This window comes from Crocodylus siamensis, chromosome 1 (genome assembly GCF_052110815.1).
Source record: "Crocodylus siamensis isolate JL-2025a chromosome 1, ASM5211081v1, whole genome shotgun sequence".
In the NCBI taxonomy this organism is placed as follows: Eukaryota; Metazoa; Chordata; order Crocodylia; family Crocodylidae; genus Crocodylus; species Crocodylus siamensis.
The window spans coordinates 14,084,445-14,145,392 of NC_143395.1; the positions used below are offsets into that span (position 1 = coordinate 14,084,445).

General features: G+C 43.5%; 1 protein-coding gene and 1 non-coding gene across 2 annotated transcripts in view; both read right to left on the reverse strand.

Moving 5' to 3' along the window:
- Positions 1-1,720, reverse strand: part of TDRD15 (tudor domain containing 15) — a 12,740-nt gene extending 11,020 nt beyond the window's left edge. The window contains exon 1 of the mRNA XM_090031360.1: positions 1,673-1,720. The gene's annotated coding sequence lies outside the window, so the exon portion shown is untranslated. The remainder of the gene's footprint in view (positions 1-1,672) is intronic.
- A 42,765-nt stretch (positions 1,721-44,485) lies between these two features.
- TRNAS-AGA (transfer RNA serine (anticodon AGA)) lies at positions 44,486-44,567 on the reverse strand. Its single transcript has one exon. It is a non-coding gene; the product is annotated as a tRNA-Ser (tRNA).
- Between the last annotated feature and the right edge of the window lie 16,381 nt (positions 44,568-60,948).

Consider the following 60,948-nt stretch of genomic DNA (forward strand, 5'->3'; position numbering starts at 1 on the left):
TTCCTGCTTCCCCCTGGGGCCTCTTTGCCAAACAGTGTTGTGGGGCAGGGCTGCCAGGAAATGCCCGTGAAATCGGCTCTTCATGCTGCGACCAAGCCACAAAAATTCCTTCAGCTACAAATTAAGTGGGTCCCTAATTATAACCTTTTTTTTTCCATTTACATAGCACTAGATTATGTTATGACAGGGAACAAGTTCATTTAGATCACTAAAAACTCATTATTTAGCACTTTTGCAGTTCTTCAGAAATGGAAGACAACTCCTGAAAGCCCCAGTGTTGTTCAGAAAAAAACTTCATCAGCTAGACAATTGTCACCACAGCCCCCAAACTGAGGCAAGCGGAAAGGACCCCCTGCAAACAGCCACAAAACCACAGGTTAAGGGGGCTGCTGCCTCCTCCAGGACACAGGGAAGGACTGCCAGAGCAACTGCTCGGTTGTGGCCTCCGTGAAGAGATGGATTTCCAGTCTTGCATTTTTAGTAACTACGACTTTTTAAAAAAGAAAAAATACCCTGTACACACCACAGACACACAAACCATACGTCACACCCACACCCTCCCACATACAAACTACGTCACACCCATACCCACTTCTTCCCGCACCCTATATACCCCCATGTATACTGCACATCACAGCCCCACACATACCTCACCTCCACATGTATACCCCTCATACACATACCAGTTGCACCCCCACACATACACCTCATCACACTCATATACCCAACCCCCACACGTATACCCTCACAACCCCAAATGTATACCTGTTATGCTCATATACTCCACACCCACACTTATCATATACCCAACCCCCACACGTACACACCTCAAACCCCCATATATACCCCACCCCCTAAATGCACGTGTCACACCCCATGTATAACCCATGTCACACACATATAGTTTCACAGTAGGTAGGGTCGGAAGGGACCAGAGCATATCATCAAGTCCGACCCCCTGCCATGGGCAGGAAAGGATGCTGGGGTCAAATAACCCCAGCTAGGTGTTCATCTAGCCTCCTTTTGAAGACCCCCAGGGTAGGAGTGAGCACCACTTTCCTTGGAAGTTGGTTCCAGATCCTAGCCGCCCTGACAGTGAAGTAGTGCCTCCTGAGAGTAGATGTCTAGCCTGAATCTACTCTCAATCAATTTATGGCCATTATTCCTTGTTACTCCCACCAGTGCTCGGGGGAAGAGGGACTCTCCCATTGCCTGCCGGTCTCCCATGACCAGTTTATAGATGGCCACTACATCACCCCTCAGCCTTCTCTTGTGGAGGCTGAACAGGTTCAGGTCCCGTAGCCTATCTTCATAAGGCCCCACACCCCCACATATATACCCCACCTCCAAATATATACCCTTCATGCTCATATAGTCTAGCCCACATGTACACCCCTCATACCCCATGTACACCTGTCACACCCCCACACACATACCCCATGTCACACACGTATGCTCCACCCCAAGTATACCCAACCCCTCCACCTACACCCCTTGCACCCCCACATATACCTTACACCCACAAGTATACCTGTCACCCCACGTATACTCCATCCCCACACATACACCAGTTGCACCCCCACCCCCCATATGCCCCACGTCACACCCCGCATCACCTCTATACCCCCCTCACGTCACCCCCGCCCACGCGCTCCAAACACGTCACACCCACCCGCCCTCCTCGCTCGTGGGGGACGGTGACAAACACACACTGCAGAGGGAGCCGCTTCCCCCCGCCACGCCCCGGGCAGCCGCAGCCTCTCCCACTCCGCGCGCGCCGCCTCGCGCGGCCAAAATGGCGACGCAGGCGGCCCGTGTGGACGACGACCACTGCACAGAGCGCATGCGCGGAACGCGCCGGGAGCGGGGGGAGAACGGAGAAGGGCTCCGCGCTTGGGGGCGTGGCCGTGGCGCTCGCGAGGCGGAGCTTGTAATGACTGACAGGCCCGTAGAACGCCCGGGGGAGCCGCGCCCCTCAGTGCCTGGACACGTGGGGCTCGGCGCTGCCCGCGGTGATGATGAGGCCGGGGGGCGGTGTTACCTCTGCCTTTCAACCTCTCTTGCGTTTAATTTCCCTTAAAAACGAAAAGTTTTATTTCTAGAGTTATTTGTAATGAATTCCTGGCCCAGGCCCCAGGTTTGGGGAGCAGGGTTTGGACCTCCTGCACTGGTCCCTAGCACACTCACATGCACCCCATCACTAGGGGGCTGTCGCCAGCCCCTTCCACTTTCACCCATTTCCTATTTTAAGTGTCATTAGTACTGTATAGGTCTTTATCGACATAAAATTGACAAACATCCGTCTGACGTTGGCTGTTTTTTAAATTCAACTTGTCTGCGGGGGGGGGGGGGGCATTCTGGGGTGGTCCCTAAAATCTTGGGCCTGAAGCCTGCTGGCTTGTTCCCTTACAAGGAGCTAGACATGTGTTTGGCATCTGATGCCAGGCCCCTCAGCATTGCTCAGGCTTGTCCCCGCGCCAAGATGCTGCTGTGTCGGTATTTCTGCAAAAAAACAATATCTGAATCACAGAAGTATAGAAAAGTTAGGCTGGGAGTCACCTCCAGAGGCTGTCTTGCTCCAAAGCGTAAAATCTCTCAAAACCTCTTGGGATGGTTTCCACTGGCAAAACCTTCAGCCTGCAAATACCTGGCTAGACCTCAAGTAGTCTACATAACACTGGATGTTAATAATTGTATAAGAAAGTTCATCTTCTGGGACAAATTACTATGGTAATCTCCAAGCCAGCGGCCCTCACCTTTTCCCCAGTTTACTCTCACTTCTAATTGGGGATGTTGGCTTGGAGCAAATTAAACGTGGAAAGTTGGGAGAGATAAAAGCTGCCCATACAGTTCATGGAAATACCCTGATTTGGAAAGTGTGTATGCTCTGTCCAAATCAAAGGGAAGGTCATGCCAACCTGAATTAGCTCTCTTTAAACTGTTGGCTTTTTTGGTTATTGCAATTAAACCTTTCATGATAACAAACAGGATTCAAATATTTCAGCTCCTTAAAACAGAGGGTTTAGATGTCCATCATCCACCTGCCTTTCCCTCTATTTTTAATATAAAAGAAATAAAGCTGCCCTTGTATGAGCCCAGTTTACTTCTCCAATAGAATAACAAAACCTTCTCCTCTTCAAGCATTCATTAGTTTGGCTCAAGTCTTTTTGTTTTGTATTGTTTAACTGAAAATATGGCCAGGAAACACATTATGTGATTTCACTCATAGACACCGGCTCTGTGGGTGCTCTGCAGCTCAAGCACACACCGAAAAAAATTAGCGGGTGCTCAGCACCCACAGAGCCATGCCTGAAAAAAAAAAGAAAAGAAAAACCTGTGCTTTACTAAAAGAAGGAGGGCATTACTTCAGCCCAGCTTTGAAGCATCTGTAAAGATCGGGCTTGTTGGTGCTTTTAACTTCAGTGGAGCTTTTTGGTGCTTTTAACTAAAGCTGATTCAGCCAGCTATTAGATAAAAGCCCCACTAAAGCCCCTAACCTTTACAAATGCTGCAGAGCTGGCTTGAAGTAACAAGCTGCCTCTTCTGGGCATGCATGGGGCTTGACACAAGAATGTGCCAAGTTAAAAATAAAGTGCCAGGCTTGTTTTGGGTTGTTTGTTTTTTTATGTCTGCAAGTACCCACCACCAAAAAACAAAGCCAGTGCCTATGATTTCACTTAAGTCATTTAACACAGCTCAGAAAAGATACAGCATTTAGGAAGCTCTTGGAATAGATCAAATAAGTGGTAAAGTGTAACTGAAATTGGAACAGTGAACTTAAGCCACATTTCCTTAATTTTTTCTCCTATAAATATCTAGTTATGTATGATACCTTTTGCAGTACTGTCACCATTAAGCCTAAAAAGGCATGCTACTGTAGAAATGCCTCTTCCGAGAAGAGGTGTGCTACTGTAGGAATGTCACACCAGAACTCAGAAGAGGATAGCCCAGTTGTTACTGACTTAACAGCAGGTGCAATTATGATATCTAAAAGTACCAAGGCCTGGGAAGTAATTAAATAAAATCCTGATGCAAAAAGGCTTTGAGTCACTGTAGGGGTGGGATAGCAGTACTATTGTCAAAAAAATTGCTTGAGAAGACATTTTTTAATCACTTTTTCTGCTGAGATTATAGATGTCAGGAAGAACGTTATGGATACCAGGTTATGAGATGGGCTGTACACATGCCCTGTTCATCTGCTCTCCCTCCATGGTATCTACTAGTGCCACAATCAAGAGACAGGAAACTGGGCTAGATACACCATTGGTCTGACCTGGATGGCTCTACTTATGTTCTTATTTTTCCATTTCTCAAGATATTTTGAAGCTGTTTGCCTGAATTTATTTTGTTTATGTGGTTGAATCAAGCAATAGCTAGATGATAATCAGATTTCACTTTTACTTTCAAGGAACTCTGTAGAAGGTGACATTTTCTATCTGACTTCAGACTAACACAGCTAACTATCTCTAGGAACTCTGTATTAATTGCATTTGGACCAGCCACTTGAAGATTCACTTCTGGTTCTCTCCTCTGCCTGATGGAGTGCAAACCTGCTTCCTAGGAGAATACCCTAAACACCGGCATATAAGGTATAAGGTACTCTGCTTTAGTGCTGAACTGATCCATTGAGCTTTAAAAAATGCAAGATTCACTGAGCCAGACAGAGGGGGATCAGCTCTGTGACCTGCTCATTATGACCCTAACTTCAGCTCAAGGACTGTTTCCCTATTTATCCCTATGTCTGTTTCATGTAAAACACTAAGGCTGTGCCCAGACATGCAGGGGTGTGCGCTTGCAGCAGCACAAATTGCTGCAGCACACACCCCTATACATGCACTTTGTCGCAGGACAGTTTGTCTCTCAGTGGGCATACTGCTCTTGCCCAGGTCCTTCAGCCAGGGAGAGCTGGAGGCTGGGCCCCACTGGGGCCAGAAATCTCAGTAGCAAATTTTGGCTTACAGTGTAAATTTGCCCTGTGTGTCTGGATGCAGCCTGAAAGTCTTGGAAGCCGATCCCCTTGCTCCTCCAAAGTCAGTATCATAACCACTAGCCTACTGAGTCAGGCTCCCTGTCTTGTCCAAGGAATCTTTCATTGTTTTTTGTGCAATGATTCAACTTTAACAGGCGTGGAGAGAATGCCGGCCCCGGCACAAATGCACTCATACAAAGAACAAAGACGACGGAGGGACTTGACCCTACATATTTCCACGTCCTAGGTGAGTGATGTAACCACCTGGCTACTACGTAAAAATGAGGAACATCCTTATCACCACTTTCTGTTTTGGCTCCTTTTAATGAGATAAAAGAGGAATATGGGTGTGCATCCCTAGTAGATAGAGGCCTTTCCATGGAGGGAGGGGGCTGAGAGATGGGACTTAAGAATTGTAATCAGTCTCTTTCTAGTAGCCAGCTCTAGACAGCTGCACACTGTGCCTGCTGACTGTAGTGAGTTTCCTGCACGATATGCTGACTGTTTTTTGATTTCTTTCTGAGGTGCCTGCCTAACTCTCCCCATGCACTGTATGTATGAGGAGCTTAGGTACCTAGTCCAGGGTTCTGGATTCCACTCATGAATCCATGGCCCTAAAAATTAGGCAGCAAGCTATCTGTTTTATAAGCACCAGAATCCTCTGTTGGATCTGATGCTGAACATTTCTGGGACTGTATGGTACTAGCCTTCAGATATGCCCTATCGTCTAAATTAATAAAATTGCTGAATTTCTCTATATTTTCTTTTTACATGAAAGATAACCTGTCATAACTGAATGTTCCTAATATGTCATCTATGCAGTCTCATTAGTAGTACATATGTGATGCATCACTGTTTCAGCAGAGAGGGACTTACTAATTTTGGCTTCCTACCTTCAAACCCTCCTTGACTTTTGAGTATTACGAACTTGTAATGACATCCGTGCTATCAGATCACCATGGGGATGTCAATTAGAAAGTTGGCTACAGTTATGCCACTTCCTAAGAAGCTAATGCAGCAATATCTTTGATGTGATTTGTGCTTGCTTTTGAAGGAGTTTAAAAGGAGAAGCCGTAAGACATGTACCAAGGTTTGAGATTAATGGGGAAAGTTAACAGCACTCCATAGCAAGCTCACCAAAATTCAGTTTGTTATTCTACATCAGTGGTGCCTGACCTTCTGTGCCTGTGTGCAGGATGAGTGGTGCCAGGCCCACCTACAGGCTGGATCTGGCCTGTCTCCTATCTGACATGCAGTGCTGGTCCAACTGGTGCCCAGTACAGAGGCATGAGAATGGCCTGGTCAGAGCCAGTGCAGCCACAGGGTCTGGGGTCCAATGTAGCCACGTAGGAACAGCCCAGCTGGAGCCCAATACAGCTATATGGGAATAGCCCGGCTAGGGCCTTTTCCTATACAGTTATGTTGAGCTGCAACCAGCCAGCATCCATGAGGCTGCACTGGGTCCTGGCTGGGCTGTTTCCTCATGACTGGATAAGGCCCCAGTGAGGCTATTCCCACACAACTGCACTGAGCCCCGGGCAGGCCGTTCCCACACAGCTGTATCAGGTGCCAACTTGATCCAGCAGCACAGGAACAGGGCCTGATCCCTCTGTGCAGGGCCAGCCCTGCTGGGGCCAATCCAGTTGCACAGAGCTTGGAAATTTGGTGGCGGAGCAGTGGTAGCAGTGTTATTGCCACCACTCACTCAATGCCAAATTTCCAGACCTGCGGGGAGACCTGTGGACTAGTTTACACTGATCCATGGGCCAGCAGTTAAGAGGCTGAGCAGTAAAACATAGTAAATCTCTTGTTATAAGAGAACACACTCCTGTCTGTGCATAAGAAAGAGAGGAAATAAAAATTCATCTCTTATTCAAGAATCTTTAATGGAAGAAGACCACCGTGTAACTATAGTCACAGACATCAGACTAGTTCAGCTGGGTGAAAGCTGACCAGCCATGTATGTACTAAAATTACACAAGTCTTTTTCAGTCTGAACTGTACATCAAAGATTTTCAGAAATCACATATGCCCATGGAAGCTCTGCTGCCTTTGTAGCAGACAGAGATCTAAAAAAGGGAGAAATAGCTTAAAACAATGGTTCCAAAAGTCAGGCTTGTACACTTTCATATACTCCATTTCTGAAAGGGCATTCGTTGTTAGATTCATGGTAAGTGGTTGGTAAGTATTGATAACTGAGCACCTACCACTAGGTGGCAGAAACAACCAAAAGTTTAGCCGATACCTGATAATGTACTAGTGTTGCTTCAATAGAAGGTAGACAAAAGATGCCGTTAAATTAGTATCTCTTGCATACAAACACAAAGGTGTATGAATTAAACTTGTAACATAGGTGTTTGTTAAGTCCATGGTCACAGTGCTGATGCATAAAGCGGTTCGTTTCTCTGGAGGCCACCAAAATCACAGACACACTCTCATTAGATGGCACAAAAGGTGTATTTGCAAATAGGGTCAGAGCAGAGTCAAAAACTCAGATTACTCTGAACCCACCAAGGAATTATGCAGGCTGTATTTATCTTTTTCCTCCTGGGCACGTGTGCAGAAACAGGAACTCTTACAGCTCATTTCCGTTTCATACAAGCATACATGTGGTTACATCACTACATACATCGCATGTATAGTATAATTAACTACTTAAGTATGCAGGGCGGAGAGGTAAATATGCATCAGCTAATTAAGCATGCTCAGAGACTACTATAGGTCACCAAGAGTTCAACACCCCCCCCCCCCCCCCCCCCCGCTTTCAAGGACACAGTCAGTTGAATTCCAGCTTCTGTAATCTGTATGAGAAAGGCTAGGGAGAAGCTGGGGGAGAGTCTGCGATTTAGCATAAGAAAAGCTGTGGCAAGGCTGGGAAAGGAAAAAAGTCCTTGGCAGTGTTTCTTTCTTATCGGGTGCAAGATGCAAGCTGTGCATTTCTAACAATACTCCATTTCTAACAATATTCCATTTCTAACAGTGCTACTCAGTGGTAGTTAGCAGTCCAAATAACAAGAATTTTGACTTGGCCCATTCTGTTTCACATTTAGGGATCCTGTTGTAATGAAGTAGTATGCACCCCCTGATGTGAGTGCTGTTATGTGAGTAAAGAGGTGCTTAATACCAGAATAGCTGTATCTATATGGGAAGCAGAATAATTATACTTGTATAATTGCATCACAGTATGACTTTTACCATTATAACTCTTCGGGTGAAAAAATCATATCCCTAGTCCATATTAGTGAAGTGTTAAGTATATATTTTTAACAGAAAACAGGAATGAATGCACAGTGCAACTCTGTCATTTGAAGTGTAGCAGATGAATGCAATCTAGTGCATGGATTGACAGTGGGTGATCTAAGTGAATTGTGAATCATAGACCTGCCAGAGCTAAGAGATGGAAAAAGACCTGTTAAATCATCTAGACTCTGTTGAGGAGACATACTAGCTGAGCTTATTAACTTTTCTATGATCTGCATCATTTAACCAAGTTTTGGCCCCTGCTCTATAAAAGCTGGTCCATGATGGAAGAACCTTAGATGCATACAAAGCCCCACTGGAGTTAGTGAGTGTCTGCAGAGGTACAATTGCAGATCAGCTTGCAAGACTGCGGTCTTCCTTTGTACTCACTGCATGCATCTACACATACAATTAATGTGCAGAAATAAACTCCAGTGTATATCATACTGGAGTGTATTGCTCCCAGGCATCGTATTTAAACATACACCTGGGACCACAGTATGTTGAGTCGGGTCAGAATAGCCCCAGCTGGCAGGGGGCCCAGAGGTCAGCATGCCAGTCTGGGGCTGCTCCAACCTGGCTCAAGGTGCTACAGAGGGACTGGCTGGGGCACAAGGATGCTTCAGTGTAGGACCAGCCGGTAGGTAGCCCCCACATGGAAGCACCCTCGTACCCCAGCTGGCCCCATCAGCATCTACACATACGTTGCTGTGGAGTAAAAACCTGCCAGAGCACACACCAACTGCAGATGCTTCCTCAGCCTGACAAAGAGAATTTGTATCTGAAAGTTTGCTAAGAAGCATTTTTCCAACTGTTTGAGTTGGTCTAATAAAGATTTACCCAAAGAACTCCATCTGCCATAAGATAGCATTTGTGTTTACAAGTACTAACCTACGGCAGAGTTAATGAATTTACTCCGTCCTAATAGCACTGCACATGTAGACACTGAGATGTTTGCTGAGGAGCTAATTAGGCAACTCCACAGTAAACATCTCTTGTAGATGTGCCCACTGAATCTGTATAAAAGCCTTTGCAAAAGTCAAACAGGTAAATTCAAAGAGAAATATATATCAGTCTAGAACATCTTCAGATAAGAGACCCTCTGCATGCATGTTCTTATGATACCTCATGAAATTGGACTCCGATTTTCACAGATCCATCTGGATACAATTGTTACATAAACATAAAAAAGTAATCAGAAATGTAAAAGGTTTTGCCTAATTAAGAATTTCCATTTCAAAAAGGTTCGTGTCTACGGTCCCAGTAGACCTCATTTTCACAGGTGCTGAACGAGGCTAAATCCATTGGAAGTCAATCCTCAGCATCTATGAGAATCAGGCCATAAATGCCTTGGTGTAATGCATACCGATGTTGGTTTGTTTTTTTCCCTGAAAAGCCTTGCAGTAAGGAATTTCACTGTTAATCATTATATCCATCTTGTTAAATATTTCACGTCCTCTCTGTTTACAAACAGAACAGATGACCTAGAGCTGATTTTTGATGTTTATCATTGGTCAGTTGCTTTAAATGTGACATAGCAATGCAAACAAAGGCAATGGTCATGCAACCTGTGTTTGCTTTTTTCATACTGCCAGCAGAATCAATGGATTTGCACCCTCAGTTTCACATACTCAAATATGAGTGTGGTCTTCAGCAGCAGTGCTTTGACCCCATTTTGTCTTTCAAATGGTTACAATAGGTGCTGCATTAGGATATTTGCTGAGAGAAATGCACTCATCCAATTTCCACCAGTCTTGAAATAAGTTTTTAAATACTTAACTTTAAAGTTGATATTTCTTTTTAACTTCTCTGGTAAACTATAACACATACATTTGGAAATATGTTTATGCTATAATCGTACAAAGAGAGTAGACAGTATTTTACAGCACTCCAGGAAAGGTATGATATACTATAGCAATTTTAGTTCCTGCAGGGTGCTGATCCACCTTGGAATTAAAACATGGGGATTTGTCAATAGATGTATTAAAGTAGTAAAGCCGGGTTAAAAATCACAGGTAAAATCCTGTCCTTGAGGAAGTAAATGGCAAAACTCCCATTTACTTAATTGGGGAAAGCATTTCACCCCATATATTTTAAAAAAGGGCTTCCATGTGTTACTAATACTATATGGAAAATAAAAATGGAACAAGTTTTGAAATCTGACTGGCTTTTCATCTTTTGTGCTGTAGATTATTTCTGCATTTCTCTTTGCTAGAGAAATGCTACATCAGTAATTTTCACAGTAAAGACCTGATCGTTTAATTAAATCTATGGGCATGTCCTGATGCACCTCAAACTGCATGCAGCACAAGTGAACCCCTTTACCATGGTGCAGATTTGTAGCAAAGTACCAGAATTTGACACTGGGAGATCCCGGTGTCAACCATCCCCTCCCCCCCGCCCCCCCAAATAAACATCCTAAAAAGCACTACGGTGCACATGGAAGCAGCATGCACCACCGGAAATGGAGCCTGGCCGGACAGAAGAATGGCCAGGCACCAAGTGGCCAGATCACCACTGCTGCTGCCATGGGAGGCCCCCAGGAACCCAGATAAGGCTGCTGGGGCCAGCACAAGTTCTGGCCCCAGCCTTCCCTACCCCACCCAGGACAATTTGCCCCACACCAACCCCATATGCAGAGGCACGTGCAGCGGCAAAAAGTAGTGACAAATTTGTGCCACTGCTATTTTTGCAATGGCAATCACACATCCCTGCATATGGGGACGCGCCCTACGAGTGTGTGAAGAGCCTCACAGGTAGGCAAGGTTCTTTGGGTAGATGTGATATCTTTTATTAAACCAACTGAATAGTTGGAAAAATTGTTCTTTACACGCTTTCAGCCACAAACACCCTTCTTCAGGAATAGAGAAAGCCTGCTGGTGAATTGTATGCTTTTCTGGGTAGAATAGAAGCCAACATGCAAAATGTAGGTCTATGAAAATGCAAATGCATAGAAGTGAGGATCAGAGGAGGCTCACTGAATTTTGCCTCTACCTATTGCAGAATTTGGGCCTACAGTGTGCCAAGGATGAGAATAGAGAAGTCGAGGGAGATAGGGTACTCAGTTGCAAGCTTTCTCATTTGGAATTCACTCCTGTTTGGCCAAGAATTTGGCCACCTTCAGGGACCAATGTAAGTCACACCTCCTGTTTGAGGCTTTGTGCTATGCTTCTTCTCCAGCATTCTGTTCACTCTTTAATTTCCCCATTTCTGTCTTGTATATTTCTTGGTATGTAGAGATTCCTGCTCTGTGTGCCTTGCTGCTCCTTGCAAACTAGGAGCTTTGTTACACATTAATTCTGGGCAGCTCCTGGAGCTCTCAACCCCTGGATTGTCCTCAGGTTCACAACTTTAAATGGCTTAAAGTGCTTAGTATGTGGCTCAGAGTTACAACACTGAAGGGCAGGATTATATCTTGATCAACATAACCCAACTCCTGTTCCATTACAGGGTGGCTACTCCCTACAGATGTGCCACTCAAATTAAAGGTGTGATTGCAAGCTAGAGCTAAGCTGATCAATATTTGTGCAGCCCACAATATAACATGTAACATGGCTTCTTATTTTATATATGTTGTGTTTTCAGCACCAGCTCAGAGGCCTCAATTAGATCTGCTCTGGACAGCTATGAAAAATGAGTTGCACTAGTGTGCTTTTATAGATTCATAGAAGGCTGGAAGGAACCTTGGAAGATCACCGGGCCCAGCCCCCTGCACCAAGCAGGAAAGACAGCTGGGGGTCAGGTGACCCCAGCAAGGCAACTATCTAGTTTCCTCTTGAAGATTTGCAGGGTAGGTGATTGCACCACCTCTGGAGGGAGCACAGTTTGGACACACTAACTATGAAGAAGTTTTCCTAATGTTGAGCCTAAATCGGTCTTCCAGAGTTTGTAGCCATTACTCCTGGTTCACCCCTTGGGTGCCCTGGTGAACAGTTGCTCATCAATCCCTTGATGTACTCCCCTAATATAGCGATAAGCTGCTACCAGGTCCCCTCTCAGCCTCCTTTTCCTCAGGCTGAAGAATCCCAAATCCCTCAGCCTTTCCTCATATGGCTTGCCTTTTCAGACTCTAATCATATGGATGGCTCTTCTTTGGATTCTGTCAAGCTTGAACACATCCTTGTTAAAGTGTGGTGCCCAGAACTGGACGCAGTACTCCAGCTGCGGTCTCACCAGTGCTGAGCAGAGCATAAGAATCACCTCCTTGGCTTTGCTGGAGATGCATCAATTGATTCAAGCCAGAATATTATTTGCCCTTCACGCTGCTGGCTCATGTTCATACTGTGGTCTATTATTACCCCCAGGTCCCTTTCATTTGTGGTGCTAGTCAGTTTGATGCCACCAAGCCTATAGGTGTATTGAGGGTTGCTCATCACAAAGTGAAGCACTTTACATTTCTTGATGTTGAATTTAATCAGGTTCCAATACGCCCAACTTGCTAGCCTGTCTAGATCCTCCTGTATCTATGGCCTATCTTCAAGCATGACCATGCTTCCTCATAACTTGATGTCTTCCACAAATTTGGCCAGTGAGCTCTTTATCCCCACATCCAAATCATTATTAAAGATGTTGAATAGTCCTGGACTGAGCACCGACCCCTGTGGGACACCACCACTCACTTCTTGCTGGGATGACACAGATCCATTCACTGTGACTCTCTGGGTCCTATCCTGCAGTCAGTTTCTCACTCACCTGACTGTCTTGGAATTAAGCCCAGAATTGTCCAATTTTCTTGTGAGGACATTGTGAGATACTAGATCAAAGGCCTTTTGGAAGTCTAGGAGAGCAATGTCAACTTGCTCTCTCGTGTCCAGGTGGTGAGTTACCTGGTCATAGAAGCAGATGAGGTTGGTAAGGCAAGACCTTCCCCCAACCATGCCATGCTGACTGTCATTCAAATCTTACCTTCTGCAAGCTTATTGCAGATAGACTCCTGGATGAACTTTTCTAGGATTTTCCCTAGTATGGAAGTTTGGCTGATTGGCCTGTGATTACCCAGGTCCTCCCTCCTGCCCTTCTCTTGGATGGGCACAACATTGGCCCTCTTCCAGTCCTCAGGGACTTCTCCAGAGTGCTACGAGTTGTGGAAGAGTTTCGCCAGGGGCTCCACAATGACTTCGGCCAGCTCCTTCAGCACTCTCAGATGAAGATCATCCAGTACATCTGACTTGTATATATCTATTTTTTTTAATTGGTCATACACCAGTTCTGTGGCAATAGTAGGACGGCGATTATTCTTACTGTGTTCATCTACTGTAACTTGCATTGGGTTCTAACAGCTCCATCTACACCAGTGCCTAAAAACCCAGGGTAGTCAAGTCTTCAGATACTACAGTGTGTAGTGCCAGATAAGTCCTTATAATATTTTCCTTGCATACTGATCTTATATGGTCATGAATAAAATTTTAGTCAAAAAAAATCACAAGATGCTACTGGATATTTATAAGAAATGTTTAATGTATATGTTGAAAATAAATTCCAACAAATGGGAGAGTTTCTCATTTTGAAAAGTCAGCACATTTCTCGGTAGCAGATCTTGAGCTTTTTTGCATATTACTTGACTAGAGTTTAACCCATGTGCATACAAAATGAGATCAACTATTTAAACCCTGCAGAAGCTTACTGTGAGAAATGCATGTTGACCAGGTAATGCTGTCAAGTTTTATGTAATGAGCCATCTCACCTTGACATGTTTTCCAGTTTGCTGAGAGCAGCATTTGGAGCAATCAGTGTACTGTTTGGTAATAAATAATATGACCTGCTAGCTTTGCTGCTTTTGTATCTACGACAAACAAGAGTTGAGGCTTGGTCAATAAGGTCAAGCAGTGTCTCTTATAAAATGTCCCTACACCAGTTTGTAGTAAATTTTCATTTCTCTCCTTCCTGTTACAAAGAAAATACAATCATATTAACAACAATCTAATTATGCCAATAATGAACTGTCTTGCAGTCCACTACTCTGCTATCGCAGGCAATCAGGTCATATAATCATTTCATAAGTTCCCTCTTAAAACCTTTACTGCTCTTATTAGTAAGCAAGCCTGGTAAGAAATACATGTTCTGACAGGAAAAAAATAGCTTTATCCTACATAAATTTTGAAGAGAACCTTTTCTTTTTCTTCTTCTTTAAGAAAACAAAACATTTACACATTTTAGACATTTAAAAAGTACATTCTATATTTGAGTTAAAAATAATATTTTAATAATCTTCTTTGACACATTCAGCTTAGAAGCAGAAGTGTGGAGACACTTGTAATAATAATAAAAAAATATAATATCATAATTGAAAACTGTTTTTCTACTTGACTTTCTTTCCTACTTCTGTGCCTGTGCCAGTGCACTTTAGTTCTAGATAACTAATTATGTTTGACTAAATGTGCAGAACGTTGTATGTTGAGACTGATTAATTCTTATGATCCCAATCAATTTTATTTTCCACATAGATGCCAATTTTGTGCATTGCATATTGAATGTTGGCAGATTGTATTAAATACAGAAATATAGACTTTAGCTTTCTTATCTTCTACAACACGTGAGAGAGAGACACGTGAGAGAGAGACACGCCTGGGCCAAGGGTTAGCGAGGAGTTAGTTAGGGTACTTCTGGAGAAGCTGGACGTGTTCAAGTCCGCTGGTCCGGACGATCTTCACCCTAGGGTTCTACAGGAACTGGCTGAGGTCATTGCGGGACCCCTGGCACGGCTCTATGAGCACTCGTGGTGCTCTGGCGAGGTGCCGGAGGACTGGAAGAGGGCCAATGTGGTCCCTATCTTCAAAAAGGGAAAAAAAGAGGACCCGGGAAATTACAGGCCAGTTAGTCTGACCTCAATCCCGGGTAAGCTCTTTGAAAAAATTATCCTGGCACACATCCAGGAGGGCCTTGCGGGGGAATGCATGCTCAGGGGCAACCAACATGGGTTTATCAGTGGCAGGTCTTGTCAGACCAACCTGGTGGCCTTTTACGATCAGGTCACCAAATCATTAGACGCAGGGGTTGCTGTGGATGTAGTCTTTTTGGACTTCCGGAAGGCTTTCGACACTGTCTCTCACCCTGTCCTCATCAAAAAGCTGAGAGACTGTGGTGTCGATGCCCACACGGTCAAATGGGTCGCCAACTGGTTGGAGGGCCGCACCCAGAGGGTGGTAGTGGATGGGTTCTTCTCGACCTGGAAGGATGTGGGCAGTGGGGTTCCGCAGGGCTCGGTCCTCGGGCCTGCACTGTTCAACATCTTCATCAGTGACTTGGATGAGGGGGTAGAAAGCACCCTGTTCAAGTTTGCTGATGACACTAAGATGTGGGGGGATGTGGGTGCACTAGAAGGGTGCAATAGGCTACAAGCTGACCTTGACAGGTTGCAACGGTGGGCGGATGAGAATAGGATGGGGTTTAACACTGATAAGTGCAAGGTGTTGCACATGGGGAGGAAGAACCGGCACCACACTTACAGGTTGGGGAACTCTCCTCTTGCCAGCACGGAGACGGAAAAGGATCTTGGAGTCGTCATTGACTCCACGATGAACATGGGCCGGCAGTGTGGGGAGGCAGTCAAGAAGGCCAATCGTACCCTATCATGCATCCACAGATGCATCTCGAGCAGGTCCAGGGAGGTGATCCTCCCCCTCTATGCGGCACTGGTCAGGCCGCAGCTGGAGTACTGCGTCCAGTTCTGGGCGCCACACTTCAAGAGGGACGTGGACAATATGGAAAGAGTTCAGAGGAGGGCCACTCGTATGATCAGGGGTCAGCAGGGCAGGCCTTATGAGGATAGGCTACGGGACCTGAACCTGTTTAGCCTCCACAAGAGAAGGCTAAGGGGGGACCTTGTGGCCTGCTACAAACTGGTCAGGGGGGATCAGCAGGTATTGGGGGAGTCCCTGTTCCCCCGTGCGCTGCCAGGAGTGACCAGGAATAACGGTCACAAACTGGCGGAGGGTAAGTTTAGATTAGATATTAGGAGGCGCTACTTCACAGTCAGGGTGGCTAGGGCCTGGAACCAGCTTCCAGGGGAAGTGGTGCAGGCTCCGAGCCTGGGGATTTTTAAAAGGAAGTTAGATGAGCACCTTGCCGGGGTCATCTGACCCCGGTGCTCTTTCCTGCTAAGGCAGGGGGTCGGACTAGATGATCTACCTAGGTCCCTTCCGACTCTAGCTACTATGAAACTATGAAACTATAAGTGGTAGGTCCCTTGTATTGGAGGGAGGCCCCTCATATTCTGCTCTCATTCAGGTACCCAGGCTTCAAGGAGGGGTGTGATGTCAAAAGCTTCCCCATGGGCCTTTAGACAGCAAGTGTGGAACTCTGTTTCCCTTTGCTCCAATAAATGGAAAAATGTTAACTGTCCAAGCAGCATTTTTGGCTACCTAGTGCAGTGCTCTAATCACCATGCAACAAGTTGGGCATTACCCATGTCATTCTCTGGCACTTTTTTTGAAGCTTATCTCTCTGGACAGCCAAGAAGGAGATAAGTGGATCCAAAAGGAAGTGGCAAGGCAGAGGAGGTTGTGTAGATCAAAAAGATGCTTGCTGCTCCAGAAGAGAGTATAGGTTCTAACCTGGAGCTTTGGTCCCAGTGGGCACATCTACATGAGACGCTTACTGTTCATAGTTCATAGAGTTCATAGATTGTCAGGGGCTGGAAGGGACTTTGTAGTTCATTGGGTCCAGTTCTCCTGCACTAGGCAGGAAAAGGCAACTGGGGTCAAGTGACCTCAGCGAGGTGACTGTCCAGTCCCCTTTTGAAGATTTCCAGGGTAGCTGAGAGCACCACATCTGGAGGGAGTTTATTCCACAGTCTGGACACCCTGACAGTGAAGGAGTTTGTCCTGGAACTGAGCCTGAAGCAGCCTTCCATGAGTTTGTATCCATTCCTCCTGGTCTTCCCCAGGGGTGCCCTGGTGAACAGCTGTTCACCAAGTCCTTGATGTACTCCCCTGATGTAGCTGTAAGCTGCTACCAAGTCCCCTCTCAGCCTTCTCTTCTGTAGGCTGAAGAGGCCCAAGTCCCTCAGCCTCTCCTCATTTGGCTTGTCTTGCAAGTCCCTGATCATACAGGTGGCTCTTCTTTGGACCTTCTCAAGTTTTTCCACATCCTTGTTGAAGTGCGGCCTAATCTAGGCCTATTGTAGTCTAATTTTAGTAGTCTAATTAGCTCCACAGTAAGGCATCAGTGGTCTACATGTGCAGAGCTATTCATAGATTGTTAGGGGCTGGAAGGGATCTCACAGATTATTGGGTCTAGCCCCCTGGCTCTAGGCTGGAAGACAACTGGGTCGAGTGACCCCAGCAAGGTGACTGTCCAGTCTCCTCTTGAAAACCTTCAGGGTAGATGACTGCACCACCTCTGGAGGGAGTTTATTCCACAGTCGGGGCACCCTGACTGAAGGAGTTTTTCCTGGTATTAAGCCTGAAGTGGCCTTCCAGGAGTTTGTATCTATTGGCCCTGGTCTCCCCCAGGGGTGCCGTAGTGAACAGTTGTTCACCATGCTCCTGATGCACTCCTCTGATATAGCAGTAAGCTGCTATCAAGTCCACTCTCAACCTTCTCTTCTCAATGTTTCCTCATATGGCTTGCCTTGAAAGTCCCTGATCATACAAGTGGTACTTTTCTGGACCCTCTCAAGTTTTTCCATGTCCTTATTGAAGTGCAGTGGCCAGAACTGGATGCAGTACTCTAACTGTGGTCTCACCAGTACTGAGTAGAGAGGGAGTATCACTTCCTTAGTTTTACATGAGATGCATCGGTTAATGCAAGCCAGCATGTTATTTTTCCTGCTGGCCACCACCTCACACTGATGGCTCATATTCATGGGATGGTCAGTCATTACCCCTAGGTCCCTTTTGGCTGTGGTGCAAGTCAAGCCACCACCACTGAGCCCGTATGTATGTTGAAGGCCCTCAGATGAAGCACCTTACACTTGGAAGTGTTAAACTTCATCTGTTTCCGGTCTGCCCAACTCTCTAACCTGTCCAGGTCCACCTGTATCTGCAACCTATCTTCTGGCATGACCACACTACCCCATAACATGGTGTCATCCATGAACTTGGCCAGTGAGCTTTTCACTCCCCCATCCAAATCATTGATAAAGATGCTGAAAAGCACCAGTCCAAACACAGACCCTTCAAGGACACCCAAGACAGACCCATTCATGAGAACTCTCTGGGTCCTACCCTGTAGCCAGTTTCCCACCTACTAAACAGTTGAGCATCTGGGCCCACAATATTCCAGTTTTCTCACAAGGATATCGTGGGATACTAGATCAAAAGCCTTTTGGAAGCCTGGTTATTTAACGTCTACCTAATCTCCTATGTCCAAGGGGCAAAAGACTTGGTCATAGGAGATGAGGTTGGTAAGACAAGACCTACCCATGACAAAGCCATGCTGGCTGTCATCCAGAATCTTACCTTCTGCAAGCGTATCACACATAAATTCTTTAATGAGCTTTTTGAGGATTTTCCCTGGGATAGAGTTTAGGCTGATTGACCTATAGTTGTCAGGTCCTCCCTGTACCCCTTCTTGAAGATAAGCACAATGTTGGCCCTCTTCCAATACTCAGGGATTTCCCCCGTGCACCACAAATTCTGAAAGAGCTTTGTCAGGGGTTCTCAAAGGACCTCAACCAGCTCCTTCAGCACTCTTGGATGGAGTCCATCTGGTCCCACTGACTTATAAATATCTAGCTTTTCTAGTTGGTATTGTATCCGCTCAGCATCCACAGTGGGGAATGCCCCCTATCAGCTTTATCTTGCTTGTCTTTCCCCTTGATCCAGTGAAATACCAAAGTAAATTGGGCATTCAGGAGTTCAGTTAGTTACCAGCTGTCCCAAGGCGTTAAGGAGTCCCACACTTCCATTTGTTTTCCTTCTGCTGCCTACATACCTAAAGAAAGACTTCTTATTGTCCTTGACTCCTGTGGCTAACCTGAACTCAGTTGCTGCCCTGGCTTTCCCAATCATTTCCCTACAAGTGCTGGCCACTAATATATAGTCCTCCCTGAGGACTGTCCCTCACTTCCACTGTGCATACATGTCTTTTTTTTCTTTATTAAGAGGACCACAATGTCCCCATTAAGTCAGGAGGGCTTGCCAGCCCTTCTGCTACCTTTCTTCTTTGCAGGAACAGTTTTCTTTTGTGCTTCAAGGATTGTATCCTTGAGCAATGACCACTCTTCATGCCCCGCATTCACCTTCCCGTCCTGGTCCCATGTCGCCTTCCCTATCAATGCTCTGAGCCTGTCAAAGTCTGCATTTTTGAAGTCCAGGACTTCAATCCTCATGGTTGATTTGTTGACCTTTGCGGCGGAGAGCGAACCTGATAATTTCATGGTCGCTGTCGCCCAGGTTACCATCAATGTTCAAGCCACGCACCAGATCATCTCCCTTGGCCAAGACCCAGTCTAGGAGAGTGATACGTCTGGTTGGCCCTTGCACTTCCTGGGTCAGAAAGAGCTCCTTGATCACAGTCAGGAAACTGCGTGAATGATCTGATCTAGGCAAGTGTTCCTCCCAATCTATGTCCAGGTAATTGAAGTCACCCATGACAGCCAAGTCCCTTGCACACATAGCCTCTGTCAGTTCTCAAGAGAACTCCAGAGCCAGCTCCTCCCCTTGGTTTAGTGGCCTGTAGTAAGTAAACACCCACAGTTGGGTTTCTCTCACCTCCCTTCCCCCCCACCCCACCGTAGTTTGACCCAGAGGGTTTCAAGCTGCTTATCTTTGGAGCCAATATCAGCTTCCGGAGAGGTGTACTGCTCTCTTACATATAGAGCTACCCCTCCATCTTTTATCCCTACTCAGTCCCTTCTGTGTAGGGTGTAGCCCTCTACGGCTGCACTCCAATCATGTGAGGAGCCCCACAAGTCTCTGTGATCCCTACCAGGCCATATTACCCACTAGAGAACAGGAGAGCTAGCCCCTCCTGCTTGCTCCCCATGCTGCTGGTATTGCTGTACAGGCAGCTGAAGCCCCCAACTGACACCCTCAATTTCCTGAGACTGTGGGAGAACTGTTTGGTTGGCCTGTTCAAAAACAGTTGTGTTAGTGTCCTCTTCAAGGGAGCTTTCCTGTGTGCCAGTCCCTGGGCATGCTTCACTTGGAGTTTCCCCATACCTCAGCAAAGTCAGCTTAAAGCCCTGTCCAGTAGATCAGCCATCCTGGCTGAGAAAGAGACTTACCTCTCTCTGTGAGGTGAGTTCCACCTCGTCCTAAGAGTCGTCTCTCTCTGAAGTCCATGCTGTGATTGAAGAAACTGAACCCCTCTCAGTAACACCACTGTCTGAGGCATCTGTTAACCTCTTCCATGCAGCCTTCCCCCTGGATGTGTAGCCCGCAACAGGGAACACAGAAGAGAAAACTACTTGAGCCCTAATCCCTTGAGCCCAGCCCCCAGAGCCCTGTAGTCACTCATGATCTAGTCAGGGTTACCCCTGTCTGTGTCATTCATGCCCACATGGATAAGGAGCATGAAGTAATAGTCGGAGGGACGGACAAGCCTGGGGATCCTCTCTGCAATGTCTTGGATATGGGCCCCAGGGAGACAGCAGACCTTTTGGGCTAAGGGGTCCGGATGGCAGATAGGACCCTCCGTACCTCTCAGGAGAGAGTCTCCCCCCCCCGACCCGGCATCTCCTCCTAAGGGTGGGAATACTTACCTCCTGAATACTTACTTCCTCCTCCAGTGTCTCTGTCAGAGTCTCCTTATGTATCAGCTAGAATAAACTAACTACTATTGGTTAGTACTGACAGATACAAGTATCATCCTATGGCAGACAAGGTTCTTTGGGTAAATCTGATATCTTTTATTACACCAACTCAAACACTTGGGAAAAAATCTTATTTGCAAGATTTCAGGCACAAACACCCTTCGTCAGGCTGAGGAAGCATCTGTAGTTGGTGTGTGCTCCTTCTGGATGAAGTGAATAGTAAAGAAGCCAGAGGCTGGTCTGCATGCAAGAAAGCCACTCAGTGACAATGTAAATTAGGGAGTCAATGAGTGAAAGAGAGTTTGGGAAGACTGCGCGGGGGGAGGGGAATGAATGTAGCTACTAAAAAGTGAAGAGGTACCTGGGAAGTCAGATTATAATGTGTCATAAATCCGATGTCTATATTTAGTCCATGATTTTTTGTATCCAGTAGACTGATGAAGTGAAGATCATAGCCTTGTTGTGAAAGGTGTTTTGTAAATTCCCTTTGAGGATTAGAACTGAGATATTGGAGAGAGAGTGGTTTTCCTGCAAGCAATGTGTCCCCACAGGCAATGAGGTATTCTTGACTTTGATAGATTTCCAGTGTGTGTTCATTCTGGTGCGCAGTTGTTGTTTGTCCTTAGACCAACACAGCTACAACCTATTCCCCTGATCCTATGGCAGAGTTATTTATTCTGCTGCAATGCACATATAGATGCTCATGGGGCTGGCTGGGGCACAGGAGTGCACAGGCTGCCTGCCAGCTAGCCCCTCACTAAAGTACCTTTTTGTCCCAGCCAGCTCTTCTGCAGCATGTTGAGGCAGGCTAACCCCTAAGGCTCTCTGCCAGGCAGCACTTCTCCACCCTGGCTCAACCTGCTGCACTGTGGAGTATTTTTCACTGCATTACTAGTCACATGTAGATAGATGCACCCAGTGAGTCAGAAATATCCCCACTGTACTGCGCTTTATCCATTTTTTGTTTCCAATGACTAGTAAATGTAAGGGATGGCAGCTCGACTTCAAGCTGGACCAGAGACTGGTCTGAATAATATCTGACTTTAGTTGTGGTGGTTAATGCTACACTAAGTCAGAGGGAACAAGAGTCAAACCCCATCTGGTTAAAAGGGACTTAGAACATGGGTCTCTGGCTTGTCAGATGAGTGCCCCAGCCACTCTGTTATTGAGGCTAAAGTGTGGGAGGGCTCTGTTCTTCCATTTCATTTCAGGGACTTGTGCTTAGCCCATGTAGTTGTCTGAGCACACCAGATTATGCATCTAGGAAACAAAATTGATACCTGCATCAAAAGTGCTGCTTAGATGACCAAAGAGAAATAGAATTCCACCCTGAGTGCTTTGTCTGAGATCTGTGAATCACCTGTTGCGGGTTACTAACTCTGTTCATTGACTACAGAGAGAAATTTGTTTCTAGGCTCTGCTGTACCTAAGGAGATCTCTGTGGCTAAGCACAGAAAGTCAAAAAGCCTGAGGCTGAATCAATTCAGTCTTTGCAGGTTAGTCTAAACTGCAGAGATTAAATTGAAACAGAAGTGAAGAGACATTTACCTTTATTTCAGAAAATGCAGCGCCATGCCTGCAGTGGCTCAGGCCAGAAGTTGGGGAGAGCTACAGCACAGCTATCTGGCACATAGCCAGCAGGGGCTATATATTCGCTTCCTCTTCCTGCTGCCCCCATAGTCTCTGGGATTTGCAGTCCAAAAATCACAGCAGCAGGACGTGCTGCTGCATGTCCACAGCATTGCTTATCACTCCCCTTGCCTGCTTCCAGGTACTTCTGGAATTTGTAATCCACAGTCACAATCAGCAATAAGTTTGAGTGGGGGAATGGGTGTTTAACCTCCCTTCCTGACCCCAGACCCTAGCCCAGGTTTTCCTGGGGGGACAGGCCAGTCTCCCCTCCCCGAACTACAGACTGGGCTGCATCTCCAACTGAGCTTCTCCTTCCTCCCTGCTTGCCAGCTAGCCATCACTGCTCAAGCTAGGGAGCAGAGGGGCAGGTCAGCCCCGCTTGCTGGAGAAGATAGCACAGCACAGCCCAGGGCTGCAGAGCATGCTGGGATGCTGGGAGTCTGTGATTTAACTTGAACCAGGAAGGGGTCAGGGACAAAAGTTTCGTAAACCAGTTTGACCCAAATCAGTTAAGTTTGATACCGCATTCAACCAGGTTTTTCTTAAACCAGTTTTAGCCATTCTGAAACTGATTTATGTGCACAGAGCTTCTGTTCTATTACAGGTTTAAACTCGTTTCTGGTCACTTAAACTGGTTTGTGTGTAACTTCTGTCCCTAGCCTATGAGACCAGTCTGAACCTGGTCCTAAATTAATTAATATGATGGATATAAAAGAAGACTTTCCCTTTTTCTAATGCTTTGTTTTCTACATGAAAGTGATTCACAGCAGGTGTGTGTATCTGTAAAGCCATCTGTTGAACTTTTAGTGAACTTTAAGGCACAATTTGGTAATCCAATCAGCCCCCAAACTTGGGCCATAACATTTTCTCCAGTAATTCTGGAACAAAGCCCAATAAATCACAGACAAACTTACCAGTGCTTGTTAATTACCATATAGGAACAAATATTAGGTAATAATAGAGGTGACGAAGGCTAAATGTTTAAGAGTCCAACAAACTGTGTCCATCTGGTATCTTATACAGAAAAGGGGAAATTCTCCATTAACTTTCATGGAGTTAAGATTTCATAAAGCAGCTCTGCCTCTATAGTTAGAGAGACTGAACGAAACCAAGATAATTCTACTATACAAGTTACAGATATGGCTACTGTCACAATCTAGATCCCAAGGATCTGATTGTGATTCTTACGCATAAAAAGAATACCAAGTGACTTTCATATTTTGAGTGTTAGCTCTATTCTTCCTGATGTAAGAGAAGAAAATTTTAAAAAGGTAGAAAATACTCACTGTCCTCTATCCCTACAAAAGACAGATTCCAACTTCAGGTCAGTTTGTAAGAACAACTAGATTCCCTTCCCCCACAGTGAAATCTGTTGGCAGTTTATCTGACAGGAGGCTGCAACATCTTTCTGTCCTAGGTCATGTAGGAGGAGACAGCTGGGGGGGGGCAGGAGGGAGGTCAAAAATCATCCAAAATGGTCACTGTGGGAGTGTGAGCTCTTTTATATGCCCTGTGTCGGGGTGATCTTCTTTTCCTGAATGGGTCACCGTGCTCTGCTGAATTGATCCCTAAAATGTTTGCTTTGAATAATTTCTGCCCTCTTTGTTTGTTCCAGGAATTACACAACTTGCAATTCTTAAAAAAAAGAAATATTCAGCAACCGCTTCTAGCAATAAAATGTATTTTATCTCTTCACTGACTCAGTAAGTTAAGCTAATATGAGATAACCTGAGAGTCGTGTCATATTAAGAGTATACACACAGCAACATGAAGGTCTGACTGCAGCAGGGATATGCATGCTTATGGAATATTCTCTTAAACCAGCTGGCACATAAATAGCAGGCAAGTCATGGAAGTAGAAGCCAATGCAGCCTGTATATGCAGCTGGGCACCTGGATATGAACACAGATAGTCAACTTGCACTCAAGTACATGCTGTCATCTCTTTACTGCTCTTGTTACCCATGCTAGCTAGCATAAAGACTACACTTGTTGAAGTCCTACTTTAAATTACATGTGCATAACCAAGAAACAGGACACTATGAATTACCACTAAGGAACTGTACTCAAGGGCCAGCTTTTCCCTGAAACCCAAGAGGTAGAGCTGACCCAATTCTATTTTTTCATTGAAACTATTATTTTCACCCTGAAATGAAAAAGGCTACTTCAGAAAACAAATACTTGTTTAGATAAAGATATGTTTTGGCTTCCTAAGCAAAAAAGAATAAAAACAGTTAAAAAGGTTGGAATAATGCTTTGTTTTTTTTGACCAATTTGGTTTTAAAAAATTGAAAATAAAAAAAAACACTGACTAAAACAAACAAACCCCCAACTTAAAAAAAAATTTCAAAAACTTACACTTTTTAAGGACTTTTTTGGGAGGGCAAGAGTGAGAGAATAGAGGAAAAGGTGCATAAGTGTTCTGGAGGAAAAAAACAAACAGTTTCTTGAGGTTTAGTGGGGAAAAAAGTTTTAAATTTCCCATTAGAACTATTAGTAATTGTTATATTCTTCCTAGCACCATAAACTGTGGAAGTAGGGGCTCTATCCAGAACTGGGTCTTCGTCAACCTCACTCCAGTTAATTTCAGAAATGTTTTGTGCCTGATGATTTATTTAGCAATGCTTCCCAGGTATTTGCTGTTCCTACATGGATGCTACCATGAACCTTATTCAAGGAAAACACACAGTTATATAAGTAGTTTGTTTATATATTGTGTCACGTTTCCAGGGAAAAGTAATCAGGACTCACAGTAGAGGTGATATCATTTATTAGACCAACTAGATTTTTGCAACAAAAAGTCTTTAATTGCAAGCTTTCAGGCGTGAACACCCTTCATCAGGCATTGGAGAAAAGATTGTGAAAGTTCTGGGTAGAAATGAAAGTTAATATTTCATAGGAGAGTTGAAGGTAAAATAGCCTGTTTGGAAACGTTCGTTTTAGATGTAGATTTTTTCTGAGCCTAATCTGCATATAAAATGAACTTTTCCAAACAGATTTTACCAGCTTCAACTCTCCTATGAAATATGAACTTTCATTTCTGCCCAAAATAACTTTTACAATCTTTTCATAAATTCATAGATTATAAAGCTGGAAGGGACCTTGGAAGATCGTTGGGTCCAGCCCCCTGCAACAAGCAGAAAAGGTAACTGGGGGTCAGGTGACACCAGCAAGGTGATTGTCTGGTCTCCATTTGAAGATTTGCAGGGTAGGTGATTGCACCACCTCTGGAGGGAGCTTATCCACAGTCTGGACACCCTGACTGTGAAGAAATGTTTCCTAATGTTGAGCCTAAATCGATCTTCCAGGAGTTTTTGGCCATTATTCCTGGTTTTCCCCTCGGCGTCCTGGTGAACAATTGCTCACCAAGCCCTCGATGTACTCCGCTAGTGTAGCGATAAGCTGCTACCAGGTCCCCTCTCAGACTTCTTTTCTTAAGGCTAAAGAGTCCCAGATCCCTCACCCTTTCCTCATATGGCTGGCCTTTTAAGACTCCAGTCATATGGATGGCTCTTCTTTGGATTCTCTCAAGCTTAGCCACTTCCTTGTTAAAGTTTGGTGCCCAGAACTGGACGCAGTACTCCAGCTGCGGTCTCACCAATGCTGAGCAGAGCAGAAGAATCACCTCCTTGGTTCTGCTGAAGATGCATCGATTGATGCATGCCAGAATATTATTTCCCCTACCAGCTACAGCATCGCATTGCCAGCTTATATTCATACTGTGGCCTATTGTTACCCCCAGTTCCCTTTCATTTGTAGTGCTAGTCAGTTTGGTGCCACCAAACTGTAGGTGTGTTGGGAGGTGCTCATCCCAATATGGAGTACTTTACATTTCTTGATGTTGAACTTCATCAGATTCGGATCTGCCAACTTGCTAACCTGTCTAGGACTGCCTGTATCTGTAGCCTATCTTCAGGTGTAACCATGCTTCCCCAAAACTTAGTGTTGTCTGTGAACTTGGCCAGTGAACTCTTCCCCTCATATCCAAATTGTTATTAAAGATGTTGAAAAGTACTGGACAAAGCACCAACCCCTGCAGGACACTGCTGCGCACTTTTCACCAGGATGACGCAGATCCATTTACTATGACTCCCTTGGTCCTATCCTGCAGCCAGTTTCTCACCTACCTGACTCAGAGTTAAGCCCACAATCCTCTGATTTTCTTGCGAAGACATTGTAGGATACTTGATCAAAGGCCTTTTGGAAGTCTCGGTATACAACGTCAACCTGCTGTCTTGTGTCCAGGTGGTGAGTTACCTGGTCATAGAAGGAGATGGGGTTGGTAAAGCAAGACTTGACTGCGATGAAGCCATGCTGGCTGTCATTCTTACCTTCTTCAAGATTACCACAGATAGATTTCTGCATGAACTTTTCTAGGATTTTCCCCAGGATTGGAGTTAGCTAATTGGCCTATAGTTACTCAGGTCTTCCCTCCTGCCCTTCTTGTGGATGGACACAACATTGGCCCTCGTCCAGTCCTCAGGGACTTCTCCAGAGTACCACAAGTTGTGGAAGAGTTTCACTAGGGGCTCCACAATGACTTTGGCCAACTCCTTCAGCACTCTTAAATGAGAATCATCTGGTCCCGCTGACTTGTATATATCTAATTTTTTTAATTGGTCATACATCAATTCTAAGGCCATAGTAGGAACGTGAAGGTCTGATGAAGGGTGTTTGTGCTCAAAAGCTTGAAATTAAACATTTTTTTTTTGCAAAAATCTAGTTGGTCTAATAAAAGATATCACTTCTACCAGGAGTCCTAATTGTCTATATGATGACACTTTAAAATACTTCGAAGTGTAGGCCAAGTTAAAGAACAGATATAATTTCTATTATTAGTCACTTAGACCAAACATGTTTTCCTGCTTTTGAGTTCTAAATAAAAATTAATGTTGCAAGTATCTTTTGCAACACATATATGAACAGCCATAACCTAAATCTTTCCTCCTTCAGTCAGCAACATATTATCACCATGGAATTCCAATAGCTATAACACTATGATATCATCATGGTCACCAGGAAGTGGTTCCTTGTTGATAAAAAATCTTTTTATTGATATTATCATTGCACTAAAACATTCCTGATCACTACACTACACTATTCATGTGCATTTATATATATTTTCACCATATATTCATGGTCAGGAATGTTTTTGCGCAATGATAATATCATTATCATATATTGTATAATATATCAGTATAATATAAATGTGTGTACGTGCATATACAGACATATACATATGAGGGTGTTTCAGAAAATAACAATTTCAAAATAAAACCATTTTCTGTGCGATGGGTGGAAAACTACATAACATTTGGGAACACCGATGTCAGCATTGTCAAACATACCCATTTGGTCCTGACTATGCAGGGAAGTGATGTAGTATAGTAAGTGATCATTTCACACAAAACAGTTTTAGTTTGAAGCTGCTGTTATTTTCTAAAATGCCATCATGTGTATGCATACACACACACATGCACATATATACACACATACACAATACACGCACACACACACACAATGGCATGTGCACTTCCTATTTTATAATAATAACTAATTATACATATAGTTTTTAGCTATAATTAGACACCTTGTGAATGCTAAATTAGGGATACAATTGGGTTCAGATTTAGTAGTAGCAGATATTCTCTGAAATAATTTCATCTTGTGAGTGTTCATCCCTTATGAATGGTGGTAACTGAGAACAAGCCTAAGAAGCTTTCTTTCATTCTCAGTAGGAAACTATTATAGAATCAGTCATTCACTATTATAGAATCAGCCATATATGAGATCATAGAAAAGTATCAAAACAAACAAAAAAAATAGTCCCTCTTTATTCTTTATCCAACGCAAAGCCATAGGGGTCGCATCTGGGAGGTAGACATTTTACATTCTGTCCTAAATTCTGTTTATTACTCCAGGCCCAAAATATGGAAGAGATTTGACATTTACCATCTCTAACAGCAGAAACACTTCTCTAACATTTGAGAAAAACTTCAAAGTGTAAGTGTATATTTTTGTAATTGTTTTTGGAAAAAATAAAATATATTTACCTGGTTATTTGATTTTTATTCCTCTACAGGAGATGGCGCAACTTCACACATGGTAATTGAGTCTGTTTGTTCAGATGGACTGAGGCCAAATCTCAAGAGCAATTTAATGCCTGATAGCTAAAATAATGACCTCAGGAAATTGTCTTAGCAAACAACATATCAGCTTGAGACGTAAGGGCGAATTGATAATTTTCAAGAAAAGAAATTTAAAGGAGTATACCTTTTGTAGATAGGCTTCACAAACAAGTCACAAAATGTAGGTTAAAGGGTAATGACACTAGTCTGTGCTAATGTTCTCACATGAAATTTTTCTCAGGATCAAGATAGCAAGAGGAATACTGATTCATTGAAGATAAAATTAGAGACCTGATTCAGTGACATTACCAGCCAAATTAAGATATGAAAAACATTTAATGGCTTACTAAACTGGGGAGGATACTGCCTTAAGTAAGCATATGTACTGTAACCAGTCTCAACAGTACTCTGTTTGATTCTGGCACCCTTTCACCTGTTTATAACTTATTCCATGAATAATAACAGTATTTAGTATAGGAAAAAATCAATTTGAGTAAAGCTAGGAGGAGGGAGGCCTTTGATTACTGTGCTAACAAGGATTTTCTGTGTGTTGCCTAAGCCAAATAGTTGTATCTGTTCTAGAAAAGTAACATTCTGCTTTGTAATAAATATATCTAAATAATGTTGATATATCTTAATCTCATCATAACCCAGAGTAAAGGAACTAGGGATAAACAAAAAATGAACAGTGGATAAATAGCATGTCGGCTGAAAGCTATCATTCAAAGCAAATACTACTCAATGGCCAGGAACACACAAACTACTTCCTATGGATTACACCACAATACTTTGTTATCACATCAATTATTATGCACCCTCTCTTCTTTTCCAAAACATTAGGTAAGGCTTTTGACTTGCAATTCATTACTATACCTCACAACCTTGCTTGATTTTTTTAATCTACCATCCTTAAGTTTCTGCTTTATATATTGTTCTGCACCTATTTAGTTTATTTCATTTATTTATTCATTTATTTATTGTTGTCCACCTCTTAGGAGAGCCAGTCTGGACTCCAGATCCCTCAGTGCTATCTAGAAAAGTTCTTTAATGCCACCAGCATGCAAGTAATGAATTTAAAAGACACAGGAACTAATCCATAAATTGGATAAATTAAAATCCTAGTCCTATCCCTTTTACTCATGCAAGTACTGTATTCTTATAAGCAGTTCCACTGAGGTCAGTTTTCTTGGCAGTGGATCTTCAGTTGGCCATACACACATCTCTAATGTATACTAGTGCTAAGAGGTTAGATAGGGAGTGTTGGTCATAGCAACAAAGGAGATTTGCCCTGGTACATGTTAATGAAAACTGGTGGGAACAATTGTGTACCTGGCATGGTAGGAAGTGAGTGGACAATAGAGGAGAGGGACTGACATTCTGTGTCAAAAACGGTATTGCCTGCTTCCACAGTGTTGAAACCTCTGAAGCAAATGATAAAGAGTGGTTATGGCTGAATGTTCAAACAGATACAGAGCAAAATAGAGTATTAGGCTTTGCTTTTAGCCCAAAGAATTGCTGGATGACTGAACAAAGACAGTGCTAAAAATTACCCCAGTTGGTGTCTGGAGCTATCGTAGTTATTTTGCTCTCAGTACCTGAATCATTTGCTTCTAGGTCAGGCATCTTTGTGTGGTACTGTATCATGTTGCATAGATCTGTCATGATTACTATAGCTGGAGGCCTCATACAGTTCATACCCCAACATGGGAAAATGCTGTGTTGGACCTCTTCTTTACAGGTAAAAATGACATGTCACAGAGCTAAACATTAGTGATTGCATAGGAACAACTGATTGTGTCTTGATTGCATTTGTTTCATGCAAATAACTTAAAACTTCAAACCAGTATGTGATGCTTTAATGGGAACCTGCATATCCATGTGTAGCTGTGACATAGCTGTTATATATAGAAAACAAATGGGGGAATGAGATCTGGATACTAAGGATCATAAAGAGGAAGCAAAAGGATACATTGAGAAATCCATGGGTAGTAGATATAAGGACATTAAGAGGAGTTTTTATGTGTATGAATCCTAATGAAGGTATTGGTTCCATTCCACTCCTAAATGGAGACTGTGGAATTGTGAGTAATAATGTGGAAAAAGCAGAAGTAAATAGGTAGTCCATATTTTTCTTCTGTATGTGGAAAAAGATGTTATATTCATATCACATCACGATGATAAGGAACTATTTGAGCTCTGAGAGTAACTAAGGAGGAGGTTAAATGGCAACTATTAAAGCTGACCAGTTCTGAATCAACAAATCTGGCTAACCAACATCTACAAATGGGTAATTTAAGTAACTATAGCCCTGTCAGCCTGTGATAGGCAAAATAAAGGAGCATCTGCTAAGGGATACAATAAAAAACTTAAAGGGAGAGAAAAATTATTAATACTAATCAATATAGGTCTATGGAAAGTAGGACTTTTCAAATTAGTATGAAAGTTTTTGGATGAGATTATAAGTTTCATTGAAAACAATTAATATTTATGATAGAGTAAGGGCATAGGGGCAGAGTGGTACAGCATTTAATAACAGTAGAGGTGTGTTTCAAACCCTGAAAAAAGGAATGGGGTGATAGAAATAGCTGAGCATCTGTGGCCCTTTTCACAGGAAACTGGAGACCTGTTTTCCAGGTTCCCCTGGCCCAGATGGGGGCTTGAAACTGCATCATTCCTTTTGAAGCTAAGCCACTGTCCCATGAATTTAAGGGTCATTGCAAAAGTGGACCCCAGGAATTATAGGCCAGTCAGTCTTACCTCGGTCCTTGGGAAGACCTTTGAGAAAATTATTAAGGAGCACATCTGCAAGAGCCCAGCAAGGGAGTTAATGCTCAGGGGCAACCAACATGGGTTCACTGAGGGCAGATCCTTCCTGACTAACCTGGTTTTCTTTTATGATCAGGTCACAAAGTCCCTGGATGAGGGCATTGAGGTGGATGTTGTCTTCCTGGACTTTAAGAAGGCCTTTGACACAGTTTACTACCACATTCTCTTAAAAAAACTAGGTGACTGCAGCATTGGTGCCTACACAGTCAGATGGGTGGCAAATTGGTTAGATGGTCACAGCCAGAAAGTGATAGTGGACAGGTCATTTTCTACCTGGAGGGATGTAGGCAGTGGAGTCCCCCAGGGCTCGGGCCTGGGGCCTGTACTATTCAACATCTTTATCAGCGATCTGGATGTGGGTGTGGAAAGCACACTGTCCAAATTCACTGACAACACCAAGATGTGGGGCAAGGTGGGCACGCTGGAGGGGAGGGACAGAACCCAGCTAGATCTAGATAGGTTACAGAGGTGGGCGGATGAGAATAGGACGGAATTCAACATGGACAAGTGCCGGGTGCTGCATCTAGGGAGAAGGAACCAGCAACACACCTACAGGCTGGGGAACACCCTTCTTATCAACACAGTGGCTAAAAGGGATCTTGAAGTCATTGTTGAGTCCAGGATAGACATAAGCCGCCAATGTGAGGAAGTAGTCATTAAGGCTCCGTGCATCTACTGATGCATCACAAGCAGGTCGAGGATCCCCTCTATGTGGCGTTGGTCATGCCACAGTTGGAGTACTACATCCAGTTCTGGGCGCCGCACTTCAAGAGAGATTTGACTAGCATTGAGAGGGTCCAGAGAAGGGCCACTCTCATGGTCAAGGGACAGCAAGTCAGGCCCTATGAAGAGAGGCTAAAGGGCCTGAATCTATTCAGCCTCCACAAGAGAAGGCTGAGAGGGGGGGACCATCAGATATTGGGTGAGGCTCTGTTCCCTAATGCGCCACCCGGGGTGCTAGGAATAACGGCCACAAATTGTTAGAAAGATGCTTCAGGCTGGGCATCAGGAGACATTATTTTATGGTTAGGGCTGCCAGGCTCTGGAATGGACTCCCAAGGGAGGTGGTGCTCTCTCCTACCTTGGGGGTCTTCAAGAGGAGGCTGGATAGATATTTGGCTGGGTGTTATGACCCACTTGCAGTGGCATCCTTAGTCTACTGCAGCCTAATAGGGCTGCACGTGTAGATGGTGATGTTTTACAGTGGAGCTAATAAGTCTGCTCTGCAGTAAATATCTCGTGTAGACTTTCCCACTGAGACTATGGCTTGCCCTCTTCCTTCTGGTTCTGTATACTTTCCCCCTCTTGACTACCCAGTTTCAAAAGGAGCACTGAAAGGTGGCCTGGATAATATGGTGTGGTGATTACAGTGCTATGCAGGTAAGTCAGAACGATGCAGGTTCAGTGCTTTCCTAGGCAAGAGAGACCTAGATCCTGAGTGTCTGGCTTCCTGGGCAAGTGCCTGAGCGGCTACATTTTGGGGCACATTTATGTGCCTGGCCAGTATAGAGCATGTTATCTACATATGCACACTTATACATCTTCACTGCAGGGGTAATAGAATAGCTACCTGCACAAAATTGTCATTTAGATGCATTACAGGGGGTGCATCTACATGAGATGCTTACTGCGCATTAGCCTAAAAACACTGTTGCATAGTTATTAACTGTGCTAACAGCCTAGTGCACAGTGTTATTAGGCTAATGCGCAGTAAGCGTCACAAAAACATGTGCTACTGCACAGTAGCTGTAGTTACTGCATATTCAGTTAGTACTACTTATTAGAGGTACTAAACTAAATGCTCAGTAATTAAGGTGTGTTAATGAATGTATAGACGCGCCCAGGAAATACAATTCTATCCTTAGTTAAATAAGGTGGAACGGGCCCTAAGGGGAGACTGGATCACAATCTTCACTATCCACTCTGAGCTATTTAGCAGTGCAACTTGATTGGGACCATAATACTTTAGAGCCTGATCATTGCTTAGCAACTGTCTTTGCGTGCCACGGTGAGAACAGCTAAGGAAGAAATTATGTCCTAAAGGTGAAGTAATCTGCTGCTGATCCTCCCCAGTGCTTTGGAGGAGGAGCCAGGATTGCATCCATTACTCATCCATGTCCCTCTACTTCTTTCCCACTTGTGTGGGGGAGGAGACAAGAGCATGCCAGCCCTTATTTTTCACCCTGCACCTACATTGGCCAGGCAGAGAGTATGCATCTAAGATTAAAGCATGCACGTGAGGAGGAACATATCTTATGTCTAATAGCGGTAGGCCATAATTACTCCCTTCAATGAGCTAGTCAGCATGTAGGCAAACCACTGAACTCTACATAGCACTGGAACTATTCACGCATGCCATAAGCCACATGCTGCTAGCAGCTAGCAGAAATTCTTTGTTGCCGTAAATGATAGGCACCCACATTGTCCATTGCATTCCAAATTCTTCGGGGTGGGAAAACACTACTAGTGTGACGTCGCATAACTACTCTCAGTATTAGTAGTATCTGAAATAGCAGTTCTGGTGCTGTTTCTCATTCCCATTACAGCCGTTTATCTTGGAAGTTCATGACAATCAGTTTCTCTCCTTTTAACTATCTTTGGCAGGAACACGTGTAATAAAAAACCTGTTATCTAGTATAATAGGGCAGTCATACTTCTGGGTTTCTGCTGCTTCACTTCTCATTTTCTAATTCCTTCTACATCTGGTTTCTCTGCTCTCTGCAGTCCAACTGTCCAATGAGGAATGGACTGAGAGAGTGCTCATGGTTCCTAGTCAGTACTGTAATAATGAAAGGACTCCATACATGGTATTTTTGGATACATCACATGCCAAAATTTACAACAATTCTGGATTCTGTTTGACATAGTGGTCTGGAGGTGATGGAAGAGGGAAATCAGTAGATTCAAGCACAGCTTATTCACTAATTCAGCCAGAATGACTTCTGATTAGAATGCATACCTATTTTTCCAGTTTTCAGGCACTTGCAGGCTTTGTGCAGGGTACAAGACGATGCCTTATCTTCGGTGCTGAGTCTACCACTATTTATCAGTTTCTTGTATGTGGGTTAAAACTGGTGTCGAGTGAACCAGCCTGAGGCTGAAACTAGTGTCTGCCTGTACCTCCTGTTTTTCCAAGCCCTTATCAGAGAAGTTATAAAGGAGCTCTTTTATCTGCACCCCCCTGGATTATAAAGAAAAGCAGCAAGAAGTGCCCTGCTTTTATTACCAAGATCCCAGATATCTGGACTTTGCACACCACCAATCTCAGTAACCTTTGCACAACACAATAAATCTGTTTGCTGCGTGGCAGTGAGCTCACTGGCTCAGTAAAAGAAAAGCAAAGACCATTTTCATATTAGTCATGCAAAATTACTCTCTTCTGGGGAAAGAAACAACCATCTTATAGCTGTTTCGTGCTCTGACTCGTTTCATATCAGAAGTCTTATTAATCAAAGAAAATATTCACACTAAGTAGCATAACTAAGAGGGGGTGACCAGGGCACTAGGCCCAACTGACAACTTGTGGGGGGATGAAAAATAGCAAACCCCACAGACAACTGAGCTACAGCTGCTGCCCCATGCACCACTGCCACCCAGTGCACAGAACACCCCAGGTATATCTCTGTCCACATTCCTGGTATCTATTTTGTCCTCAGGTGTCTCCTGCATGTCAAAGAGTCTTGATTTTCTCTATGTACTATACACAGTGATATATCCATTCTACTAAGATGTAGCAATCAGCAGTTATTCCTAGACCATGAAAAGGATACAATAAGTGTCTACTTTAACACAGGAATAATTAGAGCTGTCTGAAATTACCAGAGTTTTGAATTTTGATATATTTTTCGTAAAAAAGTCCATTTTCATCATCCTAATTTTTCCGTAAGATAAAAACGACTGTAGCCACAGCACTAAAGAGCAGTCATTTTAAAGATATGTAGGCACTTAAAGGCGCAGGTGTGCAATTAGTGGCATATGTGCCTAACTTCAGTTGACTTCAGTGGAAGTTCAAACCCTGACTCTATTCTGAAAGTCTCATCAGAGCAGATAGTTTTGCACCATAGTGTATAAAGTTTGCTGCCAGATCATCTGGGAGGTTTTAATCATTGGAGCAGATTGCTGGAATTAAGAAAAAATCCATTTTTTCCTAAATAACGACTACATTACATGAAATACTGAATGAGTGATTTACCAAATTTCAGTGTTAATCTTTGTTATGCCTTTGAAAATCTGGCGAAAGGGATGGGATGAACTACCAGTCCCATAACCTTTTTCACCTTGAAAAAATCCTTTTTGACAGGGAGTAGGAAAAGAAACATAAGCTTGTTGGCAAATTTGTATTCCTTCTAAAAGATATATAGGGCTCAGTTGTACCCTCATTTTATTAACCCCCTTGCTTCATATTTGTTTGAGTTTTATATTGAAGATACTTATTGTACAGTGAGGCAGGGTAATTCAGAAGAGCAATCTCTGGGCTTTACCTATGCCCATATCTGCACTGGGGCTGAGCAGCAAGGAGTTGTGCCAGAGCTGGGGAGCTGGAATCTGTGCCTGGGCCACCACTGTTTCTCTCCTCTCCACTCCACCTGTCCCCTCCTCCTTCCCCAAGGCTACATCAAGGGCACTGCTTCCAGCAGGAGAGGAGCTGTGCCAGGGACAAGTTGGGTGGAGAGGCAGGGGGCAGGGGAAAGCAGCATAAATGTGGGGGCAGCTTCCAGCTCTCCAGCTCCTGTGCAACTCCCCTCCAACTGAACACACACACACACACACACACACACTGCTGCTGCTTACTTGCCACCAAAGCTACCTGTCCTATCCCAGATCAGAGCCAGATTCTTCTGGCCCATGGTTTGAAAAGATTGGCAGCCCCTGTGGAAGAACACTGATGGACAGGCGCACTCAGTTTGCATTTTATGGGAAGATAAGGCAGGTCCATTATTGCAAAATAGAACCCCATTGAGCCCAAAGCTCAATATATCTGGTATAACTAAACACAACTGTGTGACATTGCACTAAAACTTAAATGAAATTTCATTCACTTGGCTCTGAACTTCCTCTTAGTTACTAAGGGGTAAGACAGGAGTAATTTCATTAAAATTAAAACCCCTGGTAGAGAAATTAAAGTTGTGCCCACAAACTTGAGTAATGATGTTAATGTGGTTAAGGAATGGGCTTGAGATTCAGAACACCTGGGTTTGAACATTTGCTCTATCACAGATTATCTACGTGACCTGGGGCAAGTAGTTAATTCTCTGTGTACTTGATTCCCCAGCTATAAAATGAGGATAAGAAGACTTTATTATGTTGCAAGGAGATTGAGATGGTAAGAAGAATAGAATAAATTGGAAATAACTTAGTTCTAGGATGAAAAAACTAATAAAACAGAAATTGCAAGTACTTAACAAAACATTTTTTAATGTTATAGGTGCTACTTGTCTTGCAGGACAGAGGGCCGATTCTTGCTGACTACAAGGAATTTACTTCAGATTTACACTGAGGTTTAGATGAGATTTACTCCTTAAAATTAAATCTAAATTTAAAATTAGAATTTACATTTATCACTTAACTCTCAGAAGCCAAGAGTATGTTGATATGGATTAATTAATCTCAGCTAATCAAAGTAAAGCTTAGGTGTTTTGTGATTTGGCTAAACATTTAGACCAGTGGCACTCAACCTTTTGGCCTGGCAAGCCAGATGGGCGAGACAGAGCCAGTGTACAGGCCAGATTGAACTATCTGTGGGCCAGATGGGGCACTGCCCCTCCCTGCCCCATGCACCAGAATTGGGTCCCAGAGGGCTGACATCACCCCTCCTGCCCTGCCGTGTGTCAGGATTGGGTCCCAGGAGGCCAGCTCCACCCTGCCTGGCCCCCCCCAGACTAGGATTGAGCTGTGGGGTCTGGTGCCACTCCTGCCTGGCCCTGCACACTGGGACTGGGCACGAGAACCAGTGCGCAGATCCTGGGGCTCCCCACAGGTCCAGATATTTGGTAGTGAGGAAGTGCTACCACTGCTCTTCCATCACCAGTTTTCCAGACCCATGGTGCTGCAGGCCAGAGGTTGAACACCCTGATTTATACAACAAAACACCCATCCAAGAGAGGAAGTAGAATTTGGATTAATGGAGATAATTTCCACTTGCTCAAAGACTGTCAGCAACAACTGAACTGGAAAAAGAAAATGAATAGAGTCCCATAGTACTGGTTTGCAAGATTTCATTGTTTCCGACCCCGACTCTTTCAGACATGAGAGGGAATTAATAGAGCTCTTAGTGATAAAGTTGGTGCAATATAAACCTAGCACTGCATTGCAGCTTAAGATGAGCTGATGAGTTTCAGCCTGAAGATGAAGATGAGTTTCAGCCTCAAACTAGCATTTTAAGTGATCGCGTTTTTTTCTTTATCAAGGATTTTCATAAGATGCCCATAAACTTACTACCCAATTAGCTAAGATCCTTGGATTTTAATTCATTTTAACTTTATTTTTACATTTTCCTGCAACGTTTATGAGTTTAGTTCTGTATTTCGTACACAGGCATAACTCTCATTAAAATCACTGGAAGCTTTGGCTGAACAAGAAATGTAGGGTCAGGGCTTAGTTGTTACAAAAATAACTTGGACAGTTTTGTACACTCTCTTCCTTTCCAATCCCCATGCCCCTTCCTTGACTAAATTTGTTTTTAATTTCAAGGCAAATAACAATAATTTGGTTTCTCTAATCATCCTTGGAGGAAAGTATGACTTAATGAGAAGCATTGATTAATCTACATGCTCTATAACAAAGTGCCAACAAAAACCCTTTCATTTGTGATACAATTTCATATTGAAAATGAGCAATTCCAAATTAGCAAAACAAAAGAAAAGATCAACCAAAGAATTTCTGCCCTGCGCCCTGCCCTGCCCTGCCCTGCCTAGGTGGAAGTCAAAGAATGGAAATATCAGAGTGGGTAAGAGAAAGGTCAAATTGTGATCCAATTAGGATGGCCACTTCAGAGGTGTAAGAAATTATAAAACACAGCCAATTAATGTTGCTGTATTAATTCCCTTAGTTAGGATTTTTCACCTGGTTTAGTCCACTCTCTCCCAGAGGGAAAGGAAATTTGTGGGGAGACTGTCACAATAGTTTAAGTCTCATTTGTTTTTCCAGGCCACTCACTGGCAGCAGAGAAGCATGCAGCTGCTTATTTTGGACTTGCAGCAAAGCCTTCTTGGAACAGTGTAGTTAACTTTGACTGTGCTCAAGTGCATCAGAAATGTCTTCAGGGAAGGAAATAGAGTTGTGTCATTGTCAAAAATCAAAAATGAAAATCAGAGCAGATAGTTTTGCACCAGAGTGTATAAAGTTTGCTGCCAGATCATCTGGGAGGTTTTAATCATTGGAGCAGATTGCTGGAATTAAGAAAAAAATCCATTTTTTCCTAAATAATGACTACATTACATGAAATACAGAATGAGGGATTTACCAAATTTCAATGCTAATCTTTGTTATGTATGTATGTAAACAAATATTTGAGAAACTGCAACATTTTAGTAAATCATCTTATCCATAATAGAGGCATGCTATCTAAGCTCATGGTTTTACTCATTTTTGCACAGTAATAGCTTTCGCATCCAAGCCTAACCTCCAACTTTGTTTGTGTTGTGCCAACTCAGTTTCATGATTTCATAAGTGAAATTGTTTCTGAAATTGCCATAACTTCCATCCAGGGACAGATCTGAGGGGGTTGCAGTAGTGCAGTTGCACCCCTGCATGAGTCTTCCTACACCCACACTTTAAAATCGGCTGCCTGGCAGTGGCAGCAGCAACAGCAGCATTTCTATTCAGGCAGCAGTAAGAGGCTCAGTTAACTTCATTGTAAACTGTAATTCCCTGTAAACACTTCATTCCACAGGTCTTAATAACCCTCACTCCTTTTTCATGGTCTTGATGGTCTACTAATCAAGCTATCTTGTCTCTGGCAATTCTGATGTCTGTTAGCTGCTCCTAGTAATATGGCTCCTACTTAAAGGTGTTACAGACTGTTTTTAACTCCAGCTAAAAACATTGACTTAGGTGAACATTAACTCAGGAGGGGAAATAATTTCCAGTGATGCACTAGATGCACTGCCAAGATGCTCACAAAGGCTAGACTTTGTTTCATGAATCTGAAAAAAGACTCTAATGACTACAGAACTAATGAACTCTTTTGATTATTTTTGCCTCATGTTTTGTGCTTTTTATGCATAATAGCAAATTAATGCACATTCCAGTAAAGTTATAGTTGTTTTGCTTTCATTTTAAATGAAGTAATATAGCCCTAGGCACCTAGCGTATTATCATCTCTTCCTTTTAACTGGAGGAGAAGGTGGTGTATCATATGGAATGATGCATCACATCATTTGCAACCCGCTTTTCAAAATCCTAGACCTGCCTAGGTTTCCATTTGGGGCATACTGGTTGCTCTTGCACTGAATTTCAGACCAGTTTGATTGTCGATCACTCTGTTCCATTTTCCCTCGTTGCCTCATAAGCTTCTGGGTCTACACTGAGGGCATTAAGCAATACTCTGAAGAGCATAGCTGCACAGCGCCCTATTGATTTCACAGCTATGGCCACCCCAAGAATGGTGATCAAAAGGCAGGAACGACAGAGGGAGAGTGATCATACTAAAAATGTTAAAATGACAGAAAAGAAGGTAATGCTAGAAGAGTGGTGAGAATGGGGAAGGAAGGAAGGGAAGCTAAGCTCTGAGAGAGAGGCTGAAGCGACTTCTGAGCAAAATTTTAAAACAAGGTGGGGAAAGAAGACTAAAATAGATCAAAATATGGGCTTCTTGCCTGCAGGGGTACTCCACAGAGTTTAATGCTATGCATCTTAGAGAAAAGGAGACTGAGTAAGCCTTATGATGTATACTGCACTTAGTCACTACTGCTGGGTAAGGACCTCTGACATGAGAAGCGACTGGCAAACCTGATCTATGATGACCCTATATAGTTAGAAATAGTCCCAAATTATTCAGCTTCCTTATTTCTTACACCTATAAATTGTATTTTCTTGGGAGGAATAATCCTTTAATTGCTAAGATTCGGGCAAATAAATAGTTAATGATGAGGGCAGCAAAATATTCAGTGAAGAAACAGTGACCATCAAATTAATTTTTAACTAAAATATATTTACCCTGGGTTTCCTTGACAGAGGTCCCAGGACGCTGAAAAGCACACAGAAATCTTCCAAGCGTTCTACACTTTTTAGAAATCAAACGCCTTAAATTGCTAAAAAGTAGCTATATTATCCATTTTGTTTCTGATAAGAATGAGTTTGGAAAATATATGTTTTGTTATCTTTATATTATTGGTTCCTGTATTCATGTTATGGATGTTTTTTAGTTAAGGATGCATGTCTCACTATCTCTCCAAGCATTTGATAACTAGTCTCAAAGTCTGTGGTGAATCTGAATCCTAAACAGTCCAGATTCAGTATTTGTCTGGCTCCGTCAGTCTCTCTCGCTCTCTTTCCTAATGCATCTTGTTGCAAGTGTTAAGTTTCTACTTTGTACTGGAGAGAGCAGAAGTGTGCACCTTCCATAAGAAAAAACCTGCGGTGTAAAACAATAAAACAATGCTGTCACTGAGAGGCATGGACAGAGGCTGGGAGCAAAGTGAGCCAGACTGGAACATATGTTCGAGGCTCCATATGTATTTCGCAAAGCTCTTACCTGTGGCTCCTGATCTTATGTACAACTTGAGGGGTTCATGGTATGTACTTTCTGTGCCAAACCAGCTCAGATATGGTACAATGTAGAAAATGTAATACCAGAACAACCACATTTTTTTTTCCTAACTCTCCTTCAAAGCGATTTTTTTGTCAGAAGCAACTCCGACACACAGACCGCGCAGCTTTTTGAAGAGTATGTTAAGGCCTTGTTGTAATTTTCTGTCAGACTCAAAGAGTGAAAGCCTGGTTCCATTTGAACTAAATGGCAAACTTCCCATTGATTTCAGTGGGATAGGATTTTGTCCAAAGTGCATAAGGTAAGTCAAAGTGTAAGTGCGCAGACTTGTTATTAAAGTCACAGTTAATGCAGCAAGCCAAAAGCTATATGAGTACTTTGAAAGAGTGTGATGCAGTTTAGATGCCAATGCTCAACTTTCTTGTGGAGTCTATAAAGCGTCCAGATGCCATAGTTAAAATTCCTCACATTCAGTCATCTGGGTTTACTGATTACCATTAAAGGGAAATAATTAATATAGACAAAGCGGTGGTGTGGTGTTATTTATGTAACAGCTCAGAATTTTGTGGCCATTACATACATTGTTTTTTAACTCAGGGTACACAGCTTTCATTTTGTGCGCTATTAACTCTACCATTTCCCAGGAGCATGTAAAAAAGAACCACTGGAGCAAACAGTTTGTAGATCAGTAGGGTCAGAAAGTTTAAACATTTCAATAAAAGTATAAAACGTGGAAATTTTAATAATTTTCTTTCCATTTTCCATCCAGCTCTACAAATATCTTAATATTCCTTTATACAGTCTGTTACAAATGTGTCCCTTCCAGCTCCTAACATCTACAAAACTATAAAACGATGAGCTTTTTATCAATACTTTTATACACACAAAAAGTCTAAGCAATTACAGACCGTTTATTTCTGATACAGCATTTTAGCGTGTCCTCGAACCAGTGTAAAGGTGTCTCTTTTTTCCCACTCCAGTGCAAAAAACGACTCTGAACTATTCATCTGGGAAGAATACCTTACGTTGCTATTTATTTACTTTAAAATAAATAAGGAAATAAATAATTGTTATTTGTGTTATTTATTGCTAGTGATGTTTGCCATACAGGTGGGCAGAAGATGCTCTACCATTTATAAAGCTAGAGCCCTGGAGATAAAGGTTTGGGGATTATTCTGTAAGCTACTTTTGTGGTGGGGGTTTAACCCTATCTTTAGCATGCTGACCATATCCAGGAGTAAAGACAGGGAACTGATAAGCCTTTGAATTCGTCACCTGGGTCTAATCATTTCCAGTGTTCTTTCTCACTGAAACAGTTTCCAAGTCTGGAGCCACAACTCAGGCCAAACATCAAGAATTTTAAGGTGAAAGAGGCAATGCCAATGTTTCTGGCCTGTATATGTTAAACATCGGCAAGGGTTAAAGATCTTAGATTTGTAATTTCCATAAAGAGAGGTAAGCTTTACGGATGAACTTAACGTTTGCGTAAGGTGAACTGGCAGCCCTCGGCAGCAGCAGTGTAACGTAACCTCTACTATGCAAGTTGCCTTCAGGCTTCGGCTACTATGAACATGGTTAGGGTTATAAAACTGGTTAACTATAAGAAACGGTGCATGTGTCTATATGTACCATTAACGCACAGCAATAAACTCTGGGGCTTACACATGTGCCCGGACCACAGCACATTGAGCTGGGTCAGAGCTGGCAGCCTGGGGCTGCTCTAACTGGGCTCAATGAGCTGGGGGGGGGCTGGGGCACTAGGGTGCTTCAGCATGGGGCTAGCTGGTAGGCAACCCGTGCACTGAAGCACCTTTGTCCTCCAGCCAGCCAGATCAGCATCCACACATGCACTGCTGCGCATGAAAAAAACTTCGGACAAGTTTTTATAAGACCTACCCTGCTGCAGAATAACTGTTTCCTGCAGCCTCACAGGGCCATGCGTGTAGATGTTGAGACATTTACTGGAGAGCTCTGCAGTGAACATCCTGTATAGATGTCCCTGCCCGTTGAATCCTTTTAAGTAACCTATCTCCTCAGTCATAAATAAAGGGTTCCAGGTAACAGGAAAAGTTTATAATACAGCCAACAAGGTATCCTACTCTATTTTTGCTCTGCCGGTACTCAGTAATCTGAGGAGGTACAGATATGCCATGCAGCCCCCCTAAAACTGTAGTTACCAACAACTATGACTAGCAACTATTTGCTGATGCTTAGGAAGAGAAGCTCACATTTTGCTGGCTACTATACTGGTAAAGCATCTGCTGAAGAAGACTCGAGAGACTTATTGTTGGGGCCATCTTTGTGGAAGGGTATTTGAATCCTGACCTCAGACTCCCACCATATAAAGCAGCTTCCTTACAACATGGCTGATAGCACTTTCCTTTTCAAGGTAGGCCACGGCATTGCCATGAGGGAAAGATTTGTAGGGATAGAAGAAAACAAGCCTGAGATGGCAGCCAAGGAAGGTAGACGTTGCCCTGGGGAGCGGCAGTGAATGTTTTTTTCCCAGCACTGCTTTTGGATTTGGTATTACAAAGTCATTGGGAGGACAGGGAAACTCCATAAATAATACTGATAGCAGAGAGAAGACTTTGCCACATGATATTTCATATGCTTGGAAACTCCACTCCCCACCGCCAATGGGGCGAGAATAGCTGTTCATACAGTGCATTGGAGAAAGGAAACTATAGCCTAGTGAACTGTTAGTCACAAACCTCAAGATCCCTGACTTTTCTTTCAGGAAAAGTAAGTCATTGTCCTTTATAGGCCACTAGCTTACTGCCAAATCTTGCTTGAAATCATGTTTCTGCTGGGGGCACCTCCCATAGTACATCCATCTAAAGGGTGGAGTGGGTGTACTAAGCATTGGTGACCAATGTGTTTCAGATCTGCTTGTGTACACTGGGTCAGAGTTCCTTCTCAGTTGCATTGATGCAACTCTGCTGGACCAGATCTTGTCTTCTTTTACTAAAGTGTAGTCCCTGATAGTACCATTACTATTGGCAGCATTATTGCAGTTCTACATCTGTGCAAGTTGTGCATTTGGCATTAAATAGGTATTGGATAAAATGGACAAACATTTTTTAAAACAGTAACCAGAATCCAGGACTACTTCTCTGTCAAGGCAGCGCATACCTTTTTGGGCAGCAGAATTGTTGCCCTATTTCATAGTTTCTCACGTCGGAAGGGACCTGAGTAGATCATCAAGTCCGACCCCATGCCATAGCAGGAAAGAGTACTGGGTCAAACGACGCCAGCAAGGTGTACATCTAAAAAAGCCAGCAACGTAGTCGGCAGGATTCGAACCTGCGCGGGGAGACCCCAATGGATTTCTAGTCCATCGCCTTAACCACTCGGCCACGACTACATCACAATTGCTTGCTCTTTGTCAGGTTTCAGGACTTTTTGCTTCTTGGTTGCCCAGCGGGACAACTTCAGTACAAGGATGCAGAAGGGGCTCTCAGCCATGCCTGCCCATAGCCTGATGATATCTATGTTACTGTACTTCAAGACAGGAGATTTGGGTTCAAATTTTTAAGGCTGCAGAAGTCCTGGAATCCAGGTCTGCAAAATCAAGGGCAAGTGGGAACAGCAGCTTTCAGCTGAAGTCAGTCCATTCTGTTAAGTAGATTTTGTTATCTATGTAGAGATCTAGAAGTCCTGCTATGATGCTTCTGTTTTATGCCGTCAGGAGAATTCCCAGTAAATGGATTAATTTTAGCATAGATTACAACTCCTTTTTGAAATGAATGGAGGGCTGTAGGGCACTGAGGGATCTAAGAAGACATACATTAAAGCCTGAGGGAGGGTGGTCTGTTTTAGAAAGGACTTTTTAGAAAGGACCAAAGCAAGGGAAATCCCAAAACTATACAGCCTGTAGTCTACCCTGATGTATAAGAAAATGTAGGAAGGAAGGAATTGGACTCCAATACTGAATATGTCTGGGAATAACTGTGTGTCCTTGACAAAGATCCGTGGACCATACGCCCGACATCAGAATCTTCAAAATTGGTCTATTAATTTTTGGATGCCAACCTTGAGAAATCTGAGGCCTGATTTTCTGCACTCCAGTGACAACCGTTGATTTCAAATGGCATTTTGATTTTTCTGCATTTCAGAAAACCAGGCATGCAGGGTCTAAAGTTTGGCTCCAAAATACTGAGGCACTTTTGTTGATATATTTGTCTTCACCTCACCTTTCAGGCCAATGACAACTTGCATTCTTCAAAGGAGTGTTTTGAGAATCAGTTAAAAGGAATTTGAAGCTATGGAAATAACTATGTTACTAAAGATTGGAATAATTTCTAAGTCATGAAACATTCATGTGGACATCCATGATTCATGTGAACTATGACATAATTTGCAATGTTGGGTGGTATCTTGTTAGCAAGAACGATGCCTTGCAATGACTTCCTTCTGAAATCCATTCCTCAGTCCAGGTTCTCTTTTATGCATAGCTTTTATCAGTCTCCTGTTGGTTTACCAAAATGATTTCAAAGCACTTGCAATGCTTATTATGCCTTCACTATCTGCTGTCTAGCAGGTTCACGGTAAATTTATTTATAACACTACTTATTATCCCATACACTTTGCTCCCTCTTCCCTTGCTGAGCAGTCCCAGGTATAACATGGGTTATGTCTAAACCTCAGGGAATACAGCTCACGTACGCATTCTGGACTAGTGAGCTCAGGTGCTGATAGCAGTGTAGTTTCTGCTACATAGGGCTCAATAAAAGCTATCCAGCCAAGAATATACCTAGCTTCTCAGATGGGTTTTGGAGGTGGTGCTTCCATGCTCCCACGCAGAAGCATAACTAGTAGGATTTGAATCCTGGGCCAAACCTTGCTTGGGAGGGGAAAAAAGGGGCTCAGCATTACTTGTCCCAGGCACTCAAAATCCCTAGCAGCTGCTGACACAGGGTGGTCTGCCTGGCTGAGCTGTTGCTGCTTGTGCTGTTACAACAGCAGCAGTACAACTTTTATTGGACTCCTTGAACCCTTATAGCCTCGAACTCCTTGAACTTCTTATAGCCACAGCATGTAGGTGCTGCTGCGGCAGCACTACAGACTCCCCAGAGATCTGCTAATCTAGTGCCCTCAATCGGATGCCCTGAGCTGGCGCCCCACTTGTCCACTCCAAGTTACATCGACACTATCAGTAACATCTGAGTTACCTAGTTTAATCCTACATGAGCTACTATCATTGTAGTCTTGGTAGTGTAGACATAACACAGAAACAGGATCTTTGGCTCTGTCTAGAAAAAATAGTCTTTAAAATAAGAAGGAGAATCAGAAGAAGAAGAAGACAACTGCTATTACTTGTATTCTACCAGCAAACACCATATCAGAATTGCACCTCTACTGTATTAGACATATAAAATATTAGCTATTCTTCTGAAACAGACACTACATATTGATGTTATATAGCTGATATTATATATATCAGCTTGAATAACTCTATATGAAGAGAAAGCACAATGGGCTTGATATTAATCTCAGTTCAAGGGCAAAGTATTAAAGACGGGCAAAGCCTACACTTACTGATATCGGTCCACACTATCTCCTGTGCGTAACACACAAAAATCCCTGCTAATTGCTATACTGCATTTTACATAAGACTTTGATACTGACTAAACAGCAGACATGATAAAAAGCCAGCTAAGGCAGAGTGGAAGGAACCAGCTTCTCTAGATCTGGAGTTACTGGGGCATTGCATTGTGGATATTTCCCCAGTAGTTTATGCCCATATTAAAAATAGTTTAAAGAATAATATATTGAACATATTTTTGCTTTCTTGGCCAAGTAGTAGCTGAAAATCAGGGCCTTACAAGTCAGTTCCTCATTTGGGAAAGGTAGCTGTGACAGAGGCAGATGTCATCTTAGAGTAATTTGTCTACTTACAAAATATATGTTAAACCACTCTTTCCTTGAACCAGAGATTCTTTCAACATCACACAGCATACTGGCATCTTCTTTTCAGGTCTGTTAGGGATGAAACCTGTTCTCTAACCCAGGAAACAGCTATTTTCAGTTTTTGCTTGTTTTCCAGGGCTTACACAGACTCTCAGCCAAATACAAAGTCTGGATTGCAAACTGCAGTATAGATTACCCGAGCTACCTTTAAATGTTTTTGAATAGGTTAACATTCGCTAAGCTCCATACCGATGTGGCTTCTACTTTCATTACTCAAAGTAGATAATTTAAGGTTAGTTTGAGCACACAGTATAGACATACCTACAATTTGCCTCCTCCCATGGCCTATGCCAAATACAGTGCCCTGACTACCTAACTCATAGCGTTGTTTCACTCCTGTATTAGTAATGAAGATATTAATAATACAGGACCCAGGACAGACCCTTGGGCAACCCCACTTGATACCTTTCCCCAGGTAGACTTTGAGCCATTGATGACTACTCTTTGGGTATGATGATCTAACCAGTTATGTGTTCGCTTTATGATCTGTCCTCTTTAATATACAGCCAACTTTTCTGGCCTGCTTTTCTACTCAAACTTGTCTCCCAGGGAATCTGCTCACCAGTTCCCTGAGTTTTTTAAGGTCTGCTTTTTTTGAAGTCCGGTGTCTTTATTCTGATGCTTTCCTTCCTTCTTCCCCTTAGGATCTTGAACGCTATCATTTTATGATCGCCATCGTCCAAGTTACCTTCCACTTTCATATTCTCAGCCAGTTCCTTCCTGTTTGTAAGCAGTAAGTTGAGAAGAGCTGCTTCCCTAGTTGGCCTCTCCACTGCCTGAACCAAAAAATATCCCCAACACACTCCAAAAATATGCTGGGTTGCTTATGCACTGCTGTGTTTCCTTCCCACCAGATATCATAGTAATTATTATATTTAGGCAGGAGATATGTTGGATATTTAAAGTGGGAGCAAGAAGTGAATATAAAAGGTAAAATTCCCTTTGACTTTATGGATTGCAGTGTCTGTAAAAAGAAGGGCATACCTCCTCCACCTCAAGCAGATTAAGTTTATATTTTGATGCTAACTGTATTAAATTCAATCCAACAGTGAAGTTATTTCTAACTGGTATCCAGTCTGAGGCATTGAGTTCCTCTAGACTTAAGAAACTAAGGATAAAGTTTCTCTAAGGAGGAATACTGTGATTTCTTATGTGCAGCCTGCACTTTTTCCCCATAAAATCCAGCTGTTAGGAATTGCAGTGCACATAATAGACAAGAGATCCAAATGAACAGTTTCTGCCAGTTACTGACAAAAGTGAAAGCAAAATCTGTATATGCTTCACGGGTTAAGTACAGACACTTAAAAAGCTGGAGGTGGAATTGATTCAATCTTCGCAGGTTTCTCTAAGCTGTGAAGGTTGAACTGATAACGAACTGAACTGGCATTCAGGTTTACTTGGGAAAGATGAAGCCTCCACTGACCTAAGCCTGACCTAAGGTTGGGGGGTGGGGGGCACTAGAGCATGCCTACAAGCCTGCCCCCATGGAGGGGTTAAGAGACTCAGTTCTGGTGCTGCCCTCCAGCCAGGCATCTGGCCAGGCATGAACCCCCTTATTTCTCCCCGAGCAAGCCTGGGATTCCCCCCAGCCCTGGTCTACCCAGGTGCAGGGAGGGGGGGTGGGGGTTAGGAGGGAAGCTGAACCAGTGTGAGTCACAGACATGCAGGGGAGAGGAGGAAAGGAGTTAGTGTTCCTAGGGCTGTCCACAAGACTGGTATCTGCCCATGTGGGAGGAGATCTAAACCAGGGGTCCCCCGAGTCCTGGTCTGCCCAGCTGTGATGGGACTGACCCTCCCCATGCAGCCCTGCTGGCATGAGTTACTGATGTGCAGGGCAGAGCGGGGACTGAAGCCCCCCACCCTGTTCTTGCCCCCTGAGCTGAGGTCTCCCTAGCTAGGGATGCCAGGCCCCAGAGGGGTTCCTCTCCCCACCGGCTGGACTGACTCCATAGAAAGAATATTGGGTCATCTCGCACAGCACAAGCCCCTGGGACAGGATGACACGTGCCGACTGCTGCTGGTACCAGGCTGTAGTGGGATGTGCCAGGCAGCCCAGGGAGCTTGTGCTGGGGTCCAGTCCTTTCCTCTATGGAGCGTTTTCCTCTCAGCTGCCCAGTGAAAGCCCTTTGGTATGTCTTACCAGAGTCCAGCACCTTTAGTAGCTGGGGGCTTGTGCTGGGCGGTAGGCCCTAATGTTTATTTCTATGGAGCTGGTTTGGCCATGCGGGGGGTGGGTAATCACCCCCCCCACACACACACACAATTGGCCAGACCAGGGCTTCAGAGGATCCTGAGTCAGCCAGGGGAAATATCCGGCTTAGGCCAACCCCATGTTGGGGGTCTCCTGTCCCCTTCCCCTCAGCTGGTCTATGACTTGTGCCAGCCAGTCCAGGGGGTTACACCCCCACAGACCAGCTCTCAGGATTGGGCGTTGGGACTTGGGCACTCTGTTCCCCTGCCTCCCCCTTATACCTGCTGTGCCGCAGAGCTGACAGGCATAGGCAGGACCAGCCTGGGGAGCATAGGCATTGCTGTCTCAGATCTGTGGCAGCTCTGGGGTGAGACAGCACAGCCTAGGCTAGTCAGCCTGCCCTGCGAGTGGGGCTAGCAGGGAACCCCAATGCATCCTGGGATGCTGAGGGACTGGGACATAGCATGAGTCAGGAGGGGATCTTGGCAGAAGTTCCATAGACTGGTTTAACCAAATCAGTTAAATCTGATACTACATCTGCCCAGGTTCAGCCATTTTGAAACCGGTTTATGTGAACTGAACTTCTATTCTGTAAACTAGTTTCTGATCACTTATACCGTTTATATGTAACTTGTGTCCCTAGCCGCAGGGTTCAGAACAATGAGCAGGCTCTCTAGCCGCTGCTATTCTGCTACATACTATAAGGAATGATCTTTTTTTCTTTATTCTGCCTTTCAAAAACAAGGTGCATATTATATTCTGAGCCATGTTGTATGCAAGAAAATATGGTATATTGGAGCTGTTTCAGTATGAAGGCCAGCTACTGATTATTAAATAGCTCTTCCAAGTGCAGAGCTGAGCACAAAACCTCCTGTCTGTGTCCTTTAAAACTAGACTGTACATAAGACTACAAAAAACACTGTAAGGCAACAATCATGAAGTTGAATTAATTCAAGGAGTGTTTTATTCTGCACATAGCCTAAGTTTAATCATAACTTAGATTTTGGTTTTTTAAATCTTAGTTGGGGTCTTTTCCATCATTAATTTTTGTATCATCTGTAAATTTAAGTCAAGAACTGCTTCCCTATTTTAAGTAATTGTAAAATACATTGGACAGTTCCTACTGTGTTTCTAAGAAGCACTTATACTTTTAGACATCTAAATCCTATTCTTGCATAACAAGCACCAAATGCCCAAAACATCTCAGTTGCTTATGCATCTGCATTTTAACTTACTATGCATTCCCAGAAGCAAACCTACGAAAGGTCTGCCTCACATGCTCTAAATTGATCCTAATCCATCTAGGAAGTACACATACAAGCACCTACTTTGGACTCTTTTAAGAAACATTTAGACACCTATCTTGCTGGGATCCTTTAACCCCAGCTGACTTCCTACCCCTGGGGCAGGGGGCTGGACTTGATGATTCTTCAAGCTCCCTTCCAGGCCTAAAGTCTATGAAATCCATATTTTGGCACATCCCCAAAACTTTAGTAAAAAATAACCCCATGAGTCATAATTGTTTGATGAAAGAGGCCCTGCTCACCTTTCAATGCAGTGACTAATGGTTGGGGCATTTCCTCTGAATACGGGAAACCCAAGTTCTAGGCCTTCCTTAGCTAGAAGGAGCAGGATTAAAGCCACATCTCCTAATTCTCAGCACTGCTGGACACGACTCCAGACATAATGTTGACATTTGGCTCCTGGTAGCCAAGAGTGAAAAAATTAGAAGACTACAGAAAGAACATAAAGAGATTGAACATATAGAGATACATACAAATGGCTCTAGGCTGATGTTTCTTTGGTAGCAGCCTATTGCTGGCTTGCAATCCTCACTGCCAACAGTCACACCAAATCAAACCCTTCCAGACCTAATGCTATCTTCCAGTCCAGCAGGTTACACATATTAATCATACCATAGTTTCTTGTATACAACATGCCCTGAAATATAATACTCATTTTGTTTTTTAAAAGGCAGTGGGCACATCTATACAACATGCTACATTGCCATAGCAACGAACTATGTCACTGTAGCTCATTGCTACAATGACGTAGGGTCAGAAACAACCCTTGCACTGCTGGGACTATGCAGTACTGTGCAGTCATTTAGCAAGTACTAAAATGACTGCGTAGTACCAAATGCACAGTCAGGGGCACATGAAGAGGTAGAGGCACGGTCAGGGGCCTCTTCATTACAGGCAGGTCCTGTCAGACCAACCTGGTGGCTTTCTATGACCAGGTCACCAAATCCTTAGACACAGGGGTAGCAGTGGACATAGTCTGTCTTTCTGGACTTTAGGAAGGCCTTCAACACTGTCTCTCACCTCATTAAAAAACTAGGGGACTGTGGCATCAACACCTGCACAGTCAAATGGGTCATTAACTGGCTAGAGGGCCCCACCCAGAGAGTGGTGGTGGATGGGTCTTATTTGACCTGGAGGGATGTGGGCAGTGGGGTCCCCCAAGACTCAGTCCTCCGGCCCGCACTGTTCAACGTCTTCATCAGCGACTTGGATGAGGGAGTAAAAAGCACCCTGTTCAAATTTGCAAACAACACTAAGATGTGGCGGGAAGTGGGCATGCTAGAAGGGAGGAATAGGCTGCAATCAGACCTAGACAGGTTACAGGGGTGGGCGGATGAAAACAGGATGGGATTCAACACTGACAAGTGCAAGGTGCTGCACCTGGGGAGGAAGATCCAGCACCATACCTACAGCCTGGGGAGCTCCCTTCTCATCAACGCACAGGTGAGACTGAAAAGGATCCTGGAGTCATAATTGATTCCAAGATGAACATGTGCCAGTAGTGTGGGGATGCAGTCAGGAAGGCCAACAGCACCTTGTTGTGCATCCACAGATGCATCTCAAGCAGGTCCAAGGAGGTGATCCTCCCCCTCTATGCGACATTAGACATTAGAACTGGAGTATTGCGTCCAGTTCTGGGTGCTGCACTTCAGGAGGGATTTGGACAACATGGAGAGGGTCCAGAGGAGGGTCACCCGCATGATCAGGGTGCAGCAGGGCAGGTCCTACGAGGAGAGGCTAAAGGACCTGAACCTGTTCAACCTCCACAAAGACAAGGCTGAGGGGGGATCTAGTGGCTGTTTACAGACTAGTCAGAGGGGACCAGCAGGCATTGGGGAAGCCCCTGTTCCCCCGGGCACTCCCAGGAGTGACCAGGAATAACGCTCACAAGCTGGCAGAGGGTAGATTCAGGCTAGATATCAGGAAGCACTACTTCACTGTCAGGGCGGCTAGGATCTGGAACCAACTTCCAAGAGAAGTTGTGCTGGCTCCTACCCAGGGGGTCTTTGAGAAGAGGCTAGATGTACACCTAGCCAGGGTCGTTTGACCCCAGTACTCTTTCCTGCCATAGCAGGGGGTCGGACTTGATGATCTGCTCAGGTCCCTTCCGACCCTACCAGCTCTGAAACTATGAAACTAAGACATGCTCAATATGAAGGGAAAAAAAAAACTTTCCTCATAGTAAGTAACTGAGTAGCAGTAGCTAGGTGTTTGATCCTGCTTATTGTTCTGTTCCAAGTGGATTTCTGCACATTTAACTTCCAGTTTTACTGGGTAATTAGCAGTATTTCTCACATATAATACCCACTGCAATTTCCAGCAACTGTTTTTTGGCGGAAAGGTGCATGTTGTATATGAGAAAGTATGGTATATTTACATTAACTTGCATCATAAAGTATATGTATTACTGTTTGGAATGTAACATTGCCATTTTCTTCAGATGTGCTAGAATGTGGCTCTATAGATTTTAAGAGAAGTGTTCTCAGTGCCCATGTCTATACAAGATACTGACTTCGCCGTAGCTCATTACTACTGTGCAGCAGCATCATGTGCCATGAAGTGTGATGCGATGCTACTGCGCAGTAGTAATGAACTACTGCACAATCAGCATCACCAAAAAGCCATTTGGGGATGCTACTGAACAGTGATGCTGATTATTGCACAGTCATTTAGTGCTTGTGTATGCAAGTACTAAAATACTGTTCAGTAATAGCTGTGCAATCAGTGTCTTGTGTAGACACAGCCAATGTACACCAAATTTATACTCAGTAATTTGCCAGAAATTATAGCCTACTTCAGTATTTATTAGTTGCAATATCATAATTGCTTTAATCATGCAGCAATTGCAAAGCTCAAGGTACATGTATTTTTATCTAATGGAAAACACTTTTGTATTAGTAACCCACGTGAAAATAATGTAACATGGCTCAATTCTACAGCAGTTGGCTGAGCACCCTCTTAGATCAAGAGGAGTTTTGTTATTGTAACTGTGTATATTATTATACAAAACAGAAGTATCATACACCAAAATGAGATGCAAAATCTTTTGGGCAGAAACAATGAAATAGACTTTCAAAGGAATAAAAGGCACTCAGGCACACAACTCCCATTGACTCATTTTATTGCTGTTTGTACCTTCAAAATATCTACCCCTCTTCTTTTGTGCTTCTACATTGCCCCACACAATTTTGTACCTAATTATAATAAGTAAGGAGTGCAGGGTTGAACTTGAATCTTAAATAACTCATGAGTTATTTAACCTCTTTTATTCTATACATTTTCCTGTACTTACAGCCATGCCTAATTTCTAAGGCTGCTTTGAAATGCAGCCTTTGAAATTAGACATGGCTATAATGTTAGATACGGCTATCTAACATTATAGAATGACCATATGATTTTGCAAGTAGGGGATTCACTTTTCAGGTTAATGTTTAACACTGGATATAAATCAGTCAGATAGAAAGGTCTGTCTGTAAAGAATCTATAGTTGTATGCTTCAGTTGAGGGTGCCCTTTTCTGTAGCTTCTCCAGTATAAATACATGTTTTTGATCATGGGTGAAAAAATCTGTATCCAATGTTGTAGATGAGCTCTTACCACTGCCTTGTACAGAAGCATCAGCATTTTTCTATCTGTTTTGGAAATATGTAAAATATTTTTGGATCATTTTTGTCCTTTTGATGGCTACAATCACACCAGTACCTTATGATCATCCTGTTACTTAAGTAATATATCAAGGCTTTCTTCATTCTTGGTCACATCCTACTTATGAGCCCCCAGGTTAAGACATCAATTCTTATTGGCTTCTACGTCCATGACCTTGCATTTTTGTCTTATTAAATTTCACCTTATTTCCATTGCTACAGCTACAGTATTCAAAGTTGTTCAGTTTTTTCTGGATGATGTGATCCCCTGTGTACTGATAATGCTTTCCAACTTTGCTATCGACAACCTTTATCAACTTACTTCTGCTTTTTGTGCCAAAGTTATTAATGAAAGTATTAAAGAAAATTGGTCCCAAATCACTTTTTGAGGAACCTCATAAGTGACCTCCTTCCAGCCCGATAGCTCTCCTTTCCACAGAATCCATACCAGTCATGTCCTTACATACCCTCCAATTCTCATCCTAACATATGAATCACAATCATTCCCAGTTCACCTAACAGTTTTCCATTTGGTGCTTTATTGATTGGATATATCTAATGTATTTTCTTTGTCTCGTCAATCATTTACCTTTTAAGGAAAAATTTCAACTAAGTCTAGGGGGTCAGGCTAGATGATCTGTTCAGGTCCCTCCTGACCCTAGCTACTATAAAACTATGAAACTAGCATGGTGAACCCATGTTGCATTTTGTCCCATTTTCCACTTATCTCCCATTTCTTTATTCTTTTCTTTCAAATTTGTTGCAAAATCACAGATGAGGTCATACCAATCCATTTGTAATTGCTCAGCTCACTAGAACCATGAACAGAAATTTAGCTGCAGAGGGCAAATTTACCAGCACAAGGAAAGAATGGGGACACATAGGCAAGTTAAACATCATAGCAGGATTCAGACCATTGCATGGGGTGAAGTAAAACATCATTTCAGACCTTGGTTAGCCTTTGTGGTCTACACAAGAGGTTTACTGTGCAACTGCCTAATTAGCATCTCAGTAAAGACCTCTCAATATCTATATGTGTGGCTATATTAGGCTGCAGGAAATGAATAAACTTGACAGCGAGTGTCAATACAAGTACTATCCTGCTGCAGAGTTTTTTTTAGTGTGCAGCAATGCAAGTGTAGACACCAACAAGGCTGGATGCCGCTGGATAGCCCCACACTGGGGCACCCTTTTGCCCCAGTCAGTCTCTCTGCAGAACATTAAGCCAGGTTGGAGCAGTCCCAGCTGGGAAGCTGACCCCTTGATCTCCTGTCAGCTGGGGTACTCCGACCTGGCTCAATGTGCTGGGGTTCTGGGCACACATTCAAACATGGTGTCCAGGAGCAAAAAACTCTGGCACAATACATGTTGGAGTTTATCACTTTGAACTAATTGCATGTGTACACCTGCCTTGAGACCTTGCCTTGACTCCTAAAAGTGTGTAAGTTCCTCTTAGCAGTGAAGTAGAAGTATCTTTAATCACTGTGTTGTCCTCGGTGCCTGGAGGTCTATCGCCTCTTGTTGGAGAAATATATTAGCTCTCATAAATAAATATCTGGCCTCTGCTATGAAAGGTAGCATTTGTGGGAACACTATAGCTGGGAAGGTAAAGTTTCGTATGATTATACAATTCCCAATTGTATTGATCTCTCTAACAATGTCGAGGAGCTCTCCATCCATATTCAAATGTGATCCCCTCAGGTCATTAACAAATTCTTCACATTATCCAAGAAGGATCTTGTTTTCTGTCCTTCTTCATTGTGGTTCTGACACAAACCAAGTCTCTTTTCCCCAGGGAATCCTTTCATGTAGGGCTTACTGATATTGCCTGCCTGCCTGATTAGGACCACTGCCAAAGAAGCAATTTCCACTCATATTCTTTCTCCACATTCATCTAAGCCCAGCAATTAGGTGGAGTAAACAGCTTAGAGACATGTGCCTGATTATTCTTATCAGGCTCGGTGTTTCAGGCAGGTCTGAGAGCAGCACTGGAGCACATGAACTGAACTCATGGGAGTTTATTGAAGCTATTTCCCTGCCCTAATTGCCATGGTTGGGTGTGTGCAAAGCAGAAGTCAAAGGCCAAGACTGGTTCTTTCAGGCTAAGTACAGATATTCATGGGGGTTAGAGGGAGGTTAAATCATGTACAAAATTACCACCTGATCTAACTTAGTTTGACCAGGTGTGGATGTTACACTGAGACACAGTCTCAATGATTGAAAATCATAAAATCATAGAAAATGAGGGTTGGAAGGGACCTCAGGAGGACATCTAACCCAACCCCTGCTCAAAGCAGGACCAGCCCTGACTAGATAATTCCAGCCAAGGCTTTGTCAGGGCAGGACATAAAAACCTCCAAGGATGGAGATTCCACCACCTCCTAGTGAGAAAGTTTCTCCTAATGTCCAATTTAAACCCCACATGCTGCAACTTGACACCATTGCTCCTCATTCCATCATCTGCCACCACTGAAACAGTCCAACTCCATCCTCTTTGGATCCCCCTGCAGGTAGTTAAAGGCTGCTATCAAATCCCCCCTCAATCTTCTCTTCTCCAGACTAAATAAACCCAGTTCCCATAGCCTCTCCTCAGAAGTCATGTGCCCCAGCCCCCTAATGATTTTCTTTGCCCTCTGCTGAACTCTCTTCAACTTGTCCTCATCCTTTCTATAGTGTGTGCAGGGGGGGAGAAGGAGCAAAATTGGACAGTACTCCAGATGTGGCCTCACATCAGATCCAGATGTGGCCATCATAGCATATCATATCATATCATATCATATCATATCATATCATATCCTGTTTGCCCTCCACCCCCGTTCTTCCCACAGCCAATCCCTCCCCCAAGCCTGTTTGTCCCCCACTAGCACCCCCGCATCCTGATTTACCGTAGATTGGGTGGCCATTTTTAATGTGATGTAACCACCTCCTAATCCCCTGAATGTCTGCACTTAGCCTATCAGTACGTAGGTAGGCATTTTTGACAAAACCATGCAGCCTGTAACATCACAAATGGACAGTGCTACCCCACTATCTTTGTCTTTATTTCTATCTTTCTTCACAACACTTACCCTTAAATACTCTTATTCAATCATGTTGTTATCAACAGAATCATAGAAAAGTAGGGCTTGAAGAGACCTCTGAAAGTCATCTAGTCCAACCCCCTGCATCAGGAAAAATCGTCCCTATCTCAAAACTATTCCATACAAATCCTTGTCTAACCTATTTCTAAAACTACACAGTCAATCTTGTTGTGCAGTTACAAGTCACATTGACCAGGAGCAACTAAGCGGCCACAGGTAAAGCAGGTGGATAACAGTGGTCAGTGTTCTGATGTTACAAGGACTCTCAAGAAATCCAAGGAAGAGTGTTTTATTTGTGTTATTTATACAGTATCTAGTTTCACATCTTCCATCAGTAATTGTAATTTTTCCAATTTGTTGCTTAAAGGTCTTTAACAGAGTATGCAAAAAGCTCAGTTATTTCTCAACGATTTCACCCAGTCTCCTAGCTGGATGAAATACAGTCTGTTTATTGACTATACTGTCTCCTCTACTATATATACTCCTTTTTTGTCCTGTCTGTACTATACTAATCCTTTGGTTTCTTGTGTCCTGCTTTGAATAATATATCCCCCCCTTGTTTTCCTCATCCTGCTTATTAAAACCAAACCTGGAGATTAGCAAGCTACTCCCAATCTTCTGCCCCATTTCCTCAAAGGTTTAAAGCTCATCTTTTTAGTCATGCCAGCTTAAATCTCAAAAGGAAGTGCCCCACATTCTCAAGTGGTATTCCCTGATGAAAACATGCCTCTACTTTGAATGCTTCCCAATGATTGAACAACTAAAAAATGTCTGATTAGGAACAACCTTTGAGCTGTGTGTTAATCTCTGTGACCTTAACATAACTTTGTCCACCTTTCCTTGAAGAGTTTTAATGAAAATCACCTAAGTCTCCATTTCTTTGAGTGCCTTCTCCATTCTGTGTAGTCATTCTTCATTGTTTCCAGCATGCAAATGGCAATTGTCCTTGCATGAAGGACAAGCAATGAATTTTTGTCTGTTCCCATCAAGAGACTTGTAAACCTCATGTGCTTGTCCCATGTCCTTGCTGCTGGCAGACAGCACACCATTCTGTCTCTGAGGGGATACTGGTGGCAGTCTCTTGATCCTTTTCAGTAAACAGTTCCCAGCCAACAGACTTGTGTCTTCCTATTAGTGTTTTGAATATCACGTTCTTGCTCTTCTATTCATCCTTCTTTCTGCCAATCACCATTTCTTCAATTTTCCTTTGGAGTTTATACATAAAAGCCTCATTCCACATTGTGCTGTGGTCCCTGGACATAATTATCACCTTTTCTTTCTCTTCTCCTGTTGTTTCATTCCCTTCCTGTTTTTCTGGTCATCATATATTCTTCCTCCTTCTTTCCTCAGTCTTCAGTGGGAAACCTGTTCCACACCTCTGTGTCTCCTTTGCTGGTGAGTTTATTCTTCTTTGTCCCGAAGGCCAGTTCTTCAAAGAGCCACCCTCTTTGTCCTCGAAGTCAGATACTCTGGTTCAGCAGGTGTCTGTAAATTTTACGTTGTCTGTGTAGCATTCTGTCCTTCATCATCAAATCCCCATCTGAACTGTACCATTATCTCCAGCTGCATTGCTAACCCTGAGCTGTTCCTTTCTATGAGCTTTGTCAGGCAATATTTCCTACATAGAAACATAGAAGCATAGAAAATGAGGATTGGAAGGGACTCAGGAGGTCACATCTAGTCCAACCCCCTGCTCAAAGCAGGACCAGCCCCAACTACGTCATCCCAGGCCAGGTTTGTCTAGATGGGTCTTAAAAACCTCCAAGGATGGAGATTCCATCACCTCTTGGGGTAACCTGTTCCAGTGTTTTACTACCCTCCTAGTAAGAAAATTCTTCCTAAAATCTAATGTAAACTTCCTTTGCTGCAACTTGAGACCATTGCCCCTTGTTCTGTCATCTGCCACCACTAAGAATAGTCCAGCTCCATCCTCTTTTGAACCCCCTTCAGGTAGTTAAAGGCTGCTATTAAATCCCCTCTAAGTCTTCTCTTCTTTAAATTAAATAAACCCAGTTCCCTCAGACTCTCCTCATACATCATGTGCCCATCCCCCAAACCATTTTTATTGCCCTCCACTTGACTCTTTCCAATTTTTCCACATCCTTTCTGTAGTAGGGAGTCCAAAACTGAACACAGTACTCCAAAATGTGGCCCCACCAGTGTTGAATAGAGTGGAGTAATCATTTTCCTTGACTTGATGGCAACACACCTACAAATGCAGCCCAGTATGCCATTAGCCTTCTTGACAACCAGAGTACACTGTTGGCTCATATTCAGCTTATTGTCCAAAGTAACACCCAGGACCTTTTCTGCAAAGCTGCTGCCCAGTCAGTCATTCCCAGCCTGTACTGGTACATGGGATCGTTCCGTCCTGAGCGCAGGACTTTGCACTTGTCCTTGTTGAATCACATGAGATTTCTTTTGGTCCAGTCCTCCAATTTATCTAGGTAATTTTGAATCCTAGCCCAACCCTCCAGCATATCTACTACTCCCCCCATCTTGGTGTCATCTGCAGACTTGCTGAAGTTGGACTCTATGCCACCTTCCAGGTCATTGATGAAGACATTGAACAAAACCAGCCCCAAGACTGACCCCTAAGGCATTCCACTTGATACCAGCTGCCAACTAAGCATTGAGCCATTGATTACTACCCACCGAACCTGATGATCCAGCCAATTTTCTATCCACCTTACTGCCCATTCATCAAGCCCATACTTCCTTAACTCGCCTGCGAGAATGCTGTGGGAGACTGTTATCAAAGGCTTGCTAAAATCAAGGCAGACAAGGTTCTTCAGGTAAATTTGGTATCTTTTTTGGACCTCAAATAGACTTAAATAATTGGGAAAATCCTTCTTTGCCAGCTTTTGGGTACAAACACCAAAATTAAGGTATATCACATCCACTGGTATCCCTGCAACCACAGAGTCAGTCATCTCATCATAGAAGACAATCAGGTTGGTCAGGCATGACTTGCTCTTGGTGAATTCATGCTGACTGTTCCTGCTCCACAGAAAGACATAAGAAACATGTACGTGTAGGGAGTTATGGATAAACTTTTTAAAAACCTCTCAGAACAGCAAAAAATCAGTGAGTGGGAGGAAGCAGAGACACCAGACAGATGATGAAAGCTCAGGTTCCAGAAGAGGCAGACCTGGAAGTCATCAACACAGCGATAGCAGCTGAGCTAAAGAAATCAAAGCAGAATAGTCAGGGAGACAGTGTGGAAAGAGAATAGGGGTCTGCCAGGCAGCAAAGAACAGGATTTACACACACAATTATATTTGTATATTCAAAAATGAGTTTTGCAAACTGCAAATGGATAAACTTGCACCTTGTATGGGATGAGCTTTTAAGAGCCTGCTTTAAAAACTCCTAGTCCTAAAAATAGATCAGATTTGCTAATGCAGCTAACAAGAAAAAACCTGGGATCCTCATATGGTATGAAACAGCATATTTCCATTGATTCAGCTGATTTCTTTCAGCCCACAATCTGGGTCATATTTTTCTAAGCAACAGATCAATGCTTTAAAAATGTCAGGAAGATTATTTTTATATCA